This window comes from Triticum aestivum, chromosome 3D, assembly GCF_018294505.1.
Source record: "Triticum aestivum cultivar Chinese Spring chromosome 3D, IWGSC CS RefSeq v2.1, whole genome shotgun sequence".
Lineage (NCBI taxonomy): Eukaryota > Viridiplantae > Streptophyta > Magnoliopsida > Poales > Poaceae > Triticum > Triticum aestivum.
Genome location: NC_057802.1, coordinates 469303885 through 469375973, shown reverse-complemented (window position 1 = coordinate 469375973; position 72089 = coordinate 469303885). Strand labels below are relative to the sequence as shown.

At 47.0% G+C, this 72089-nt stretch overlaps 1 long non-coding RNA gene across 1 annotated transcript; it reads right to left on the bottom strand.

The window, feature by feature from the left end:
- Positions 1-48787: 48787 nt before the first annotated feature.
- Positions 48788-51444, bottom strand: LOC123074977 (uncharacterized). Its single transcript, XR_006436073.1, has 3 exons — positions 51283-51444; positions 49759-49918; positions 48788-49145 (listed from the first exon to the last, which is right to left on the bottom strand). It is a non-coding gene; the product is annotated as an uncharacterized lncRNA (long non-coding RNA).
- Positions 51445-72089: the final 20645 nt, after the last annotated feature.

Here is a 72089-nt window from a genome sequence, read left to right as displayed (position 1 = left end):
TCAAACCTGACATGTGGACCCCCACGTCAGCCTCTCTTCTTTCACCCCCGAAGCGTTTTCTGTTGGCGCCTTCGGGCAGAGTACGTTTTCTCTGTGGGCTGGCGCGTTTCTATTCGAACCGTTTTCTGTTTTCTCAGTTAAGCCCCTGGAACTTTTCTGTTTCATTACAGATGAGTCCCTGGACAGAAACCCTTATAACTTTTTAATAAAAAGTGATTTTTGAGTGATTCTTTTTCTGACAGTCTTATAATTTTGTCTAGTTGTTTATGGGATTTATTTGAAAAAAATTTGGAACAACTTTTATGCACGCGTTGGTTTTCACGTTAGTATGCATTTTCGCTATACCGTAGGTTCCGGGAGAGGTGACGGAGCCGCGAACTTCGCCGAGCTAGACTCCGACTTCTCCGAACCAGGCCAGCATGTTTTAACCTTTGATATGATAGGTGTTTTGCATGTTTGCGTGAAAGGTTGTGCATGGCATATGAGTATCGGTGAGTATCTCGTTGCATGTGAGGCAACTACCCGTGTGTTCCAAAGTTACTGTGATCTCTGATGAGAGATGGCCTAGTCATGTGGTGACATGAAGGGCAGTAAGGTGGTACTGTTGTAGCATGCCAGCCTTACGTCATCCGATAAATTCCGACGTTAACGTGGACGGAGTCACAATATCGTTCTTCCCCCTTCCGTGCTACCACATGTTTTCTGCCAGAATGCGGTTTAGTAAGTTGGTAACCTCTTTCCGTGTACACACCAAATAGAGGGGCCGGGATGAGGGTTCCATGGCCCTGGATTAAAGCCAGTCATCCGGTCAGGGGGCATGGGTGTTTCCGGTTGGGACCGAGAGGGGGGCACCCCTTAGAGCGCGCATATAGAAATTCGATCCCATGCTACGCGAGGTTGTAGCCTCCCCGTCTCAAGGTTTTTCTTGAACGTTGCCGAGGTTGATTCCTGGCTTCGGAATGTTGAATGGGTGTGTACTGGTTAGATGTGTTTCTTCCAAAACACCGTAAACGGAACTAGTCCCCGTGACTACTGAAATCCGTTGGCTGTGGTTAAAGTGCAAACTCTGCAGAGTCAAATCCTTCCGAGTCATCGTATCCATGGTCAAGTGACATGATCAGCATATCCATGTCTATGTCAAAACCTCGTGGTATAATTCTTTCTGGTAAGCGAGCGTGAGTAGCAAACTTGGCTGAACGTTATTCCTGTGGATGGACTAACCCTGTTGTTTATCTCATGCTTGATTATTCTCCTGATATGATTTAAAATTCATGAGCTACTAAGTTATGAATAGAAGCCCTTTATGTGATGTCGCTCAGACGTCCGACTGTGGCACGGACTGCCTTTTATTTTCTATTATAAGCCCTTTATGTGATGTCGCTCAGACGTCCGACTGTGGCACGTACTGCCTTTTATTTTCTATTATAAGCCCTTTATGTGATGTCGCTCAGACGTCCAACTGTGGCACGTACTGCCTTTTATTTTCTATTATAAGCCCTTTATGTGATGTCGCTCAGACGTCCGACTGTGGCACGTACTGCCATTTATTTTCTATTATAAGCCCTCTATGTGATGTCGCTCAGACATCCGACTGTGGCACGTACTGCCTTTTATTTTCTATTATAAGCCCTTTATGTGATGTCGCTCAGACGTCCGACTATGGCACGTACTGCCTTTTATTTTCTATTATAAGCCCTTTATGTGATGTCGCTCAGACGTCCGACTGTGGCACGCATTGCCTTTTATTTTCTATTATAAGCCCTTTATGTGGTGTCGCCCCGACGCCCGACTGCGGCATTATTGTTCCTGCATTTTCCTCTCGAGGAGTCGTTCAGACCCTCGTTTGGCACCCAGTATTTATTTTGGGATTTCGGGAGGACTACCGCCCGACTTCTCTTTTATTTCCCGTGCATTATTATCTGTATGTTTGAGTGTATTTGTTAATCTGTTCACATGCATCATGTTACATTTGTTATATCTTATGTCCGAACTGTCTTGCGAGTACTTTCATAGTACTCACCTGGCTTGTTGATTTGGCCAGATGTTGACGAAGGCGATCTCCTGGATGAAGAGTTTGATAGTGAGTCCGACGCCTAGAGGAGTCCCAGTCAGCCCCGTGCGATCCTGGATATTGGTCACTTGTATTATATACGCTTCCGCCACCCGCAATAAGTCTCCTCGAGCCTCACTCCGACGCTCGAAGAGTTGTTAGTCTTTCAGGAGTCTTACCACCCACACCACGGTGATATTTCCACCACCACTCCTATCGTGAGCTAGTAGTTATGCCACCCTATCCGCCATTATGTCTTAATGGTGTGCATGTAATAAATTGTTGAGGAGTCTCCGCTCAACTTTGTATTATATTCAGTACTCCTGGTATTTTTCTTCTGTGACCAAGATATTGTCTACCAGTGAGAAGGAATTCTTCTTTACTGGTCCGTAAAAGGGATTGGTCTCTCCATAAATATTTTATTGAAAAACCGGTCATGACAAGCTTGGTATCAGAGCGAGGCTGACTGTAGGAAGCCATTAGGTGCGATCGCTAATCGGTTATTAGCGTCTTTTGTGCTTTTTCAGCATTTTGCAATTGTAGCTATTTTCTGTTGGTCATCATAAATTTATGACATGACTACTCAGAATTTTTGCCTACTTTTGTAGATGGCTGGCAGCAACTGCGAGACTCGAGTGTTCACGAACGTGCCCGAGGGGTTTGTCAAACTCCTCGTCTCCATCACCAAGCTCGCGATCGGGCCAGCGACTCGTCCGGAGTTCACGCTTTACCAGCACAAGCTCAGCGACGACGTGTCTATGCACCAAGCCATGGTGCAATTCAAGGGAGGACGTTCTGCATCTCGCCACTTCCGTTTTGTGGGAAGGGCCATGCCTACGGAGAGGCATGCCATGCAGACGGCTGCCCGGGAGGCGATAGCTCGCCTTCGGGACACCCTTCCTATGATGAAGACTCGTCGCTACCGCTACCTCCCATGCCATGTGCCATATACTTGTCACTATGCATTCGCCTGCCATCGGGGAGAGCGAGATGAAGCCATCGAGATGGTCGTGGAGTACCTCAAGGCTCTGGAGGAATCCTTCGACAACCTCGTGGACGATCTTGTGGCTGCCCGCATGGACTTAGTCCGGGGCGGTCCTGCCTGCAGGAAGGAGCTTCTCCACACGGCACCGCCTCTGACATTCGTGTCGTCTTCAGCCTCTTATGCACCGGCCATTTTGGCCACTGCTCGCCGTCTGCCTACCACTGAGGAGTTCGACAGAATCATCGCTCCTACTCCAGTCAGAGTTGCACCGCCTGCCGCACCCGCACTGCCGCCTGCCGCACCCGCGCCATCACCGCAGCACAGTGTTATGCGCCAGGAGCCTGCTAGAGAGGAGGTGGAGGTTGAATCTCCTGCACCGCTGAGTCTTGCCCTCGGCAAGGGAAAGGACATCGTCACCATCTCCGACTGAGAGCGCCGAGTAGCCGCGCGTTATGTCTGCTTGTATGATGTGTTTTATCTGTATGCTAGTTTGTATTAGTGTGTTCGCTACATTCCGGAGGAGTGTGCTAGTCTAAATAACATGTCAGGATTGTGTACGCACATCCTGAGTGCGGTATCGTGTGTTTGCTTTTCGCGTGTAAGATTTGTGTTAAGCAGTTCTTCTCCGTGCGAAATCGTTGATGTTTCTTGAAAAAACTTGAGGTCTTTTAAATGTTTGCCTTTGCAAGATTTTCCTTGTGCCACACAATTCTTCTCATATTATTTTGCAAAATAATACCCCAGACTGGAAAAATGTCTCGTCCGTGGACTCATTCCATGCCCAATCAGCCAGAAGAAATTTATGGGACACAGACTAGCAACAACTTCACTCAGGGACAGTCCAGTCAACAGGACAGCGAAGCAGCCCTGTCTCAAGTATGCCGTCTCATCGAACAAAGCCAGCAAGAGCACCAAGAGATGATGAATCACGTCATCAATATGGGAAACCACCGTGAACCCTATCAACCACATTCCAAGTTGTCTGAATTACAGAAGACTCGCCCTTCAACGTTTGCTCACACCGATAGGCCGCTGGAAGCCGATGATTGGCTTCGTGACATCGAGAGAAAGCTGATTATCGCTCAGTGCTCAGACCATGAGAAGGTGCTTTATGCACCACACTACCTTACTGGAGCAGCTGCAGCATGGTGGGAAAACTTCCTACACATGCATCCCAGTGAACACAACATCACCTGGGAAGAATTCAAGGAACTCGGCCCCCAAGCCGAACAATGGTGGAAACAATCCAGCCCCCAAGCGCAACAATTTCAATCCCAACAACAACCACAGGAAGGGTCACCTGAACCATGTGACCAGAGAAGAAGCGCAGAATGCCCCAGACATCGTGCTCGGTACGTTCCCTGTCAACACAGTACCTGCCACGGTTTTGTTTGATTCTGGAGCTTCCCATTCGTTCGTTTCGAAGAGTTTTGTTTTGCAACATGGTTTTCCGATGCTTCCCTTGGAAGAATCTATGATCATCAAGTCCCCCGGAAATAAGCAGATCACTCAAAATTGCTGCCAAGGAGTGATCATTGAGTTCAAAGGACTAAATTCCAAGCAAATCTCATCGTGTTGGAAAATAAAGGACTGGATGTCATTTTAGGGATGGACTGGTTGACCACCAACAAAGGATTCATTGACTGTTTCAATCGGACCGTGATTCTCACTCACCATCACGGCAAGACAATAAAGGTTACAGCTCAAGAAAGGCCACGGTCACGGCAACCAAAGCTGAACAAAGTGGACATTTCAGAACTGAGAAAAGTTCCAGTGGTATGCGAGTTTCCTGACGTATTTCCTAAAGAACTACCAGGCATGCCACCAGACCGAGAGATAGAATTCAGCATCGAACTAGCACCTGGCACCGCTCCCATCTATAAGAAACCTTATAGAATGGCACCCTCAGAATTGGTGGAGTTGAAGAAGCAGATAAAGGAACTATTGGACAAAGGATTCATTCGAGCCAGCTCCTCACCATGGGGTTCGCCCGTATTATTCGCTAAGAAAAAGGATGGGACACTGAGACTGTGTATAGACTATCGAGCTCTCAATATGGTCACCATTAAGAACAAATATCCGATGCCACGGATAAATGATTTGTTTGACCAGCTCGCACAAGCCAAGGTGTTCTCAAAAATTGATTTGAGATCGGGATACCATCAATTGACAGTACGGACAGAAGATATCCTAAGACAGCATTTACCTCCAGATACGGATTATATGAGTTCACAGTGATGCCTTTTGGACTAACGAACGCCCCCGCATATTTCTTCCACCTCATGAACAAAGTGTTCATGAAATTCATGGACAAGTTTGTTGTGGTGTTCATCGATGATATTCTGGTATATTCAAGGACACCAGAAGACCATGCTGAGCATCTCAGAGTTGTCTTGGGAGAATTAAGGAAACATCAGTTGTACGCCAAATATAGCAAGTGTAAATTTTGGCTAAGGCAAGTTGGTTTCCTTGGCCATATATTGAACCAAGAAGGCGTGGCCGTAGACCCAGAGAAAGTCAAAGCCATACTTGACTGGAAGCCACCCGCCAACGTGACAGATGTGCGGAGTTTCCTGGGAATGGCCGGATATTACAGAAGATTTATTGAAGGATTCTCCACTGTGGCAAAACCAATAACACAGTTGCTCAAGAAAGACAAGAAATTTGTATGGACGGAAGCATGCGAGAAAAGCTTCCAAGAACTCAAGAAGAAACTAACAACCGCACCGGTCTTAACTGTGCCAGACATACACAAGAGTTTTGAAGTATATTGTGACGCGTCCCGAAAGGGCCTCGGATGTGTGCTGATGCAGGATGGCAAAGTTGTCGCGTATGCTTCCAGGCAGCTACGGAAGCATGAGGAAAACTATCCAACACATGACTTGGAGCTAGCAGCGGTCATCCATGCACTCAAGGAGTGGAGGCACTTTCTGTTGGGAAATCGTTGTGAAATATATACGGACCATAAGAGCCTTAAATATATTTTCACACAACCGGAGCTAAATTTACGCCAACGAAGCTGGTTGGAATTGGTCAAGGACTATGATGTCGGCATTCACTACCATCCAGGGAAAGCAAATGTAGTGGCTGATGCCCTTAGTCGAAACCCCAGCCCGGACAACGACGGTCCGCAAAACTTGAGGCCTGAGCTTCAGCAAGAGTTCGCTAGGCTCAACATGGTGTTAGTCTCTGAGGGCACCGTATCAAATCTGGAGATACAACCCACCCTAGTGGAACAAATTAAGAAGGCTCAACAGGGACATCCCAGCATCGGAGGTATAAAGAAGAAAATGAACTTTGGTAAGACTTCAGAGTTCGTCACAGACAGTGAAGGAATATTATGGTATGGAGACAGACTTTGCGTACCTAACATTGAGGAACTCAAGCAACAAATCCTAACCGAAAGCCACACCGCTCCATACTCGATCCATCCTGGAGGAACCAAAATGTACAAAGACATTCAGGAAAGATTTTGGTGGCACGGTATGAAAAGGGATATAGCCACATTTATTGCTTGGTGCAATTCATGTCAGCGCATCAAGGCCGAGCATCAAAAGCCAGCAGGGCTACTCCAGCCAAACAGGATACCGGAGTGGAAATGGGATGAAATAGGAATGGAATTCATTGTCGGGCTACCTCGATCACAACGCGGAAATGACGCCATATGGGTCATCACAGACCGACTAACCAAGGTTGCTCATTTCATTCCCGTGAAGACTACCTACTGCACACAAAGGCTGGCCAAGCTTTATCTCTCCCGTATAGTTTGTTTGCATGGAGTCCCAAAAACTATAATATCCGACCGAGGCACCCAATTTGTCTCCAAATTTTGGGATCACCTGCAACAAGCTCTAGGCACGCAACTAGCTTTCAGTACAGCGTACCACCCTCAAACTGATGGACAAACGGAACGTGTGAACCAAATCCTAGAGGACATGCTGAGAGCCTGTGTACTCACCTATGGATCCAGTTGGGAAGAAAGTTTGCCATATGCCGAGTTTGCTTACAACAACAGTTACCAAGCCAGCTTACAGATGGCACCTTTTGAAGCATTGTACGGACGGAGGTGTCGTACCCCACTGAATTGGTCAGAAACAGGTGACAGCCGTATCTTCGGCCCAGACATACTTAAAGAGGCCGAGGAGAAAGTTAAGCAGATCAGGGACAGACTCAAGACAGCACAAAGCCGACAAAAGAGCTACTACGATCAAAAACATCGTGAGGTCAGTTTTGAACCCGGTGATTCCGTATACCTACGAGTGTCTCCTATGAGGGGCCTGCAACGGTTCAAAATTAAGGGGAAGCTAGCCCCGAGATTTATTGGACCATTCTGTATAGAGGCACGAAGAGGCACAGTGGCCTACAAACTAGACTTACCCAAGGAGCTGTCAGACGTCCATGACGTGTTCCATGTCTCACAATTGAGAAAATGTGTAAGTAACCCGGAGAAGCATGTACCTCATGAAAGCATTGATATACAACCAGACCTCACCTACAGAGAGATGCCAGTAAAGATTTTGGAAGAGTCTGAAAGGAGGACCCGTCAGAAAACAACAAAAAGTTTCAAAGTTCAGTGGAGTAACCACACTGAGGATGAAGCTACATGGGAAAGGGAAGATTTTCTCCAGGCAGAGTATCCATATCTATTCGAGGATCAGGTGAAATCTCGAGGACGAGATTTTTCCTAAGGGGGTAGGTGTTGTGACACCCAAAATTTTACTTGGCCTTTTCAAAAAATTTATTTGACTAGAGGGAGGTGATTTAAAAATTTTCTTCAAAAGAACCCTCCCTTTCAAAATATTTTCTTTATGGCAAGAGTTTTATTTGGTTTCACCCAAGACTTGATTTTGGTCTTGGAGATTCTTTCTTTTTATTTGGACTCAAACCAAAATACTTCTCTCTTGGAAAAATGTCTTTTGAAAATTTCTTTAAAAATGCCCTATGGCTTTTGGAATGATCCTTTTCCACTTTCAACAAATCTCTCTTGCCATGACCTTAGTGAAAATCCTCTTCCATAAGCCTTTCCCCACCTTTGGATCATGATGTACCTCAACTACAGCAAGTTGGACCTCTCCATATATTTATTTCTATTTATATCTTATCAAAAGCAATTTTTGCCTTCTATTCTACCTCTTGGAGTTTTTCAAAGGAGCTACTCTTTCTGTTTTGATTTTTGCCTCCAAACCAACTTCCCTAGATAATCCTTTGAACCCTCAACCTAGATCGATGAAGATCCACTGGTCTCCAGTTCAAATTTTTCAAACTATACTTGCTGCAAGTTTGGACCAGATTTGCCAGATTTGATAAAATTCATTCAAATCCTTCTCCAAAAATTCTGAGAAAAATCAGGCAGCCTCTGGGTGCATTGAGAGGTCACCTCACCAAGTCCCAGCTCCAGGAAAAAATTTCTTCACACCATATCATTTCATCAAACACCTTCAGAGCACTGTCAATGTCTTGTTCAGTCAAATTCAGTTAACAGTGTCTGAACCACTGTCGTTTCTTCAGTGTCCGTTGCCAATCTCACCAGTGCCCCGGCGTCGCCGTGTTTCCTGTCCCCTCCCCCTTGTCCTCTGCACCGCATGAGCGCCTGGAAGGTTGCGGACGTCGGCGACGAGCAGCAGGAGGTGCGCCGCCCCGTGACCGACGCCAGCGGCGGCTTTGCGGCCGCCAGAGAGAGGCGCAGCGCAAACGGCGTCGTCCAGCGCCGCCCAAGCCACCGGAGGCCGCCGCGTGGTCTTCCACTCCCCCATGCGCGCTGCCACCCTCGTCGTGAACCGCTAGGCGCGGAGCGCTCTCTCTGCCGCCGCCGTGCCAGTACGGCGACCCCGACGAAGACCGGCGCCATTACGCCATGCCCGACCGAGTTTAGCAATGGAACGGGACCAGTAACTCCCACTCATGCTGCCTGGCCACCTAAACCCCCTGCCAATCCCCTGCCTCGCCGTAATTGCTCGCCGGAGATTCTCTGTTCATGGCCACCCCCTCGAGCCGCCTATAAATAGAGGCCCCGAGCTCCAGCTAGTACCCACACCACCTCTGCACTCCACCAAGACCCCGCCTAACCACTGGAAGAGCCCCGAGGGAGTCTCCTTCCTCAACTCCGGCCGCCGCGACCCGCCACGGGATCCAGCTCGATTCGCTCCCGTGCGTGCACCTCTGCCTCCCATCTCTTGCCAGTAGCTCTCTAGTGCATCCATCCTTCTGACCCGCGCTTCAATTCGAAGTTTGCAGCACACCACCGGAGTTCTCCACCATCGCCCGAGCCGCCGTCCGCCGGAGAAAGTGTCGCCGTTGACGTGGTGCTCCCCGACGCCCAAGTCCACCACCCACCGACGCGGAAGGACACGCTGATACTCTTGGTACACTCCGATCTCCCTGACTCGCCGTGGTTCGACGCCGGCGACCACCGCAGCCTTCTGGCGCCGGCGAGGTTTTTCAAACCTGACATGTGGACCCCCCACGTCAGCCTCTCTTCTTTCACCCCCGAAGCGTTTTCTGTTGGCGCCTTCGGGCAGAGTACGTTTTTTCTGTGGGCTGGCGCGTTTCTATTCGAACCGTTTTCTATTTTCTCAGTTAAGCCCCTGGAACTTTTCTGTTTCATTACAGATGAGTCCCTGGACAGAAACCCTTATAACTTTTTAATAAAAAGTGATTTTTGAGTGATTCTTTTTCTGGCAGTCTTATAATTTCGTCTAGTTTTTTATGGGATTTATTTGAAAAAAATTTGGAATGCACGCGTTGGTTTTCACGTTAGTATGCATTTTCGCTATACCGTAGGTTCCGGGAGAGGTGACGGAGCCGCGAACTTCGCCGAGCTAGACTCCGACTTCTCCGAACCAGGCAAGCATGTTTGAACCTTTGATATGATAGGTGTTTTGCATGTTTGCGTGAAAGGTTGTGCATGGCATATGAGTATCGGTGAGTATCTCGTTGCATGTGAGGCAACTACCCGTGTGTTCCAAAGTTACTGTGATCTCTGATGAGAGATGGCCTAGTCATGTGGTGACATGAAGGGCAGTAAGGTGGTACTGTTGTAGCATGCCAGCCTTACGTCATCCGATAAATTCCGACGTTAACGTGGACGGAGTCACAATATCGTTCTTCCCCCTTCCGTGCTACCACATGTTTTCTGCCAGAATGCGGTTTAGTAAGTTGGTAACCTCTTTCCGTGTACACACCAAATAGAGGGGTCGGGATGAGGGTTCCATGGCCCTGGATTAAAGCCAGTCATCCGGTCAGGGGGCATGGGTGTTTCCGGTTGGGACCGAGAGGGGGGCACCCCTTAGAGCGCGCATATAGAAATTCGATCCCATGCTACGCGAGGTTGTAGCCTCCCCGTCTCAAGGTTTTTCTTGAACGTTGCCGAGGGTGATTCCTGGCTTCGGAATGTTGAATGGGTGTGTACTGGTTAGATGTGTTTCTTCCAAAACACCGTAAACGGAACTAGTCCCCGTGACTACTGAAATCCGTTGGCTGTGGTTAAAGTGCAAACTCTGCAGAGTCAAATCCTTCCGAGTCATCGTATCCATGGTCAAGTGACGTGATCAGCGTATCCAGGTCTATGTCAAAACCTTGTGGTATAATTCTTTCCGGTAAGCGAGCGTGAGTAGCAAACTTGGCTGAACGTTATTCCTGTGGATGGACTAACCCTGTTGTTTATCTCATGCTTGATTATTCTCCTGATATGATTTAAAATTCATGAGCTACTAAGTTATGAATAGAAGCCCTTTATGTGATGTCGCTCAGACGTCCGACTGTGGCACGTACTGCCTTTTATTTTCTATTATAAGCCCTTTATGTGATGTCGCTCAGACGTCCGACTGTGGCACGTACTGCCTTTTATTTTCTATTATAAGCCCTTTATGTGATGTCGCTCAGACGTCCGACTGTGGCACGTACTGCCTTTTATTTTCTATTATAAGCCCTTTATGTGATGTCGCTCAGACGTCCGACTGTGGCACGTACTGCCTTTTATTTTCTATTATAAGCCCTTTATGTGATGTCGCTCAGACGTCCGACTGTGGCACGTACTGCCTTTTATTTTCTATTATAAGCCCTTTATGTGATGTCGCTCAGACGTCCGACTGTGGCACGCATTGCCTTTTATTTTCTATTATAAGCCCTTTATGTGGTGTCGCCCCGACGCCCGACTGCGGCATTATTGTTCATGCATTTTCCTCTCGAGGAGTCGTTCAGACCCTCGTTTGGCACCCAGTATTTATTTTGGGATTTCGGGAGGACTACCGCCCGACTTCTCTTTTATTTCCCGTGCATTATTATCTCTATGTCTGAGTGTACTTGTTAATCTGTTCACATGCATCATGTTACATTTGTTATATCTTATGTCCGAACTGTCTTGCGAGTACTTTCATAGTACTCACCTGGCTTGTTGATTTGGCCAGATGTTGACGAAGACGATCTCCTGGATGAAGAGTTTGATAGTGAGTCCGACGCCTAGAGGAGTCCCAGTCAGCCCCGTGCGATCCTGGATATTGGTCACTTGTATTATATACGCTTCCGCCACCCGCAATAAGTCTCCTCGAGCCTCACTCCGACGCTCGAAGAGTTGTTAGTTTTTCAGGAGTCTTACCACCCACACCACGGTGATATTTCCACCACCACTCCTATCGTGAGCTAGTAGTTATGCCACCCTATCCGCCATTATGTCTTAATGGTGTGCATGTAATAAATTGTTGAGCAGTCTCCCCTCAACTTTGTATTATATTCAGTACTCCTGGTATTTTTCTTCTATGACCAAGATATTGTCTACCAGTGAGAAGGAATTCTTCTTTACTGGTCTGTAAAAGGGATTGGTCTCTCAATAAATATTTTATTGAAAAACCGGTCGTGACACAGTCCCGTGCGATCCTGGATATTGGTCACTTGTATTATATACGCTTCCGCCACCCACAATAAGTATCCTCGAGCCTCACTCCGACGCTCGAAGAGTTGTTAGATTCAGGAGTCATGTCACCCACTTCGCTGTGATATACCCACCACCGCTTTTATCGTGAGTTAGTAGTTATGCCACCCTATCCGCCTTTATGTTTTATTGGCGTGTTTGTAATAAATTGTTGAGCAGTCTCCGCTCAACCTTGTATTATATCTAGTACTCCTGGTTTTTCCTTCTGTGATCAAGATATTGTCTACCAGTGAGAAGGAATTCTTCTTTACTGGTCCGAAAAAGGGATCGATTTCTCAATAAATATTTTTATTGGAAAACCGGTCGTGACAGAAGATGACGACGTTGTCTGCGTAAAGAGATATACTCGAGGTCAGGTGTCGAGTGGTAAGGCGTCGGAGAAGGCCTCGATCCACCGCGCGGAGTAGCATTGTGTTGAGCACGTCGATGACTAGAGTGAAGAGCATCGGGGAGACCGGGTCGCCCCGCCGGAGTCCATGCGCATGGTCGATCTGTGGTTCCGGGTGCCCATTAATGAGAACTCGCGTGGAAGCGGTCGAGAGGAGTATGGAGATCCATTCCCGCCAACGGGGACCGAAGCCAAGATGTTGCAGTATCTGCAAGTGGAATGGCCAGGAGACACTGTCGAAGGCCCGTGCAACATCAAGCTTGAGGAGCATGCGTGGCGTCTTGAGGTTGTGAAGTAGACGAGTAGTCTGTTGCACCAGCACGAAGTTATCATGGATCCAACGCCTCGCAATGAACGCGCTTTGATTGGTGGATACCATGGGACCCAATCGTGGCGCCAGTCGAAGGAGAGCACCTTCGCGACAAGCTTGGAGAAGATGTGAATGAGGCTGATTGGCCGGTAGTTGAAGAGCGTTTGCGCATCCACTCGCTTTGGGAGCAAGGTGAGGAGGGCTTCGTTGAGCTTTTCGAAGCCCCTTCCATTCATGGTATAGAGCTTGACGAATGCCTCGCAGAAGTCATTTTTGATCGTGTCCCATCATGCAACAAGGAATTCAGAGGTGAATCCGACGGGGCCGGGCGCCTTGCCGGTAGGTACGCTCTTGATTGCATTCCAAATCTCATCCTTAGAGAACGGCGACTCAAGCTCGTGTAAGTCAAACTGCAGAACGCGCAATGCACGGAGATCAAGCGTGATGTCATGCTCCGTGGCGCTTCCGAGCACATCAGAGAAGTGATTGTAAGCTGCTTCAGCCATGGCCTCATGCTCGGTCACCGCGTGGTCGCCCACACGGATGGATGTCCTATGGTTGCGCTGCTTCCGGTGCAAGGCGTGAACTTTGTAGTAGGAGATGGCGACATCATCACTCCGCAGCCAAGAAAGGCGGGTCCGTTGTCTTGCGATGGATCGCTCGATCGAGAGAGGCAAGGCCAAGGTAGGATGCCTTTAGTCTCCGCCGGAGCCAGGACTCGGATTGCGAGAGTGAGCGTATGTCCTGGTGATACATCTCCAACGTATCTACTTTTCCAAACACTTTTGCCTTTGTTTTGGACTCTAACTTGCATGATTTGAATGGAACTAACCCAGACTGACGCTATTTTCAGCAGAATTGCCATGTTGTTATTTTTGTGCAGAAATAAAAGTTCTCAGAATGACCTAAAACTTCACGGAGAATATTTTTGGAATTAAAAAAAATACTAGCGAAAGAATCAACACCAGGGGGGCCACACCCTGCCACGAGGGTGGAGGGCGCGCCCACCCCCTGGGGCGCGCCCCCTGCCTCGTGGCCCCCCTGAGGCTCCACCGACGTCAACTCCAACTCTATATATTCACGTTCGGGGAGAAAAAAATCAGAGAGAAGGATTCATCGCGTTTACGATACGGAGCCACCACCAAGCCCTAATCTCTCTCAGGAGGGCTGATCTGGAGTCCGTTCGGGGCTCCGGAGAGGGGAATCCGTCGCCGTCGTTATCATCAACCTTCCTCCATCACCAATTTCATGATGCTCACCGTCGTGCATGAGTAATTCCATCGTAGGCTTGCTGGACGGTGATGGGTTGGATGAGATTTACCATGTAATCGAGTTAGTTTTGTTAGGGTTTGATCCCTAGTATCCATTATGTTCTAAGATTAATGTTGCTATGACTTTGCTATGCTTAATGCTTGTCACTAGGGCCCGAGTGCCATGATTTCAGATCCGAACCTATTATGTTTTCATGAATATATGTGAGTTCTTGATCCTATCTTGCGAGTCAATAGTCACCTACTATGTGTTATGATCCGGCAACCCCGAAGTGACAATAATCGGGACCACTCCCGGTGATGACCGTAGTTTGAGGAGTTCATGTATTCACTAAGTGTTAATGCTTTGGTCCGGTACTCTATTAAAAGGAGGCCTTAATATCCCTTAGTTTCCAATAGGACCCCGCTGCCACGGGAGGGTAGGACAAAATATGTCATGCAAGTTCTTTTCCATAAGCATGTATGACTATATTCGGAATACATGCCTACATTACATTGATGAACTGGAGCTAGTTCTGTGTCACCCTATGTTATAACTATTGCATGAGGAATTGCATCCGACATAATTATCCATCATTGATCCATTGCCTACGAGCTTTTCAACTATTGATCTTTGCTTAGTTACTTTTCCGTTGCCACTGTAACGATTACTACAAAATTGCTGCTGTTACTTTTGCCACTGTTACTGTTACTTCCATACTACTTTGCTACTAAATATTTTGCTGCAGATATTAAGTCTTCCAGGTGTGGTTGAATTGACCACTCAGCTGCTAATACTTGAGAATATTCTTTGGCTCCCCTTGTGTCGAATCAATACATTTGGGTTGAATACTCTATCCTAAAAAACAGTTGCGATCCTATACTTGTGGGTTATCAAGACTATTTTCTGGCGCCGTTGCCGGGGAGCATAGCTCTATTCTTTGGGTCACTTGGGATTTATATCTGTTGATCACTATGAGGATCTTGAAAGGCGAAAAAACCAAGATTTATCCCTCAACTACGAGGGGAGGTAAGGAACTGCCATCTAGCTCTGCACTTGATTCACCTTCGTAAACTTGCAACACCTAAACCTACTCCTGCTATTGAATCTGATGTGTCGCATGTTATTGATGATGCCACTTCTGCTTTGCATGATACTTATGATGAAACTACTTCTATGCTTGATAATACTGTGCCATTAGGTGAATTTCTTGATGAACAACTTGCTAGGGATAGAGAGAATGAAATTATTGAAACTGATAATATTGATGAAAGTGATGATGAAGATTCTCCCTCTAAATATGAATTGCCAGATGTTCCTGAGGGTTATGTTATGGATGAAGAAACTGCTAGAGATCTTTTTCCTTGCAAAGATAGATATGATCTTAAGAAACTGTTAGCTAAGATAAAAGAAAAGTCTTTGAATGCTAGAATGAAATATGACCCTTGTCGGGGATATACCCCGCGGTATGACCCGGCCGGAAGTATGACTCGGCTGGACTTGGCGCTTCACCGTGACCCGCCGGAGGACTGGCGACTCACGGGTCTGGCGGCTCACTGTCAGATGACTCACGAGCCGGACGAGTCATGGATGGCCCCGACGACGGGTCAGATAGAAGACTAGGCCCAAGGCCCAGAAGGCCGGCTCATGTGATGATGGGCCGGCTTAAGAAGAAAGGGATGACGAATATTTCCTTTACGAGGAAGCAAGACCCGGACTTGTAATTAACTTGTAAGAGAAGATAGACTAGTCCTAGTCCTACTAGGACTCCACATGTAACCCGCCCCTCTAACTTATATAAGGAGGGGCAGGGCACCCCAAAGAGGAACAAGCAACAAGAAACAATCTCTAGGGCTAGACACAAAGAGCCGGCTTACCGGCGACTCTCTCATGAGCATAATGAGACCTAGCCTCAAACAACACGTAGGTTTGTTACCGGATGATGTTTCCCGGGGCCCGAAGCTGTCTAAACCCTTGTCTTGTGCGTTGATCCGCCATGCGTCTCTCATCCCAATCAACCCCTCTCAAGCTACTACATAGATGCGCTAGCCTCACGACTAATTCCTTACACCTAGGACATCTGACGTGTTAATTCCACGACAGTTGGCGCCCACCGTGGGGCTTGCGCACGGTGGTGTTGAGTTCTTGGAGGGATCTCTCACAAGGATCGAGAAGCTCGCAATTTCCAGATGAAGAAGAGCCGGCAAGGAGCAATCACGCAGGATAACCCGGCAACCTTGGAAAAAGTCGGCGAAATTTATATTTTTGCGATCAAGATTGTGATTAACTTTGGAGCTGGCAGCATGAGGTTTTAATTCAAGTGAAATTAGGGTTACATCGGTGCATCACCGCACACGACCTTGCGATCCTGAATCAGGTCAGTTTTTTGGAACGGTGTCAAAGCCAAGACCGACTGGATTTTTCGAATACGTGCAAATCGCCAAGACGAGAAGTGATCTACTAATCACGGCAAGGACCATCCGGAAACCGGCAACAGACGGTGCGCGTGCGTCACAACAACGGATCGATCAATCAAAGGAATATGCGGCATCACGTGGCCAAGAATATGTCTCTGTATTGGTCAGGCCTGCCATTTTTTCTTCTACCATTAAATTCGAATCAGACAAGGAGCAGGAAGCCCGAGGGGCGGACATTGCCTTGTAGTGCTAAACCAGAAACAATCCACTCCTAGATTCCAATCTGAGAAGAGGTCAACTTTTACTACTGATGCGGCGCCTCGCCGAGACCGACAGAAGTTCCAACGAGTCTGGGCAAGAACAAGTTTAATTGCTACTGGACAATCAGAGGAAAATCCACTAACGTGCATCAGGTCGGATTAAGGTACAGGCGAGATTTTTGTCAGTAAATCACTGCGTCCGGACAAAGCGACTCCGATTACCAGTCTCCTACGCTGATCAGCAGTGGTGGCAGCGGTGTAGTCCACATGCGTCAGGTCGCACTAGTGTGCATTAAGCCCATCAACACAAAATCCAAGGCAATCAAGGGCAATCATTAATCAGAAAGGTAGGAAAAGACAAAAGCAACCCACGTGGGTGGTAATGCCACATGGAGATAGACGTACGCCTGGGCGTATGTGCGGCTATTTTTTCATCTGGCATTGACCAGGGTTAGTGTCCACCCGACAAAACATCAGCGAGCCGCTGTACGAGGACAATTATCCACTAGCACCATCAATCATTGAGCCGCCCAGCTGTCGCACCGGAGTCCTTTCTTCCGTCCGGGCCTCGTGCAAACCTCCGCTCGGAGCCGCCGCTGTCCTGGTTCACCTCCGCCAAGAGCCGCCGGTTTACTGTGAGCCGCCGTCTGCCTTTTCACGTGGCCATGGCCGGTTTCCCCTGCTTCGGCAACCAGAGCAGTACCAAACCGCCGCCCGTTTCAAACTGCAGCAGGAGAGTCGCCGCACTGCCGCACTAACAAGTCGCCGTCGCCGTCGGGACAGCTATTAAAAGAAAAAAGGGTGGTATTATACCGCAGAGGCACGTTCGGTTGTGCCGCACAGCTTCACAGACACGCGTATCGCGGTCCGACTTACATCAACGCGCCGGCCGACTTGCCCGTCTGTACCACCTTACAACGCCACGGACGACTCGCCCGTCCGCCCTCGCCGCCGGTTCATGCGTCCGCGCCGGTTTACAAACGCGGAGGACAACTTGCTCTTTCGCGCCGGCTTACAACGCCGCGGCCGGCTCATCTATCTGCTCCCACGGCCGACTCGTCTGTCTGCGCGGCTTACAATGCTGCGACCGACTCACGCGTCCGCTCTGTCCTTTAAATATCGCGGTAAACGGATCATACGCCGTCCAAACAAATCAGGTGATATCCATCCCAGTTTATTTTATTAGCACATGTTTTTGTCAAAGAGCAAGTTTATCTTTGCCTTGGTCGGCAGTATCATTTATGCAGGGCAATGGTTCACTGCAAGAGCGATGGCCGTGTCATGTTGCTCGACGAACACGCGTGCCAGCCGCCGCCTCTGCGGCCCAATTTACATCAACACGTCGGCTGACTTGTCGGTTCACGCGTCCGCACCAGTTTACAACGCGGAGGACAATTTGCTCGTCCGCACCGGTTTACAAAGCCTCAGCCGACTCATTTGTCTATATCCGTAGCCGACTCACTCGTGATTGGTTTAACCTCGCCGCGGTGATCATCAACTCCGCGGTGGATAACTACTGGCCTGACGTATCAGGTGAAATCCATCCAATATGTTTTTATATTACATATTGCTTTCTTTAAAAACAACAAGTACTTTGGCTTGCAATACTTTTTGATGCAGGACAATTGTTCGTTGTGAATGAGGTGTTATATTGTGGGTATGGAGCAAGCGATGGCAACGTTCTGCACCGTGGTTTCGTCCGTGTCATACTGCCTGGAGGATGAACGTGTGCAAGGTCACCATCCTCTGTGGCCCGGTTTACATTAACTCGCCCGTCCGCGCCGGCTTACAGCGCCGCGGCCGACTCATCTGTTGCCCGGGCGAATCAGGACATTTGTTCACTACGTCAAAACAAACATGGTTGACTCGCTCGCGCCGGTTTACAGCGCCGCAGCCGGTTCATCTATTTGAGCTGCCTCTGATGTGGCGGTCGTCTTTTCCATCCGTCTATTGCGGCCTGGTCTACATCGACACACCAAGACTGCATCTGTCTGCATGAACGAATTATTGAATATGAGCAAGTCACTACTTGGGAAGCCCGGTTTTCTTCCAACAGTTTGGAGGAAAATTGTCATGTGTTATCAGCCGCCGTCGGCATTGGACGGCTCAATGGGCAGGCGCGCAAGTCGCCGCCACTACAGTTTGGTTAACTTCAAAACATCCAGTTGGAAGGAACCATTGGCCGAGTTGCTGACACGGCTCATACGGGATCATTTATAACCCGCCGCAGTCACCTCAACCTTCTGTGGATACACATCATGCTATCAACACCAATGATATACAAGTTATGCCGGTTTATATCACGGTTAAATATGGAGAATCTCAAACCAACTCCTCGAGTCATCTCGAGACTCGGGGGCTACAGTGACATGACTCAGGAACCCCGGGTCGTTGGAGGGAATGATAGCTCGGTTCCGGAGGCTGCTACCATATTGATGAAAATTTAAAGGCCGTCAGAAAATTGCCGGTTCAAAATAAAGATTCCGGTTTAAAATCCGGTTCAAGAGATATCTCTCTCCCGCAAAGTTTTGAAGCTTTCAAATCCGGTTCAAACATCCGGCTCAAGGTAAATTTATATCTTATAAAGCTTTGAAGCTCTCAATATCCGGTTTACAAATTTCCGGTTCAAAAAGAGGTTGTCTCTCGCAAAGTTCGAGTTCTCAGGAAAAATTAAAGGGACCAATGAGAGTCTGTTACAAAGCACAACTCAAATATAGGTACCCTGCTTTAATGACCATTGGGAGCTGATCGTATTCGAATTTAGCTTAACCCTTTTGGTGTGACCCTGATCGTATTTAAATCAGAGTCGTTAAATATTCTCATGATCACTAGGGGGCTTCCTGTTCAAACATAGGTCGTATTCGAACCAAAGAGAACATAGCTGTTGATACCCTTTTGATCGGCACACTACCGAGCTCATTGGGGAGTTTCTTGGTCATATTTGAACCATAGCTCAACCCCCTTTGGGAACCGACGTGGATCGTATTCGAATCAGCGTCGTTAAACAACTCTCAAGGTCATTTGGGGGCTTCCTGTTCAAACATAGGTCGTATTCGAACCAAAGAGAACATAGCTGTCAGTACCCTCTTGATCGGCAATGCCAAAGCCACTGGGGGCTATATGATCGTATTCGAATCTTAGCTTAACCCCTTCGGGACAGTTTTCTGATCGTATTCGAATCAGAAGCCTCAAAATTTTTGAAGTCTCTTTTTGCAAACAGTTTTCAGATTTTATTTGAAGCTCTTTTGATCATATCTAAAGTGTATATGAGTGGTTGCTATTTAACCCGGCTTGATTTTTGATGGTAAGTCACCGGCTTATGACAATCATCATCTATGTGGAAGCATTGGCTTCTAAGGATTGGATTATCACACGTACTGCACAGGTATCATAAGCCGGCAGTACAATTCAATATCACAGGTATGATATTGTTTATACATGATTATGTTTAAACCGGCCCTGGCTATGGACTTTAAGCCGCCGGTATGTTTTGAATTGCGCCATTGGAATCATGCGCGTATCAAAGATTAGGTTATCACCCTTATTGTGCAGGTCATATAAACCGACAATGCAAATTCAATATCACAAGTATGATATTATAGTTATGTTTCAAAGTTATGATTCATAACAGGCTTATCTGTGACTCCTTTTTTACACATCAGTGGTCATATGTAAGATATTATGACCCGCCCTACGGTAAACCGCCAAGGCTTCTTGTGATCTACTTGTGTGCAGGATAAGACTACATTTGGGTAATTACCCGCCCTGGCTTTTAACGTTAAGTCGCCAGGGCATATGTTGTTTAAACTCTGTGCAGGATTTACAGGGCTATGACTTACATAAATGATTAAGTTCAAGCCCATCATCAAAGATTGAAATTGGTGTCTCAAAAGGGTTGTCAATTCTTGGTTTTCTCAAAGGCTATAAGCCGCCGGGTTATAACATTTCTGGCTTACAATGGAGGCGTAATAAATCGCCATCGGCCAAGAGTCGTCGGGTATTTAAACTCCGGATTTACTTGTCAACAGATAAGGTATTTGAATCTTTAAATAGCCAAACTTGGCTGGATTTTCACTATGATATTGAATGATTGAGGTTTCAAACCGAGTTATTCAAATGTTTAATAGCCAGCATGGCTGGATTTTTATTATGGTTATCAGTAACTAATATTATGATTGAGGTTTTCAAAGTCGCTTTGGCGCAATGGCTATTATTTTATCAATGGATATGATTTATTCTACAATGAAAGGAATAGTCCCGAGTCGCTGCAGGCTTACAACCCGGCACTTGGGGGCTACATTATTCAAGTTGAGATTACATCAAATATGCAAGTCCCATGTCACTGCCAGCATGCACCATGGCACTTGGGGGCTAATGCAAAGGCATTTTTTGTTCACTTCATTGAAGACCCGAATCATCACATCGTAATGAGCCGGCCCTTTGGGGCTACCAATTGCTCCTGGCAACAATTTAAGACAATTCTAGGATGACCCGGCTACACTACTATGACTATAGCCGACTCATGGGGGCTACACAACTGGATTTTATTTAAAGCCATGGTGATAAGTCCCGGCTTATTCGTGCTGATTAAACCGGCCCTTGGGGGCTACAGGTAATATGGATATAAGGGAGAAATATCTTCAAATTCTCAGTTTTGAGTAAATCAGATTGACCTGGTGTCTGCAAAAATCATAAACTGGCGTCGGCGACAATTATGACTTGGCATCATCTATTTATAACCCGGAAATTTTGGTCCTCCTAAACCGGCAAGTTCTATATCTTTAAGCCGGCTGAATATAAGTTGAATATTTCAAGACCAATATTTTTGTCAAGTCAGAGCATTGAAAGCTGACTCAAGTGGATTATCTCTTACAATATTTCTCAACAAGAGACCAATGTCAGCAAATTGACTCTAAAACTGGCCTGTTGACCCGGATTTTTCAAAGGAAGTATCTGGATTTTTTGCATTGGCAAAATTTGAACATATCTGCTAAAGAGATTTGCTATGATATTATGGATACATATCAAGAAGGAAGATGACAAGGAAATAAGGATGATCATGTGCCGGCTTACAAAGAATATTTAACCCGGAGCACAACCTGTCAAATTGGTTCTTGTGTTTGTTTTACAGGATTAGTTTAACATGGATAAATCCAAATTAAACTGGGGGCTAATGTTGGGGATATACCCCGCGGTATGACCCGGCCGGAAGTATGACCCGGCTGGACTTGGCGCTTCACCGTGACCCGCCGGAGGACTGGCGACTCACGGGTCTGGCGGCTCACTGTCAGATGACTCACGAGCCGGACGACTCACGGATGGCCCCGGCGACGGGTCAGATAGAAGACTAGGCCCAAGGCCCAGAAGGCCGGCTCATGTGATGATGGGCCGGCTTAAGAAGAAAGGGATGATGAATATTTCCTTTACGAGGAAGCAAGACCCGGACTTGTAATTAACTTGTAAGAGAAGATAGACTAGTCCTAGTCCTACTAGGACTCCACATGTAACCCGCCCCTCTAACTTATATAAGGAGGGGCAAGGCACCCCAAAGAGGAACAAGCAACAAGAAACAATCTCTAGGGCTAGACACAAAGAGCCGGCTTACCGGCGACTCTCTCATGAGCATAATGAGACCTAGCCTCAAACAGCACGTAGGGTTGTTACCGGATGATGTTTCCCGGGGCCCGAAGCTGTCTAAACCCTTGTCTTGTGCATTGATCCGCCCTGCGTCTCTCATCCCAATCAACCCCTCTCAAGCTACTACATAGATGCGCTGGCCTCACGACTAAGTCCTTACACCTAGGACATCTGACGTGTTAATTCCACGACAACCCTGCTTTTGCTACTTCACCTATCTGTATCTCTGATAAGGATTGTGATTTCTCTGTCGATCCTGAGATAATTACTTTGGTTGAATCTGATCCTTTTTATGGCTATGAATCTGGAACTCTTGTGGCACATCTTACTAAATTAAATGATATAGCCACCCTATTTACTCATGAGGATAAACTTCGTTACTACTATATCCTTAAGTTATTTCCGTTATCATCAAAGGGTGATGCTAAAACATGGTTTAATTCTCTTGATCCTGGTTGTGTGCGTATGTAACGCCCACGATGTGGCTATATCTCCCACGTGTCGAGGCACGACTTAGAGGCATAACCGCATAGTGGTTTTGTCGCAAGAAGGGTCATCTTCACACAATCCCATGTAATGAACAAGAATGGGATAAAGAGTTGGCTTACAATCGCCACTTCACACAATACATAAATATAATTCATACATCATCCAAAATACACACATATAGACCGACTACGGTCAAGATCCAGATGAAAATAAGACAACCCCAAATGCTAGATCCCCGATCGTCCCAAGTGGGATCCACTACTGATCATCAGGAAAAGACACATGGTAACGACCACGTTCCTCGTCGAACTCCCACTTGAGATCGACCCCATCATCTGCACTGGCATCGTCGGCACCTGCAACTGTTTTGGTAGAATCTGTGAGTCACGAGGACTCCGCAATCTCACACCCGCGAGATCAAGACTATTTAAGCTTATAGGAAAAGATGGTGTAATGAGGTGGAGCTGCAGCGGCAATAAGCATATATGGTGGCTAACATACGCAAAAGAGAGCGAGGAGAGAAGCAACGGAACGGTCGTCTTCTAGCAATGACCAAGAAGTGATCCTAAACTCCTACTTACGTCATTCATAACTCAAACCGTGTTCACTTCCCGGACTCCGCCGAGAAGAGACCATCACGGCTACGCACGCAGTTGATGTATTTTAAATTGGGTCAAGTGACAAGTTCTCTACAACCGGACATTAACAAATTCCCATCTGCCTCATAACCGCGGGCACGGCTTTCGAAAGATAATACCCTACAGGGGTGTCCCAACTTAGCCCATCATAAGCTCTCACGGTCAACGAAGGATGAACCTTCTCCCGGAAAGACCCGATCAGTCTCGGAATCCCGGTTTACAAGACATTTCGACAATGGTAAAACAAGACCAGCAAAGCCGCCCGAATGTGCCGACAAATCCCGATAGGAGCTGCACATATCTCGTTCTCAGGGCACACCGGATGAACACTACGTACATCTAAAGCCAATCCTCGAGTTTCCCCAAGGTGGCGCTGCAAGTGGCTCTAGTTTGGACCAGCACTCAGAGGAACACTGGCCCGGGGGTTTAAATAAAGATAACCCTCGGGCTCGCGAAAACCCGGGGGAAAAGGCTTAGGTGGCAAATGGTAAAACCAAGGTTGGGCCTTGCTGGAGGAGTTTTATTCAAGGCGAACTGTCAAGGGGGTCCCATAAATCACCCAACCGCGTAAGGAACGCAAACTCAAGGAACATAATACCGGAATGACAGAAACTAGGGCGGCAAGAGTGGAACAAAACACCAGGCATAAGGCCGAGCCTTCCACCCTTTACCAAATATATATAGATGCATTAATTAAATAAGAGATATTGTGATATCCCAACATATCCATGTTCCAACATGGAACCAACTTCATCTTCACCTGCAACTAGCAACGCTATAAGAAGGGCTGAGCAAAAGCGGTAACTTAGCCAAACAACGGTTTGCTAGGAAAGGATGGTTAGAGGCTGACATGGCAATATGGGAGGCATGATATAGCAAGTGATAGGTAACGCGGCATGGGAATAGAGCAAACAACTAGCAAAGCAAAGATAGAAGTGATTTCGAGGGGTGGTCATCTTGCCTGCAAGGTTCTCAGAGTTGTCGAAAGCTTGATCCTCGTAAGCGTACTCAACAGGTTCCTCGTTCACGAACTCGTCTCCCGGCTCTACTCAAGACAAGAACACAAACAAACGGAACCACAATCAATCACGGGAAATGCACAAGCAAGATGATGCAAAACATGTATGATATGCAAGATATGATATGCGATGCATATGCGTGCTTCGAAGGAAAATGATGAACAAGGCAGTAACTTGGCAAACCAAACATGCCACTGGAAAGATGAGATGATTTCGGTCGAAATCGATATAAAGATCACCGGAAACGGATACACGGTTTGCAAATGGCAAGCAAAACAATAATGACACGAATCTGCGATTAACAGCACGATAGCACTTAAAATGCAACAAACAACAATGCTACAGCACTCCAACATAGCAACAAAGCATATTGAAGTAATCTAAAGGAGATTCTTGACAAAAGATGAACACTGAGCTATGGCTAGTTCACAACATATCAAGCTCAAACAAGCATGGCAAAAGTGCAAAAGATAACAGGTTCACAGACTTGGTGAAATTACAGGACATGGCAGAAAACAGCATCATGTAGCAATGTTCAGAGCACAAAATCAACATGCTACAGGAACTTAACATAGCAAAACAAGGCATGGAAGTGTTCTACTAAATGCATATGACAAAACACCCTTACTGACAATAAGCCAAAAAGGACCATAAGATATGATGGCAAACATGTAAACATAGCAAGTTTCGTTATCAGGTTTCAGACTTAGCAGAAAACAGAGCATGGCAGAAACAATAATATGAGGACATGTTGGTGAGCTTGATGCACTCACCACCAAGCAATGCATGACAAAGCAAGTATACCTACGGCAAGATGGCATGGTTATGAAGCTATCCATGGCAAGAGCAAATACATAGCATGTATGGATCAACTACAACAGGCTTGGCAATTATGAATATCATGTTAAGAATCTGCCAGAAATATTTTATAGCAAACGTAGAGCAAGATTGAGTCATGCTATGTCACTCCATAATTGCAAACAAGGGCAGGACTTGATCAACTACAACTATATCTACAAAACATCCTTACTGAACATCTCCAAAATATGCATGGATCTTTCTGTAGCATCAAGTTTACATGGCAACAAAATAACAGCAGACAAAGACTTGGAGAAATTACCGTCTCTGAAATCAGAAACATTACGGGGCCTAGTTTGCATGCTTTTGCTAGTCACCAAAGAGATCAAAAAAATACATGGCATACGCCCTTGGAAAGATGGCATGGCATACAACAAAACACATGTAGAGCTCATGCCCAAAAGATGCACATATTTAAAGGTACAAAAATGACAAATCTCCAAGTTCTGCTAAGAACCAGAAGATAACAGCAACTAGTCCTCTTGCAACAGAGATTTGGGCATCAAGATGACCTCTAAAGAACATGGTGCAATTGAACAAAATGTAGAGCATCACGAGACAAACAAATCGACATATTACACGCGCGAAACGGAGCTATGCACAGTGAGTTATGGAGCTCTGAACAGGGGCACATGCTGTAGAAATATCATGACTTAGAGAAAAAACGGGGTTCGAGGAGAAAGTCAACGCGGGAGTCTACCAGATCGGATCGAGGCTGGAACGCGGCCGAGCTCGGGCGGCCGGAGGGCTGCGAGGCGCCGGAGAAGAGGAGAGGGGCGCCGGCGAGGGGCGGTGGAGGCGGTGGCGCACGGTGGCGGGGCGCGCAGCGAAGGGCGGCGGGGCCCCGAGAGGCGCGGCGGCGGCAGTGGGCGAGCTCGCCGGTGAGCGGTCACCGGCGCGGCGGCGGGACGGCGGCGGGAGGAAGGAGACGGCGGGGCGCTCCGGGCCGGGAGGCGACGGCGCGGGCCGGGAGGACCGGCGCTGGGCCCTCGCGGGCTTCGGCGGCGCGCGGGATATGGGGTGACGTGCGGCGCGTGAGTGGGCGGCGGTGGCTTTGTCCGGCGACGTACGGACACGTCCGGCGGCGCCGGAGGGCGATTTTTAGGGTTTGGACTGCGAATGTCTCAGGAGGGGAGGTGAATATATAGGTAGAGGGAGCTAGGAGAGTCCAAATGAGGTGCGGTTTTCGCCCACACCATCGTGATCGAACGACCTAGAGCATGGAAGAGAGTTTGGTGGGTTTTGGGCTGGTTTTTGAGGGGGTTTTGCTGCAACACACAAGTGAACTTTGCGGATGCCCGGTTAACCGTTGGAGTACCAAACGACCTCCGAATGGAACGAAACTTGACCGGTGGTCTACCGGTGGTATACCAAGGCCACTTGACAAGCCTCAGTCCATTCCGAGAACGTTAGACACCCGCACACGAAAAGAAACAAGAGGGAGCGCCGGAGGAGGTGGGAGTGCCGGATTGCAAAACGGACAACGGGGAAAATGCTCGGTTGCATGAGACGAACACGTATGCAAATGCAATGCACATGATGGCATGATAAGAAATGCAGATGATGACATGGCAAAATGCAACATGCAAGCAAATGACATGGCAACGACAGCGAATAACTGGCAGACACCTGGCGCATCGGATCTGGGGCGTTACAGCTTAGTCCCTAGGATATGATTTATTACTTCTCTGCTAAATATTTTCCCGCTCATAAGAAACAAGCTGCCTTAAGGGAAATATATAATTTTGTTCAAATTGAAGAAGAGAGTCTACCACAAGCTTGGGGAAGGCTTCTCCGATTACTTAATGCTTTGCTTGATCATCCTCTCAAGAAAAATGAAATACTTGATATCTTTTATAATGGACTAACTGATGCTTCCAGAGACCACCTGGATAGTTGTGCTGGTTGTGTTTTCAGGGAAAGAACTGTTGATCAAGCTGAATTGATATTGAATAATATGTTGAGTAATGATAATAATTGGACACTTCCTGAACCAACTCCTAAGCCAACTCCGAAGAAAAGGGGTATTCTATATCTCAGTCCTGAAGATATACCAGAGGCAAAGAAATCTATGAAAGAAAAGGGTATTAAAGCTGAAGATGTCAAGAATTTACCACCTATTGAAGAAATACATGGTCTTGATAACCCGACACAGGTAGTAAAGGTAAATTCTCTCTATAGATTTGATGAGGGTGATATTCCTCGTAATAAGTCTGCTAGCCAATGCTTAGGTGAGTTTGATAATTTTATTATTAAACAAGAAAACTTCAATGCTTATGTTGGTAAACAATTGAAACGTAATGCTTATATGATTGAACACTTGAGTGATTATATGTCTAGAGTTAAAGGTGAACTTAAACTTATTAGTAAACATGCTTCTATGATTACCACTCAAGTAGAACAAGTGCTTAAAGCACAATATGATTTGCTCAATGAATTAAATAATAAGAAAAATGATAATGCTGTTAGAGTTGTGACTAGAGGAGGTAGAATGACTCAGGAACCTTTGTATCCTGAGGGCAACCCTAAGAGTGTTGAGCAAGACTCTCAGAGAACTAATGTTGATGCACCTAGTCCTTCTAAGAAGAAGAAAAATAAAAATGATAGGACTTTGCATACTTCTAGTGAACCTGTTGTTGACACACCTGAGAATCCCAATGATATTTCTATTTTTGATGCTGAAACACAATCTGGTAATGAACATGAACCTAGTGATAATGTTAATGATGATATTCATGTTGATGCTCAACCTAGCAATAACAATGATGTAGAGATTGAACCTGCTGTTGATCTTGATAACCCACAATCAAAGAATCAACGTTATGATAAGAGAGACTTCGTTGCTAGGAAGCACGGTAAAGAAAGAGAACCATGGGTTCAGAAACCCATGCCTTTTCCTCCCAAACCATCCAAGAAAAAGGATGATGACGATTTTGAGCGCTTTGCTGAAATGATTAGACCTATCTTTCTGCGTATGCGTTTGACTGATATGCTTAAAGTGAATCCTTATGCTAAGTATATGAAAGATATTGTTACAAATAAAAGAAAGATACCGGAAGCTGAAATTTCCACCATGCTTGCCAATTATACTTTTAAAGGTGGAATACCTAAGAAACTAGGAGATCTAGTAGTACCAACTATACCATGCTCCATTAAAAGAAACTATGTTAAAACTGCTTTATGTGATCTTGGAGCCGGTGTTAGTGTTATGCTTCTCTCTTTATATCGTAGAATTGATTTGAATAAGTTGACACCTACTGAAATATCTTTGCAAATGGCCGATAAATCAACTGTTATACCTGTCGGTATTTGTGAGGATGTGCCTGTTGTGGTTGCAAACGTTACTATTTTAACGGACTTTGTTATTCTTGATATTCCCGAGGACGATAGCATGTCCATTATTCTTGGTAGAACCTTTTTGAACACTGCAGGGGCTATTATTGATTGCAACAAAGGCAATGCCACTTTTCATGTTAATGGTAATGAGCACACGGTACACTTTCCGAGGAAACAACCTCAAGTCCACAATATCAATTCTATTGGAAAAATTCCAACAATTACTATTGGAGGTTTTGAATTTCCTCTTCCTACTATCAAGAAGAAATATGATATTCTTATTGTTGGGGATGTGCATATCCCCGTTGAGGTAACTTAGTGTTATTCGAAAATTCTCCGGTTTCATGCAATTCGAAAAGAGTTTCTTAACAAGACTTGATCAACCTTGTTAGTGGATTCCTTTTGATGAGCATGAGATGGATGTAGTTAGAAAGCACAACTCTCTATACCCTCCTTTTACTTTCTGTTATTTAGATTAAATAAAGCAAAAATAGTATTTTCTGTCTGTTTTCTGAATTATCCTTGCAATAAAAAAATACCCCAAAAATAAAAGTTCTCCAAACATCCCGAAAATGAAATATGATTTTTTGTAGAATATTTAAGAATATCTAGCACTGAGAACACACCAGAGGGGGCCACCACCTGGCCACGTGGGTGCAAGGCGCGCCCACCCCCTGGGGCGCGCCCCCTGCCTCGTGGGCCCCACGTGGACCCCCTCCACTTATTCCTGCACCCACTCACTTCGTCTCCCTCCAGAAAAAATCGCCCAATAGCTCAAACCCGTGTCCTAGCTCATCTTGCTGCGATTTTCCATCTCCTTGCTCAAAGCTCCATTCACAAAACTATTTTGGGGGATTGTTCTTCGGTATGTGACTCCTCCAATGGTCCAATTAGTTTTTGTTCTAGTGCTTTATTTATTGCAAATTTTTGCTGCTGAGGTGACCCTGTTCTTGAGCTTGCATGTCAAATTTATATGGTCCCAAGTAGTTCTAATGCATGATATGGCCGCTAGGCACTTGTGGGATCAGTTGCTATTAATTTTGTTGAGTTTTGTTCACTTCTATTTTGAGTCACTAAAAATTTCAGAAATTTTCAGAGGAAGAAAATGTTGAAGAGATTGTTGAGAGGCTCTTCGAGCCGAAGCTCAAAGGATAAGAAAAATGAGGAAAATAAAAGGCCCAAATACAATCTTCCTCGCACTGTGGAGGTTCGGCCGTGCGAATGGCCTTGCGAAGAATTCTTGAGAGCCGCCGGAATTTATGATGATTTTTATTACCTGGCTGAGAATGCAGGCCTCATCGACATCCTCCACGACCAGCGCGAACAGTATCTCCTACTCACTAATTGTCGTGCAAAATTTTTATTTCCATGCTAAGAAATCCCCACCTTCAATGGAGTTTCACTTATATGATGAGGTTAAGGAGATGTCACTCCATGATTTTTGTCGGGTATGCAAGATACCCTTTGTAGGAAGCATCGGGGGACCACACCGTAGTGATGTGGATGGATTTATTGATAGAATTGATGTAGGGGAAATGAGAAAAGTTTCCGACGCGAGAATTACCAGTATACACTTTCCTGTTCTACATTACTTTGCAATATTTGCTAGTAGATGCTTAATTGGTCGTGGGAACAGTGGAAATCTCAGTGCTCCTGATATTGTTATTTTGCGCCATGCTTTGTTTCGTGATACAACTTTCAGTTTAGGTGCTATTATTGCTAATCAATTGAGTCTGAACACCACAAAGGGCCCCATCTTCGGCGACATCTTTGCTTCGCGCCTTGCTGCACACTTTGAGATACCTATTAGGCATTATGAGAAAGAGGAAAAGTTGTTGCCCCCTGTTTTTCTAGATTACAAGAGTATGGTAGCACATGGCTTTATTGTTAAAGATAAGAAGAGGATGCTTAAGTATAAATTGATATTTGATAAAAATTACTGTGAGATTATTACCTTGCCTGCACCCTCTCTATTTAACATACTTTCAGGCACGTACCTCATCTTATCCAAAGCCATTTATGCGTACTGGAGCCTGACACAAGTTCCAGAGCCTGAGCCTGAGCCACCACTTGACCCTTATCGACAGTCTGTTTACCAGTGGGATCCGGAGGAGATCGCCAACCAGTGGCACCCAGAGGACACTCCTCCGTACACCGGAGAGGGCAGCTTTGATCCGTGGCCCAGACCAACTTAGGCCAAAAGCCTAAGCTTGGGGGAGTACGTATTTCTCACCGACATTACATTCATGTTCACACACTCATGCCAGTTGTCGGTGCTCATACTTTTTCATTGTACTATCCATGCTAGTTTATTTTCTTTTCTAAGCTTCTTCTTGCGTGTTTGAATAACCTTAAGAAAAACCAAAAAAATTAGTTGTAGCTTTTAGCTAGCTTACTTTCCATGCCTTTAGCAGTAGTAATTAAAAGAAAACCCAAAAAGATTTCTCGTTCTTCTTTTGCTTGTTGCGAGCTTTCCCATGTAAATAGTTTTATTTCCTTTCTTTGGGGGTCGAGAGGAGAAGACCATGATGAAAATTTTGAAGTGGCTCTTATATGCATTATTGTTGATTTAACAAAGAGTCCATGTTACCTTGTCTTCTCCTGTGTATTAAATGCTTGCAGATTCTAGCTTAGTCCAATGCACGTGCACTATTATTATTATCCACACCGTTCGATCGTGCAAGTGAAAGGCAATAATGACAACATATGATGGACTGATTCAGATGAGAGAAGCTGGTATGAACTAGACCTATCTTCTTTTTGTAAATATGATTAGTTCATCGTTCCTGATTCAGTCTATTATGAATGAAACATATTTGCAATGGCAATCAGAGATTATAGTTGTTCATGCCATGCTGAAAGGAGTTTATAATGGTTTACCTTGCGTGCCAACATGATATTAAAATGGTTGTGATGTGGTATGATAGGGTGGTATCCTCCTTTGAACGATTCGAGTGGCTTGACTTGGCACATGTTCACGCATGTAGTTGAAACAAAATCAACATATCCTCCACGATATTTATGTTTATGGTGATTTATATCCTACTCATGCTTGCACTCAGTGTTGATTAATTTTAATGCATATCCATGACTGTTGTCGCTCTCTAGTTGGTCGCTTCCTAGTCTCTTTCTAGCCTTCACTTGTACTAAGCGGGAATACTACTTGTGCATCCACTTCCATAAACCCCAAAGTTATTCCATATGAGTCCAGCATACCTTCCTATATGCGGTATCTACCTGCCGTTCCAAGTAAATTTGTATGTGCCAAACTCTAAACCTTCAAATGAAATTCTATTTTGTATGCTCGAATAGCTCATGTATCAACTAGGGCTGTCTATATCTTCCATGCTAGGTGGGTTATTCTCACGAGGAGTGGACTCCGCTCCTCATTCACGAGAAAATGGCTGGTACCGGGATGCCCAGTCCCATGCTTAAATCAAAATAATTGCAAACAAAACTCCCCCAGGATTGTTGTTAGTTGGAGGCACCCGTTGTTTCGGACAAGCCATGGATTGATGCTTGTTGGTGGTGGGGGAGTATAAACTTTACCATTCTGTTTGGGAACCGCCTATAATGTGTGTAGCATGGAAGATATCAAGATCTCTTGGTTGTTATGTTGACAATGAAAGTATACCGCTCAAAATATTATTTATCTCTGTTTCAAAACTTGAGCTCTGGCACCTCTGCAAATCCCTGCTTCCCTCTGCGAAGGGCCTATCTATTTACTTTTATGTTGAGTCATCACCCTCTTATTAAAAAGCACCAGTTGGAGAGCACCGCTGTCATTTGCATGCATTATATTAGTTTACATTGAGTATGACTGTGACTGGATCTCTTTTACCATGAATTACAATGTCTAGTCAGTCCTTGATCTTCAGGGGTGCTCTGCATTTATGTTTTGCGGTCTCAGAAAGGGCTAGCGAGATACCATTTTGTTATATCATATTATGATTGTTTTGAGAAAATGTTGTCATCCGAGATTTACTATTATTGTTCCCTAGTTGATTATGTCATTGATATGGGTAAACATGAGACCTAAGTGTTATTGTGAATATGGTTAGTTCATAATCTTTGCTGAAAACTTGAATGCTGGCTTTACATATTTACAACAACAAGAGAAAACAGAGTTTGTAAAAGTTTTTCTTTATCACTTTCAGTTTGTCAACTGAATTGCTTGAAGACAAGCAAAGGTTTAAGCTTGGGGGAGTTGATACGTCTCCAACGTATCTACTTTTCCAAACACTTTTGCCCTTGCTTTGGACTCTAACTTGCATGATTTGAATGGAACTAACCCGGACTGACGCTGTTTTCAGCAGAATTGCCATGGTGTTATTTTTGTGCAGAAATAAAAGTTCTCGGAATGACCTAAAACTTCACGGAGAATATTTTTGGAATTAATAAAAATACTAGCGAAAGAATCAACACCAGGGGGGCCACACCCTGTCGACGAGGGTGGAGGGCGCGCCCACCCCCCTAGGGCGCGCCCCCCTGCCACGTCACGCTGCTCCTCCAGGGCGTCCAAACTGTCCTGCCGATCAAGCTCGGCTTCTTTCTCTTTGTACATGCGCACTCGAGATGAGTCATGAATTATGTCGCAGGGCAGTACCGCCTCTGCGTTGTACACCATGAAGAACAGTGTGTATCCGGTAGTGCGATTCGGCGTGGTCCGCAGGCCCCATAGTACGGAGTCGAGCTCCTCTACCCAGTGTGTATCGGATTCCTTCAAGGATCGCACTAATCTGGGTTTAATGCCGCTCATGATAAGACCATTTGCTCGCTCGACTTGACTGTTAGTTTGCGGGTGATAGACAGAAGCATAATCGAGCTTAATGCCCATGTTGGTGCACCAAAGTTTTACCTCGTCGGCTGTAAAGTTTGAGCCGTTATCGGTGATGATGCTGTGGGGAACGCCATAACGGTGTACAACCCCGGATATGAAGTCTATCACTGGTCCGGATTCGGCCGTTTTAACTGGTTTGGCTTCTATCCATTTGGCGAATTTGTCCACCATGACCAATAGGTATTTTTTCTTATGGATTCCCCCTTTAAGGGGTCCAACCATATCAAGCCCCCAGACCGCAAAGGCCAAGTGATGGGGATTGTTTGGAGAGCGGTAGGTGGCATATGGATTTGGTTTGCGAAAAGCTGGCAACCGACGCCAGGTTGAACGAGGTCCTGTGCGTCTGCTCGGGCTGTCGGCCAGTAAAAACCTGTACGGAAGGCCTTGCTTACAAGGGCCCGAGCTGCGGTGTGGTGGCCGCCAAGTCCAGCATGAATTTCTGCCAAAAGTTGCCGTCCTTCCTCTTTGGAGATGCACCTTTGAAGGACACCGGTAGCGCTTTTCTTATAAAGCTCTCCCTCGTGGACCTTGTAGGCTTTAGACCGTCGCACAATGCAACCTGCCTCGTTTGGGTCCTCAGGTAGTTCTTGCCTAGTTAGGTAAGCCAAGAAGGGTTCTGTACACAGGGCGATGATGGCCATAATCACGTGGGCTGAAGGTGTTATTTCGGTGGCTAAGCCTCCGATTACGTCAGAGTGTTTGGGATCTGGCGTTGTGGCCGGGTCCGGACTATTACTGCTGGTCTCTCCTTCCCATACCACGGATGGCTTAAACAGCCTTTCCAAGAAGATATTAGGTGGGACAGGGTCGCGCTTAGCGCCGATGCGGGCGAGGATATCCGCCGCCTGATTGTTTTCGCGGACCACATGGTGGAATTCAAGCCCCTCGAACCGAGCTGACATTTTGAGGACGGCGTTGCGATAAGCCACCATTTTTGGGTCTTAGCGTCAAATTCTCCATTTATTTGAGATATTGCGAGGTTCGAATCGCCCCGCACCTCTAGGCGTTGAATGCCCATGGAGATTGCCATCCGGAGACCATGCAACTGGGCCTCATATTCTGCTGCATTGTTGAAGTCTGTGTATAATATTTGGAGTACATATTGGACCGTATCTCCTGTGGGGGATGTCAGGACGACGCCTGCCCCCAGACCAGCCAGCATCTTGGAGCCGTCAAAGTGCATGATCCAATTGGAGTATGCGCCGTACTCTTTAGGGAGTTCGGCTTCCGTCCATTCGGCAATGAAATCAGCCAGTACTTGTGACTTAATGGCTCGCCGTGGTTTGTATGTTATGTCGAACGGGAGGAGCTCAATAGCCCATTTAGCAATCCGGCCCGTGGCATCGCGGTTATTTATTATGTCGTTGAGTGGTACCTCCGAGGCCACCGTAATTGAACACTCTTGAAAGTAGTGCCGTAATTTCCGGGATGCCATGAAGACCGCGTATGCTATCTTTTGATAATGTGGGTACCGTGATTTGCATGGAGTGAGGACAGTGGATACATAGTATACCGGCTTTTGAAGCGGGAGCTTATGTCCTTCCGTCTCTCGTTCGACGACGAGTACTGCGCTTACAACTTGGTGTGTTGCCGCTATATATAACATCATTGGTTTGCCGACATTTGGCGCGCCCAAGATTGGGTTGGTGGCCAGGATGGCTTTTATTTCTTCCAATCCGGCCGTGGCCGCATCCGTCCACTCGAAGTGTTCGGTGCGCCGAAGAAGGCGATAAAGGGGTAGTGCCTTTTCTCCTAATCGGGAGATAAAGCGGCTTAAGGCAGCCACACATCCAATTAATTTCTGGATTTGCTTGAGGTCTGTTGGGATGGCCAACTGTGATAGAGCTCGGATATTAGCCGGATTTGCTTCAATTTCTCTACTGGAGACGATGAAGCCCAGGAGCTTTCCGGCGGGCACGCCGAAAACGCATTTGTCCGGATTGAGCTTGATGTCGTATGTTCGGAGATTGTCGAACGTGAGCCTCAAGTCGTTTATTAAGGATTCGACGTGTCTGGTTTTGATGACCACGTCGTCTAGGTATGCCTCCACTGTTTTGCCAATTTGTGTTTCCAGGCATGTCTGAATCATGCGTTGATAGGTTGCACCGGCGTTTTTGAGTCCGAAAGGCATGGTGTTGAAACAGAAGGGGCCGTATGGAGTGATAAATGCCGTTGCGGCTTGGTCGGACTCCGCCATCTTAATTTGATGGTATCCGGAGTATGCGTCGAGGAAACACAATGAGTCGTGTCCAGCGGTAGCGTCGATAATTTGATCGATGCGAGGGAGGGGGAAGGGATCCTTGGGGCAAGCCTTGTTAAGGTCCTTGAAGTCGACACATAGGCGCCAGGATTTGTCCTTCTTTGGTACCATCACCAGGTTTGCTAGCCAGTCCGAATGTTTTATTTCTTGAATGAATCCGGCCTCCAGTAACTTGGCTAGCTCCTCTCCCATGGCTTGTCGCTTAGGCTCAGAGAAGCGCCGAAGAGTTTGCTTGACCGGCTTGAATCCCTTTAGAATGTTAAGGCTATGCTCGGCCAGCCTGCGTGGGATTCCTGGCATGTCTGAAGGATGCCAGGCGAAGATGTCCCAATTCTCACGCAAGAACTCCCGTAGTGCGGCATCTACTGTGGGGTTTAATTGTGCCCCGATGGATGCTGTTTTTGTAGGGTCCGTTGGGTGGACTTCGAATTTGACTATTTCATCCGCTGGTTAAAAGAGGTGGATTTGGATCTTTTGTCGAGTATCACGTTGTCCCTGTCCACTGTGGACCGTAGCGCTGTCAGTTCTTCGGCCGCGAGGGCTTCGGATAATGCCTCGAGGGCTAGTGCGGCGGTTTTATTTTCGGCGCGGAGTGCTATGTCCAGATCACTAGCTAGAGTGATGATTCCATTGGGCCCGGGCATTTTGAGCTTCATGTACCCGTAATGGGGTATAGCTTGGAAGATCGTGAATGCCTCCCGCTCTAAAAGGGCGTGGTATCCGCTACTGAACGGGGCCACTTGGAATGTGATTTCTTTGGACCTATAATTCTCCGGCGTGCCGAATACCACGTCTAGTGTGACTTTTCCCGCGCAGCGTGCCTCCCGACTAGGGATGATTCCTCTGAAGGTCGTGCTGCTTTGCTCAATGCGGCTCCTGTCTATTTCCATTTTGCTAAGAGTTTCTTCATAGATGAGGTTTAATCCGCTGCCGCCGTCCATGAGCACTTTAGTAAGCTGGAAGTCGTCCACAATTGGACTAAGGACCAAGGCGGCTGGTGCTCGGGCTGTTCGGAATTTAGGTTCGTCACTGGCATTGAAGGTTATAGCCGTGTCGCTCCATGGATTTACTGCTGCCACATGGCAGACTTCGGCAAGGCTGCGGAGTGCTCGCTTACGCCTATTATTTGAGGCGAAGGTCTCAAATACTGTCAATACTATATTGTTATTTTCCATCGGACGGTGCTTTGTTGCATTGTTGATGAGGATATCCTCGCCGCTCTTGGCCACCTGCCGGAGTACCCAACATGCTCTAAGGCTATGTGTTGGCATGGTATCAGCTGTATTGTGAATTTTGCATGGCCCATTGAGCCATCCCTCCAATACGGTTTCACGCCCTGTAGTGGGCTTTTGTTTCTTTGTAATTGGATCGGGTGACTTACGAGAGTACACCCTTTTAGTTCGGACGGGGGGTTTAGTGAGAGCTGGAGGATCCCAGAATTTTGTTTGGGTTTTCCAGGCGCTTTCCATCGCACAGTACTTCTGTACTATGGCCGCCAAGTCAGCGAAGTGTGCTATGTCACGGCGACTTATGGCGTTGAGGATTCCCTTGTCCATGCAATTATTGCAAAAGAATAAAATTGCGTCTTCCTCGCGACAGTCCTTGACCTTGTTCATTACAAGGAGGAATCTAGCCCAATAGTGATGTACTGTCTCTTGGAGCTCTTGTCTAATGTGGGAAAGATCGCTTGTATCTGGGTGGGTGGGTGGATTTAAGTCCGAACCCTGACCCGATCTGAGACCCAGGGGCGGAGGAGTTTCCGATCTTGGAAGTTCGGGCTCCGGGATGTTGCCCAATAGGTTTGGCCCGCTGTCTGATTCTAGGTTCAAAGCTTGGGCCACGTCCTCCCGTAGACGGGTATCCGGCTCGGAGAGATCGGGAATCCGGACATAGTTTGTCCTCAAGATAGAGGAAGAATTACTGCGTTGCTCCTCCACCACCGCTATCTGATGGGTGACCGGCGGAGAGTTAATCTCCCTTTGGTCGGGTTTAAGCCCGATCCGATCATAGTCCGTGGCGACTCCCAAGGCGGCGATGCGATCCAAGAGCTCGTTCAAGGAAGAGAGCTCCATTGGATCCATCTGCTCGGCGAATTCCGAGCCGACGTGGAGGCTCTTTTCGATGACCCGAGAAGTCATCGTCGGCGCAATGGCCGAGCGAGCGGTCATGACGAAGCCGCCTAGTCGGAGAGTTTGGCCTACAGCCAGGGCTCCCCCAGAGGTGATGTTGTCCTTGACAACGAGACGAGCCATCAAGCCTTATGATGACGACACAGTGGAACTCTCAATGAAAGCACCAATGTCGGTGTCAAAACCGGCGGATCTCAGGTAGGGGGTCCCGAACTGTGCGTCTAAGGCAGATGGTAACAGGAGGCGGGGGACACAATGTTTACCCAGGTTCGGGCCCTCTCGATGGAGGTAATACCCTACTTCCTGCTTGATTGATCTTGATGATATGAGTATTACAAGAGTTGATCTACCACGAGATCATGTAGGCTAAACCCTAGAAGCTAGCCTATGATTATGATTGTTGTTGTCCTACGGACTAAACCCTCCGGTTTATATAGACACCGGAGGGAGATAGGGTTACACAGAGTCGGTTACAAGGGAGGAGATCTATATCCGAATTGACAAGCTTGCCTTCCACGCCAAGGAGAGTCCCATCCGAACACGGGACGAAGTCTTCAATCTTGTATCTTCATAGTCCAACAGTCCGGCCAAAGGATATAGTCTGGCTGTCCGAGGACCCCCTAACCCAGGACTCCCTCACTCCTGCCTGGGATCCTCCTAAACTACTCCTGGTCGTCGGCGGCCTGCACGTAGTAGTAGGCATCCTCGGTGTAGTAGCGGTCATCGTCCACGGTGGCGTCTGGCTCCTGGGCTCCAACATCTGGTTGCGACGTCCGAGAACAAGAGGAAAAGGGGAAAAGAGGGAGCAAAGCAACCGTGAGTACTCATCCAGAGTACTCGCAAGCAAGGATCTACACTACATATGCATGGGTATATGTGTAAAGGGGCAATATTGGTGGACTGAACTGCAAAATGCCAGAATAAGAGGGGGATAGCTAGTCCTGTCGAAGACTACGCTTCTGGCAGCCTCCATCTTGCAGCATGTAGAAGAGAGTAGATGGTAACTTCGCCAAGTATCATCGCATAGCATAATTCCTACCCGGCGATCCTCTCCTCGTCGCCCTGTGAGAGAGCGATCACCGGGTTGTATCTGGCACTTGAAAGGGTGTGTTTTATTAAGTATCTGGTTCTAGTTGTCATAAGGTCGAAGTACAACTCCGGGTCGTCCTGTTACCATGGACACGGCTATTCGAATAGATCAACTTCCCTGTAGGGGTGCACCACATTACCCGACACACTCAATACCTCTGGCTGGGCACACTTTCTTGGGTCATGTCCGGCCTCGGGAGATCAACATGTCGCAGCCCCACCCAGACTCAACAGAGAGGTCAGCACGCTGGTCTAAATCCTAAGCGCGCAGGGGTCTGGGCCCATCGCCCATTGCACACCTGCATGTTGCGTACGTGGTTGGAAGCAGACCTAGCCCCCTTAATACAAGCGCAGGCTTACGGTCGAATCCGGCGCGCGCCGCTCAGTCGCTGACGTCAAAAAGAGCTTCGTCTGATTCCACGTTGCCGGTTGCCCATATCTTGTCCCATGTGGCGGTTAGTGCGTATAAGGTCAACGACCCAACTCAGATCAAATACCAAGATCTCGTTAAGCGTGTTATTATGAAGTAACCGCGGACGCCGACCAGGACCAGGCCCACCTCTCACCTAGGTGGTCTCAACCTGCCCTGTCGCTCTGCCACAAAGATCCACACAGAGGGCTGTCGGGACAAATGTCCTTTCAACCCCCAATCCGTGAATCACTCGCGGGTACTCTACGAGCCGACCCGACTTTAGTCACCACCTGAATAGTATGTATGTATGTATAGTATATATCCGTATCACCTCCCGAGTGATCACGGCCCGATAGTATAGCATGGCAGACGGACAAGAATTGTAGGGCCACAGATGATAAACTAGCATCCTATACTAAGCATTTAGGATTGCAGGTAAGGTATTAACAACTGTAGCAACAATGACAGGCTATGCAATAGACTAGGATTAACCGAAAACAGTAACATGCTACACTACTCTAATGCAAGCAGTAGAGGGAAGGAATAGGCGATGTCTAGTGATCAAGGGGCGAGGGGGGCTTGCCTGGTTGCTCTGGCAAGGAGGGGTTGTCAACAACGTAGTCGATCGGGGCAGCAGCGGCGGCGTCAGTCTCGTAGTCTACCGGAGAGAAGAGGGGGAAGAAACAATTAATACAATGCAAATAGATGCATATCAATGCATGACATGACAAGTAACGGTGCCAGGTGTGCCCTAACGCGGTAGGAGGTGATACCGACCAAGGGGGGAAACATCCGGGAAAGTATTCCAGGTGTTTCGCGTTTTCAGACAGATGAACTGGAGGTGGAAAGTTGCATGTTCTCTATGCTAGGGACATGTGGCGGACGAACGGGCTGCGTATTCGGATTCGTCTCGTCGTTTCGAGCAACTTTCATGTATAAAGTTTTTCCATCCGAGTTACGGATTATTTTATATTAATTTTCAAAGTTAAATCAATTTTTAAATTATTATTATTAAATTAATTCGAAAATAACATTATTGCATCAGCATGACGTCAGCACTTAACAGAGGTGTTGACTCGGTCAAACTAACGTGTGGGTCCCGCATGTCATTGACTAGTCAAGTTAATTAGGGTTTAATTAAGCATGGTTAATTAAGTTTAACTAAACTAGATTAATTAAGTTAATTAATTATTATTTTTATTATTTATATTTTTTTACAATGTTCCAGGGGGTTGGGCCCCACATGCCATTGGCCCTAGGGGCCTTAGTGGGTTCGGGCGCTAGCGGGCGCAACCCGATCTGGCGCAGCGGGCGCCCGTCCGCTGCCTCAGGCGCGACCAACCGGGGGGGGGGAGGCACGGTGAGCCGGGGCGCGCGCTCGCCGGCGGGCAGCAGCGGCGCAGGGCGGCGCTGGACTGCGTCGGCAGGGCGGCGCGTGGTGGAGTGGGAGTAGGGGCGACGGAGGCGAGGCCCGGGCGGCGCGGCCACGGGCACGGTGGTGGCGATGCGGGTGAGGAGCAGCGGGACGATGCGGTCGGAGGTGCCGGCGACGGCGAGCGAACGACGAGGCGCGGCAGGGGAGCAAGAGGTGAAGGCGGCAGGAGCAGGGGGAGATGCCGGAGTACGGCCACGGGCGGCCTTGGGACCGGGCGGCAGTGTCATGTGTGCGCGTCAGCGCGAGGAGTAGAGGCGGGATGCGGGGTGGCCATGGCGGAGCAGAGCAACTATGGGTGCGGCCGCGCGAGCGAGCGCGTGTAGGTGCGCGGGCGGCAGGAGGAGCAGCACGGTGGCCGCGGGCGCAACGCGCGGCGCGAGGCGCGGCGTGCAAGCGAGGCGCGCGTGTGCGGCAGAGCCGGGTGAGCGAGGCGCGAGCGCGGGACGAGGCCGCAGCCGTGAGCGCGTACGGTGCGCGGCGGGAGCGAGGCAGAGGAGAAGAAGGGGGGCCTCACAAGGGGTTGTAGGGCACGGGCAATGGGGCGCGGGGAGGAGGTCGGGGACGACGCGACGCAGGGGAGGAGGCGACGAGGTCCGGGTGGTGGTGGTGCTCCAGTGACGGCGGGGTCCAGCGGCGTCGGAGGCGGTGGGGATCGTCGACGGGGTCGGGGCGCCGTGGGTTCGTTCCCCCGACCCCGATCTGGATCGGGGAGGGGGAGAGAGACTTGGGGGGAGGAGTGCGGGGTGGTTGGGTTTGGGTTCGGTCGCCCAGGGGAGTTAAGGGAGAGGGGTGGGCCGGCTAGGTTAGTGGGCTGGTCGGCTGGGCCTTTTGGCCCAGTTGGCCGGGGGGTCTTTCTCCTTTTATTTTACTGTTGTTTTGTCTTTTCTTTTCGTCTATTTTTAATTTTACTATTTTATTTTATTTAGTTATATAAAACGCAAAAGTTTTACCTAAATTTGTATCACTAATTCTACCTATACTACAAAAAGTTTAAACCTCCAATTAAAATAGTTTAACATTTTATTAATTATAAAAGGCATTCAATTAATTCTTTTGCTACTATTTTATTTATTTTAGGACATTCAAACACTTTTAAAGATGTTGGTTTCTTCACCATTATTACTTATGCATTATTTGTCACAACCAGAACAATTTGGTTTTAATATTTGAAAACTTTTATTGTTTGCCTTTGTTTTAAATTTGAAATTTGAAGTGGGTTTCGAACTGACGCGAGTTTATCCAGAGTAACCGAGGTGATGTGGCATCATTAGCGGGGGATCACTGTAGCGTAATTATCCGGGCGTCACATGGAGTGTCGCGCTCGCTAGACCATGTATATCAGCGTCCATGCATGTATAGGTCGCAGAGTTCCTCGTTGGTGATGAAGCGCCGGAATCGACTCATGACACGATGATTTAGGTTGGAGTTGTTCTTGTCGGCGGCCGAGGTTATCATATTGAAGTCGCCACCCAGTAACCACGGGCCAACACGGGATTCTCGCACCTCATGGAGATCAGCAAGGAATTCTATTTTTTCATCATCCTCTTGCGGTCGATATCTCCGATGAGCCACCAGTGCCCATCTCCGGATAATGGTGAAACCAACGCAGTAACATGATGCTCGCCCATGTAGGGGTTGGAGAGGGAGATGTAGGAACGACGCCATGCTAGTAGGATGCCGCCCTGGGTGCCATTTGCTGGAAGGAAGAAGTAGTCCTCGAAAAGGGGGCGAGCGTGTCCAACACAATGGAGTCCGAGACACGGGCAAGTTTGGTCTCTTGGAGACAGACAATGCTCGGTGCAGCGGAGATCACGCTGCGAACGGCTGCACGTTTGGCACCGGAGTTAAGACCACTCACGTTCCAGAAAATAGTTTTTGGGTTACACTCCATGAAGAAGATGGGGGGAGCGTTGTACAGAAGAGAGAAGACCCTGCGCCTCTATGAGTAGGGGATGCGGATGTTCACTGGAAGTAGTAGGCAAGGTGGCAGGGAGCTGCCATCGGAAGAAGTCAGCAAATGCCTCGACAACATCCAGGGCAAGCGGGCGCTCGAACAGTTGCGCATATTTCCCGAGCATCTCGTTGGAGATGGGAGAGTTGTCATCGGCAATAATACCCAGACGCCGCAGCAGCACTCTCTTCGCCTTCATCTCGGAGCTGAGGCTGATGTCCGCTTTGGCTATCATGAAGCTACGTCGGGGGGTGAAGTTAGCAGGTACTTCCTTCCTCTTGCGGCGTGGCTTTGGTGCTGGCAGAAGTGGCTGCGCTCTTGTGGAGATCACATCCACAAAGGAGGCAAGGGAGTTGTCATCGGCATGCATGGGTTGCATGCCTCGGTTTACGCTATCAGGCTGGGGCAGCTGACGTTGTGTGCTGCATGAAGGGTCGGGCGGCGATTGGTCATGCATGGCGCATTGGCCGATGGCAACAGAGGAGGTTGCGGGGGCCCGCAGCGCATCTGCGAGCTCGTCGTCACCCACGTCCTGAACCCACTCGGGATCTGCGATGGCCAGGGGTTGGCGGAAGGAGACATCCGGGGACGGCCCAACGGGCGGGATGGCCTCAGGCACAGCAGCATCCGAGGCAGGGGGCCAGTACGATTGCCTTCCGGTTGGTCAGGGGCGGCGTCCGAGGCCGCTTTCCATGTGAGCAGGAGGGGCACGCCCTCCTTGGTCCTGGCACTATCTAGACCGGATGGATGGTCGCTTCTTTCAACGGATTGGGCAGCGGGCGTGGGGGACAGCCGCATGTCGGGGCTTGGCGGGGAAGCCAGCCCGTTGGTTGGCTGTATCGAAGGCTTCAGATTGTTGCGGAACGCAGTAATTTTAAAAAAATTCCTACGATCATACAAGATCTATCTAGGAGAAACATTGAACGAGCGGGGAGAGTGTGTCTACATACCCTCGTAGACCAAAAGCGGAAGCGTTTTATCAACGCGGTTGATGTAGTCGTACGTCTTCACAATCCGACCGATCCTAGCACCGAACGTACGGCACCTCTGTGTTCAACACACGTTCAGCTCCATGACGTCCCTCGTACTCTTGATCCAGTTGAGGCCGAGGGAGAGTTTCGTCAGCACGACGACGTGGTGACGGTGATGATGAAGTTATCGGCGCAGGGCTTCGCCTAAACACTATGACGATATGACCGAGATGTTAACTGTAGAGGGGGGCGCCGCACACGGCTAGGAACAATTGATATGTATTCTAGGGGTGCCCTCCCCACGTATATAAAGGAGGGAGAGGGGGGGAGGCAGCCTAGGGCGCGCCCAAGTAGGACGAATCCTACTTGGGCTCCTAGTCCAATCCCCCCTCCCCCCCCCCCCCCCCACCCCCCTACCATATTTGGACAAGGGGGAAAGGAAGGAGGGGCGAGGGGAAGGAAGTAGGAGTCCTACTTCATACTTTCCTTTTCCTCCTCTCCTTTCCCTTTCTCCCCACGTGGCTGGCCCTATAGGGGGCGCACCAGCCCCTTGTGGGCTGGTGTGTTCCCTTACTTGGCCCATTAAGCCCATATCTTTGTCGGGGGTTGCCTGAAACCCCTTCCTATGGCCCGGTATCACCCGGAACACTTCCGGTGTCCGAATATAGCCTTCCAATATATGAATATTTATCTCTCGACCATTTCGAGACTCCTCGTCATGTCCGTGATCTCATCCGGGACTCCGAACAAACTTCGGTCATCAAATCACATAACTCATAATACAAATCGTCATCGAACGTTAAGCGTGCGGACCCTACGGGTTCGAGAACTATGTTGACATGACCGAGACACATCTCCGGTCAATAACCAATAGCGGAACCTGGATGCTCATATTGGCTCCTACATATTCTACGAAGATCTTTATCGGTCAAACCGTATAACAACATACGTTGTTCCCTTTGTCATCGGTATGTTACTTGCCCGAGATTCGATCGTCGATATCCTCATACCTCGTTCAATCTCGTTACCGGCAAGTCTCTTTACTCATTCCGTAATGCATCATCCCACAACTAACTCATTAGTCACATTGCTTGCAAGGCTTATAGTGATGTGCATTACCGAGAGGGCCCAGAGATACCTCTCCGATACACAGAGTGACAAATCCTAATCTCGATCTATGCCAACCCAACAAACACCTTCAGAGACACCTGTAGAGCATCTTTATAATCACCCAGTTACGTTGTGACGTTTGATAGCACACAAGGTGTTCCTTCGGTATTCGGGAGTTGCATAATCTCATAGTCAGAGGAACATGTATAAGTCATGAAGAAAGCAATAGCAATAAAACTTAACGACCATAATGCTAAGCTAACGAATGGGTCTTGTCTATAGTCAGGAAACTTAACCATCTTTGATTAACGAGCTAGTCTAGTAGAGGCATACTAGGGACACTTTGTTTTGTCTATGTATTCACACATGTATCAAGTTTTCGGTTAATACAATTCTAGCATGAATAGTAAACATTTATCATGATATAAGGAAATAAAATAATAACTTTATTATTGCCTCTAGGGCATATTTCCTTCACAGATCGCCAGCAAGGCAGGGCAGGTTTGAAGGCTGCGAGGCCAGCGGAGGAACACGCTAGGCTCGGTCGTCGTGGGGCCCCGCTTTATCCAAGGCGGGTTATCTCCAAGTCCGAGCCTTGCAGGTACACGGTCAGCGACCGAAAAAGCGGCAGGGTGGGGCCCTAGGATTCCCTTCCATTCACGGCAAGCGGGTGGGGCATGCGCGTGGCGGCGAGGGCGCCGACGATCTTCACGGCGAGGGGGCTGGCGAGCTTTGTTGGAACGAGCAGGGGGAAAGTCATGATGTTGGGGCCACCTCGGCGGCAGTGGTGGGGAGCCAGGGGCAGAGGCGGTGTCATCGGAGGCCGCCGGCGGTGGCGGCGGAGGCAACGGGCGGCAGAAGTCATCACACGCAGCCAAGTGAATACGGACGGGGAAGCGCGCCAGGCCCTGAACGAAGCGCTCCGCGCGGTCGGGGTCGGCGTCGAGATTCACCGCGTCGTCGTCAGGGAGGAGCAGCTCCGATGAGCGCGGGATCACGTCCGGGTTGGTAGCCCAGGCGAAAAGCCTGAAGACAGACATGTCAGACATGTCCCATGTCTCTGGCGCAAGGTTTTCCACCTTGCAGAACGGGGAGAGCTTTGTGCTGGTATTTCTTCACCATCCGCTCAGAAATCTTTGTACCTATCGTTCTTTTCTTGTAGATTAGCGGAACTCGTACCATCTGATGGAAAACATGACTTTACCATTTATTCTACCTAATGATATGCGCCGCTCATCCTAGATGGACTAAGCGAGGGCCAACAACATGTCCGGCTCGAGCTGAGGGGCACCTTCATTGTCGTCATCGTCCGAGGCGGTGACTGCCACTACGGCCCCTGTGCCGACAATGGCGGCTGGCGCCTTGGCCCTATCGGTCGCGTTCTGTGCGATGTGGGCGACGTAGGTGCCTCGGCGCGCCAACACTTGCCGATCGTGCTCGATGCGCGAGCAGCGTGGCAGCAACACCAAGCATCTGCAACAACCCCTCCCGCAAGTCGATGAGTTGTGGCGTGGCGGAACCATTGGTTTTGTCGGCGGCGGGGGCGATCTCGATGAGGGAGAACATGGAGCAAGGGGAGTTCTGTAGCATGGGCGAAATTAGATTATTTTTTCGACCAACCGCTTGACGTGCTTGGGTGGCAATCCTAGGCGATGCGCGTGAAAGTAGGCATTGGTGCGCGCATTGTGCAGTTGTGGCACCGACACATGGTGATCGGCAAAAATTGGGCGGCATGGTCGGGAGCCCACGAGCACCGGCGGGAATCAGACCAGTACAGTCCGTGCCTAGCCCTTCCTGCACAGCAAAGAGAAGATGCGTGGACCGACAGTCGTTCTTATCCATTCTGCAATAGCACACACAAACATTTTGTTATTAACGTGAAAACTATATGTACACGATTTCTCGGAATAGAATCACGCAAATATTAACGCACACAATTTACGTAACAAAACAGTGCGCGTACTTCATCTCACACATTTGCCAAACAGGCTGTGGGCGACAGGTGAACTCACTACACACAATTTTGTTTGCCAAATAGTGTGCAATACATCGCACACATCATGACAAATGCTTAAGCTTTTTCTAAGAAACAAAAAAAAGGGAAAATATGTAAATTATAATTAAAAAACAGATAAAGTTGGAAGAAATAGCACGTTAGGAAAATAAATGGACACAAATCAATATGTGGCTGGATGGTTCGGAGGACAGTGATATTTGAACCCACTAGGGTTCAAGTCTTAATTTTTACACTGGTGCTCGCATTTTCCCAAAATTATTTTGGCGTTGGGTGTTTAGTGGGGGTAGACACTCATCTACAATGTTCAATACTAGGCTATAAAAAAGGAAGAAAAACCAAAGCACACCTGCATTTTTTCGCTTTATTTTTCTTTTTCGAGAAGCATAGTTGTACTTCTCGTGAAGGCACTTCTTTTTTCTGAGAACCATAGCTCGTGGAAGCAAATTTGTGCTTCTAATGGAAGCACATTTTTTTCCTTTTCAAGGTTGTGCTTCTTGCGGAAGTAAATCTACGCTTCCGCTACAAATATGCACTTCTCGACGAAGCACATTTTTTTCCCATTCGATGTGCTTCTCAGAGCATCATCAACTAGATTAGCCGGGATACCGTATGCCAACATACGCAAAGCGGTTGTCATCTTCTGAAAGGTGCCATGCCCGAGCTCTCCGGCGGCATTCCTCATTTGCTGAAAAACCGGTCATGGCTCACTAGTTTCTCTGCAATGCACCTGAACAACTCAGTGCTCATCCTAAACCGGCGACGAAAGTACGACTCGGGGTATGTGGGATTCTCCGCAAAATAATGTCTGATCAATCTGTTGTGGGCATCGATCCTATCCCTCCAAATTTTCTGCCGACCCATAACCGAACCACCGTGCTTCGGTTTTTTACTGATGTGCATAGCTAGGATCATTGCAAGATCCTCCTCCTCTTCTATATCAAATTCTTCTTCGGAAGAATCATACGACGAACTCATCTACAATGTTCAATACTAGGCTATAAAAACTACAGTCAACATGCACCGAATTCATGAAGTTTGAGCAATACATACCTCGCGGGCGTTTTGTCGAACACCTTGCGGGCGCCGAGCGGCAGCGAGCGGCCGCGCGCTGTTCGTCGGAGGACCGCCGCGCGCGAGGGGCGGCGGTGACTAGAGGGAGGCGGAGGAAGCCGCCGCGGCGCGGGGATAGGCCGGGGAAGCGCCGAAACGGTCGCCGGGTGGCGCGGGCAGCGGCGGCGCCGCGGCTGGATGGGCTAGGTGGAGTTGCGAGCGAGCGCAGCAAATAAGCGGCACGCGATGGCGTTTTGGCCCGCGCGCTGAACTAGATATGCCGTGCGCGCGGTTTTTGCGCCTCCGCTGGAGCGCCCGGAGCGGTAACGCGCGCGAAAAAATACTGATTTTTCAGCGCGGCGCTTATATAGTGCGGCGGTTGGAGATGCTCTCATGGAAGCACAATTTTTATTTCCAAAAGAACTTTTTTTTCTTCAAAACCTAGGGATAACCATGCAAAAATCAAGAAGCCATAAAAAACACATCTAAAACCCAAAAACGTGTATAGAATAATAAAAATTTAAATTCCAGAGGAAGCGCCAACACGTCACGTGGCGGCTGGTGGATGCACCACTTGGCGCACTCCCAGACCACAAAAGTTACCCTTACGAGCCCCGCAAGGGGTAATCGTTCATTAGTTGGCATCGATTATGTCTCGCTAGACTGAATGGAGCTCACAAATGATTCTTTTATCAAGGATTCTAGCAATTGATATCTTTACACAAATAATCGAAATGCAATTTCATGGTTGCGTCCCTCTAAGACCGAACGCTCCCGTACCGACAACCCACAGCTTCACGGCCATTGCCAATTGGAGTCATGACAGTGGGTTCCTCACAGGTCTTATCCGGTCAGGTTCGACTGTATCAGCTATAATTGTACTGTTAGACAGGTTTTATTTCTGAAAATCCCAAGTTCGCAACCAGTTTCAGAAAGATGCCTATGTTCATGTCGTCCAGTTTCAGAAAGATGCATATATTCATGTCTTCCGGTACCTCGGTAACAATCTGTAAGTTCCAAAGCTTAGTACATGGTGCTACAAAGAAAAAGCATGACTGCATGACTACATAGTACTCCCTCTGTTCCTAAATATAATTCCTTTTAGAGATTCCAATATAGAATACATACGGAGCAAAATAAACTGACACTCTAAAACAGGTCTATATACATCCGTATGTAGTTCTCCCAAGAGACTTTGCTTCTTTTCCTTGCTTGTAGGGAAGCCTGAGACATTTGGTAGCTCAACTGATACATCCAAATCACCTGATTTTGCGTAAAGTTTTGATAAAAAGGATCCAAAAGGTTTGACAGCAGCATCTGTTAAGGGAAATAAGAAATGTAAGAAAACCATACTAGTAATAAACCTCTCAACACCTCCTAGAAATTTAAATAACAAATGTGTTGACTCACTACACATAGCATAACAAACAAAAAACAACAGTAAAAGTGTATGGTGTTTGAGCACTCATGATAGGAAAATTGCCAGTCATTGAGCAGCCAATGCTTTCCGCTTACAGCATTCGCAATAGGAAAATTACCAGTCATTTGACACGAACAAGACTTATCCACTTTAGGGTTATGGATTTACAAGGTTGTCACTTATTAGTGTTTTCATAGAATGCAACTGTTACCCAGAGACCATAACCTATATAGTGTATTGAAGGAGCGAAAGCCTTCCTGGAGATCTTTGATGAATACGAGTAACAGACAATAAAATGTTCAGATGGGTGTCTGTGTTAATGTAATCTATGAGGAATCCACAACATGCACAAGAAGGGAAAACATTTTTCTTAGATAGTTTATATAAGTACTACCCAAGCTTTATGTCAAACAATTACATCATTGCACCCTAGATAAATATCAGGATCGCAAGTGGTTGTTTCCAAGAGATGGAAAAGAGTCATGTGGTGACCAAATAATGAGAGGTTACCTCCCAAGCGACCAACTAAATAGATGGAATCCACAATCTCCTGAATTGCGTTCAGTCGTTTGTTCTGATCGTCCTCTGTTGGCTTGATTATGGAGAGTATATCTTTTGTACACTTCTCCAGCACATCATAGTTTTGGATATGCTCAACCATGCTGAAACCCTGAAGAAAAAGGTACATATATATCAGTAACTTAATAGAGTGCATAACAGCATTGCCTTAGCATTATAAATCATATATAACCAAATATAAATTAAGAACATTCCTTTCTCAACTAAGCGCAAAAGCTTTGTGTCTTGATCCATTGATACAACACAAAGGTTTATGTACAAGACCAAGGATAGGCAACACCCACTGACAATCGGACACATTTTAGTGGTGGATCCAGCCGGACTTTGTAGCCTGTGGGCAAGGCAAGACTGACCATGTCTACGTCAGTACATTTCTGCCAAACAAACACCATCTTCAACTTCTAGGACCATATGGCTCTCAGCAGATGACCTTCCACCAAGACTGGGAAGCTGCCTGGGGTCGCTAGGAGGTAGCTACGCCACTGATTGCAGTTGCCCTTATGGAAGTATCACTAGAAAGTATCGCCACGCGGATTGTAGCGCACATACATGCTTCAGTTCTGATAGTGAGTGTCAAGCATTGGACATTTGGCTGCTCGCCATCAAAGGCGTAAGCCTTCCACCAGCTCCAAATCGACCATTTAGGAATATTCAAACATCATCAAGTCTTATCAGAGTTATATAAAGGAGGATGTTTGCCCTGGTTTTCATTTTCACATATTTGTTCTCAACAGAATGTAAATGAAAGCATGAAGCTGTGTTCTCAACGAAGTATTCTCATGTTTATTAAATGTTCTTGATCAGGATAATTGCTATGAGGGATTGGGGAAATCAAACATATTTCTGATCTTCTAAAAAGCAGAACAGTCTTTAGGCAAGGCAGACCCAAAAAATCCAACATATAACTAATCTTGTCGGCATTCACCATGACCTTCCATCAACGTTCACTAGTGCAATGCAACAAGCCAATGTGCATATGTGACTATGAACGATAGCAGATCAAATCCAAACTAAACGTACTGAATAGCACATTTTCCCAGTGCCACGGGTAATCTGGCTGGTAAGGACGTATTCTTTCCCCTGTTCAGAGATTCTAATTTCTTGATACAAAATCCCATCGTACATCACACAACGGCCTCCACAGTATGCCCCACAGATGGTACCACGAGCGTGTCAAAGTCGTAAGCAAGGGCCGGAAATGGCACGGTGCCCAGCAAGCAACCAGAGCCTCCCCCAAAATCTCACAAAACCCTCGAACTCAGAAGCAAAATGCGTCGCCTCGTCAGAAGTCAGAACAGCGGGGCGCCGTGTTTCGGCCGTCAAACAACGCACGCCGCCATGGTGTGCGCTTTGTCCGCGGCCGGTAAACCCTAACTCGGCGATCAACGGAACCCACCGACGGACTGAGCAACAATAAAGCCGATGTACAGACTAACCGGAGAGGCCAGGGTTTACCTAGATGAAATTGCGTATGGACGGGAGTCCTGTGAGGCGACGGACCGGCGGCGGCATCGGCGGCAGATGAATGCGACTGCGGCGGGGCTAGGTTCTCGGAGGTGGAGTGGAAATGGGAGAAAGGAGGGGCGAGATCATCGCGTCGCGTGTTGCCAGAGCCGCGTCAGAGTGGTTTCTTTATTGTGGAAGCCGGGCTGCGAAGCGACCACAGTCCACATCTTCAATGAGCCACACGGAGGAGACCGGATTTTGTGGCAAATTTGACAATTTTGACCCGTGAACGAAAAGATTTCACAAAATAAACTGCGTTGCAAAAAAATTCACCCAGCTGACCGTTTTGAGTGGCGCCCGACACGAAGGCGCCACACCCTACGATGCAGCGCCTAGCTCGCAGGCGTTGCAAGTCTGTCCAGCGTGGCACCCCGGGCCCCACTCCTGGTTGTGCAGCGCCTAGCTGAAAGGAGCTGCACAGTGTAGTACAGCGCCTAGCTGAAAGGAGCTGCACAGTGTAGTGCAGCGCTAGCTGAAAGGAGCTCCACAGTGTAGTGAAGCGCCTAGCTGAAAGGAGCTGCACTATCTTATATTAAAACCATTATAACTTTTAATCTGTGTATTCGATGAAAACGTGCCTTATATCAATGTTGTGCATTTTTCTATGTTCTACGCAATGGTGGCATTTTTATCTACGTTAGGATCAATTTGCTTGATGAAAAATCTGTGGAAAAAGTGCATCATAATATAACTGCCAGAATTTGTTAAAAGTTACAAACTTGGCATGATAATATCCATTGACCTATAGCTCTTATGCATTTGCATCCTACATGAGTTTTGCACTACATAATGTGTACTTTCACGCCATGCCTATCCTTGCCATGTTAATCATCTTTAACATGTTCATTTCTTGCATGTAAGTGACTAGCATGATATAAATGAACTTCTGTGATAGAAAGTTGCATTTTGTAAGATCCATAGTAATTAATCCTGGCATCATATGAATATGATCTAACTATGAAAGTTGGAAAATCTTATGTCTACTTTATGTCCATGTAATTTTCATACCCACTAAATATTTGCATCACTATGTTTTTGAGACACTAAAGTACCTAAGGCAATATTCTACCAGATTAACACTTATGAATTTCACCAAGTCCCTCGATGTTGAGAGAACTTCGCATTTTGTAAAATGCATAGTAAATCAACCGTGCCGATGCCTTCCCACCCATCCAGGTTCAAGGCATGGTACTTACAATTTTGGTTTGTTGCACCAATTATACTGTAGGGGGTTCCCGTACAGTCTTTCTGTCAAAAAAAAATCAACTGTGCTTCATATGGAATAACTTTATATATGAATTTGAGCATCTCCATGTCTACTTTTAGTATACCCCGCGTGTTTCCACTAAACATGTTCATATCTTGAGTTTTACCAAACCCCTTGACAGGAACTTGATATGTTTTCCATTTAAAATTTTGTGCAGACCGGTTTAGTTTTCCTGCTAGCTAAACTTTGTTTTTCATTATTCTAATAAGATAAGCCTTCTGACTTCTAGCTAGTACCACCGACAACTAGTTTTTCTGCCAATTCTGTTTTGTCATCCTGGTTAGCACTAGGGTGTCCTAGGCTATCAAGTTCAAACCGACTCACTCTGTACCGACCTTATACCCTATATATAGCAGTACGCAATACAAGCAACTACAACTTTTTTCAGTAGCCTAAAAGCTGAGTTCAAATCAAAGAACATGTGCTTTTGCTATTGACAACGAACATTATAAGTGTTAAATTTTAAGAGTATATAAGTATATATCTTTACAAAATGCAAAGTTCTATTGACATCCACTGACTTGATGAAATTAACGTGTTAATCTAGTAGAATATTGTCTTAGGTACTTTAGTGTCTCAACAACATAGTGATGCAAATATTTAGTGGGTACGAAAATTACATGGACATTGATGAGGCACGGACTAGCGAGACGCTAATTTGTGCGTGTAGATGGCCCGATCTTTCACGACGATGCTTGATCAATAGTCCGTCTCCTTGTTCCTCCTCGCAACCTCCAAGAATAATTTTCACTCACGTATGAAAATACACGAATAAAAATAATGATCCCCTTGGATCAGCACGTAGGTGTTGATGTGATGATCAACCTTCCGTCGCTAGTAAATTTTCACGATAGAAAAATCACAGATGATATACAAGATATGGTCGCCCGAAACTCGGACGTTTTTTGTATGTCTCATAACTCACGAATAAACCAAAACTGCCCCATGATGATCCTCCCCACGCCATGTTTTTCTTATAGTCCAAATCTGGTCGTACTATGCGTACATGACCATGCACGTCTCTTCATCTTGAATCTAATGCATGCAATACTTCATTGATCTTTGGTCTGCTAATTACAGAATTTATTCTCGGTCCACACAACTGACGTACATGACCATCGTTTCCTCGATGCAATCTGACCGCATGCATGACATTATTTTCCGTAATCTTTTCATGGCTTCTCTCCTTAACTGGCTTAGCTTCGATAGCATTAACAATTGATGGTGCCATGCCCGTATCAGACATAAAGTAGACATAAGATCGATTTTCCAACTTCCATAATTAGATCATATTCATATGATGCCAGGATTAATTACTATGGATCTTACAAAATGCAACTTTCTGGGGTAGAAGTTCATTTATATCATGTTAGTCACTTAGATGCACGAAATGAACATGTTAAAGATGATTAACATGACAAGGACAGGCATGGTGTGAAAGTACACATTACGTAGTGCAAAACTCATGTAGGATGCAAATGCATAAGAGCTATAGGTCAATGGATATCATCAAGCCAAGTTTGCAAATTTTAACAGATTCTGTCATTTATATTATGATGCACTTTTGCCACCGAGTTTTCATCAAGCAAATTGATCCTAACATAGATGACAATGCCACCATTGCGTAGAGCACAGAAAAATGCACAATATTCATGTAAGGCCCGTTTTCATCGGGTACACGGATTAAAAGTTACAACAGTTTTAATATAAGATAGTGCAGCTCCTTTCAGCTAGGCGCTCCACTACACTGTGCAGCTCCTTTCAGCTAGGCGCTGCACTACATTGTGTAGCTCCTTTCAGCTAGGCGTTGCACAACCAGGAGTGGGGCCCGGGGTGCCACGCTGGACAGACGTGCAACGCCTGCGAGCTGGGCGCTGCACCGTAGGGTGTGGCGCCTTCGTGTCGGGCGCCACTCAAAACGGTTACCTGGGTGAATTTTTTTTCAAAGCAGTTCATTTTATGAAATCTTTTCGTCCACAGGTCAAAATTGTCAAATTTGCCGCATTTTGTTGGACTCCGGCTAGGTGGCGCAGTACCACGCTGGGTACCAGTCTTTTGGGACCCATTTTGAAATAAAGGATTTTCGTATGCTTTCCATTGTCTTCCTTTTTTAACACAGGCGCACATATACGACGCGTGCACGCACCTCATGAGCATCTCAGAGAGACCGAGCCGACACATCATATTAAGATTGATAAAATCGTCCTGCAAAAAGAAAGATTGACAAAATCGTCCCCACAAAAAAAAGATTGACAAAATCATCACATGTGCCTTTGTAGTCGATGGGAACATTTCCTCCCACTGAATGCATATCGTCGAATGGCTTGAAATTAATTCGGAAAAATATGACAAACAATATCAAATTTAGGACTTGGTTTCACACGAGGATCATAGATACGCCCAGTTCACATTTTCCATTGTCATTGTCATTATCCTAAAAATCTTTTAGAGGAAAGGCGCCGGCCGAGCCCGAGAAGAGCTCGAACCTAGCCCGACTTTGAATTAACAAAGCCATCAACCGGCCAGGATTACAGGGGCACCACAATACAAAGAGAAGAATGCAATGCAAAGCGAAAGAAGATACATAGAGCTAGGCAGAACAGCACAATGGCAACAATGGAGCATCGTTGCCGACGACCAACACTACGCCTACGCCAACTAGGTACTTGGGAGGAGGGACATGTCGTGCAAGCATTGAGTGCCAGCTACATCCATGGCCAAACTTGGGCAACACTTGAGCTGTCTCCACCATCGCAAAGGGCCACTACCCTTTCACCCAGGCTCGATGGGTGCCGCACCGGCGATCAGCAGAGTGGCTACACATAGGCCAGCTCCAGGTGACCGAGCTGCCAGAGGAGAAGCAGCCAACGCTGACCCACGAGCAACGGAAGACCATCCTGACGAGAACCAATCCGGCAGCGGCAGCACGGAGCAAGGGACGCGAGCTGTCGGACGAAGGCGCGCATCCATGACGAAGACCGAAGAAGAAGAGCAGGACAACCAGGCCGCCATGCTTTGGAGCCGAGACACCAACCGCTCCACCACCAAGAGCAACTCCCGACCGCCGCCTTCAAGAAGGAACACGCCACCGAGGTGCCGTCGACGCCCAGACCAGGGGAGAAACGGCTTTCGCCGGAGCTCAAGGAGGAGGCGGGAGGGGGAGGGTCCACCCCAAAGCCTCGAAGGAGGGGCTCGGCGTCAAAGACGTCGACTTTGGGGGGCCGCCGCGCCGGCCAAGGGTTTCCCCCGGAACCACAACTAAACGCCAGATCCGGCCAACCGGCACCACGGGACGATGAACGCCACCGCCAGGGACCAGCGCCGGCACGGATCGAAGCAGATCGGGCCGGCACCGAAGCTTCACCATGGAGCCCGGCGGACTGCGAGGGGCCGCCATTGCGCCATCGACCGTGACCTCCACGCTGCCCACGCAGCCGTGGGAGGCCACCCACCAGCACCCGTCGGCGCCGGCGCCGCCCGCTGCCTAGGCCGCGCCGCACGCCGCCGACCAGCGCCGCCGCCCCGGGGCCCGCAGCCCTCCATCCGAGGAGGAGGCGCCAGATCCCCGCCGCCACCATCATCGGGGACGCACGCCGAGCGCCGGGCGCCCCTCTGGCAGCGGCGGAGAGGAGGAAGAGGGAGGGGGAACCGCGGTGGCGGCGCTAGGGTTGCCCCCGAGTCGCCTCAGAGGATCCTGAAAATCTGACTCAAATCCGATACACTCTGATTACCTGACCGTATATATCTCCATCTTGCATAGATACTTCATACATAACGATTCATGTTGGCCCTTCTACCACACAATTTACCTTACTTCTTTACGTTCTTCGTTCATGTTCCTCTTCTTCCTTTGGTTAACTCTTGCTCCTTATGTTCGTGCATCCTTGTAGGTCTCTTCTACCAATCTTTTTGTAGGCTCGTCATTGCCACAAATTGTGTTCTTCGCTTGTTGATCTATTCTGTCTTTTCTGTGCTCTTGCCATATGGGATCGTTCCGAGCAGAGCTTGTTGGTTTAAAGTTATAGTTCCAAAAGTATATGTTGCTATCTGTCTTTTTGTGCTGGTATTTCTTCATCATCCGCTCAGAAATCTTTGTACCTATCATTCTTTTCTTGTAGATTAGCGGAATTCATACCATCTGATGGAAAACACGGCTTTACCGTTTGTTCTACCTAATGATATGCGCCGCTCATCCTAGATGGACTAAGCGAGGGCCAAGAACATGTCCGGCTCGAGCTGAGGGGCACCTTCATTGTCGTCATCGTCCGAGGCAGCGACTGCCACTACGGCCCCTGTGCCGACAATGGCGGCTGGCGCCTTGGCCGTATCGGTCGCGTTCTGTGCGATGTGGGCGACGTAGGTGCCTCGGCGCGCCAACACTTGCCGATCGTGCTCGATGCGCGAGCAGCGTGGCAGCAACACCAAGCATCTGCAACAACCCCTCTCGCAAGTCGATGAGTTGTGGCGTGGCGGAACCATTGGTTTTGTCGGCGGCGGGGGCAATCTCGATGAGGGAGAACACGGAGCAAGGGGAGTTTTATAGCATGGGCGAAATTAGATTATCTTTTCGACCAACCGCTTGACGTGCTTGGGCGGCAATCCTCGGCGCTGCGCGTGAAAGTAGGCATTGGTGCGCGCATTGTGCCGTTGTGGCACCGACGCATGGTGATCGGTAAAAATTGGGCGGCACGGAAGCGGGAGCCCAAGAGCACCGGCGGGAATCAGACCAATACAGTCCATGCCTAGCCCTTCCTGCACAGCAAAGAGAAGACGCGTGGATCGACGGTCGTTCTTATCCATTTTGCAATATCATACACAAACATTTTGTTATTAACATGAAAACGTATCGTACACGATTTTTCAGAATAGAATCACACAAACATTATCGCACAGAGTTTAAGTAACAAAACATTGTGTGTACTTCATCTCACACATTTTCCAAACAAGCAGTGTGCGACAGGTGAACTCACTGCACACAATTTCGTTTGGCAAATAGTGTGCAATACATCACACACATCATGACAAATGCTTAAGCTTTTTCTAAGAAACAAAAAAAGGAAAACATGTAAATTATAATTAAAAAAAGACAAAGTTGGAAGAAATAGCACGTTAGGAAAATAAATGAACATGAACCAATCTGTTGTTGGATGGTTGGGAGGACAGCTATATCCCAGCCCATCGGGGTTCAATTCTTAAACTTGACACTGACGCTCTCTAAAATTATTTTAGACCTTTGGTGATGGGTGTTTAGTGGGGTAGACGTTCTTATCGACTACCTAAAACGACGCATGGAGCAAAGGTCACTCCCCACACCTTCTCAACCTAGGTGTTTTTTCTAATTTGCTTATTAAATTTTTTTATCTTTTGAACTTTACGTCTAAATCCCGAACCGTTTTCACTGTTGGATTCCTTGTGTCGAGATATTTCAAATTCGATCCCATGTTAACAGATTTCGCTGATTTTTCTAATGAAAAACCAAAACCATAAAAACAAATACCAAAAAACTAGTAAAAAGAACGAAAACCGAAAGAAGGAAGAATGGAAAAAAGGAAGAAAAAACCGAAGCACACTTGCGTTTTTTCGCTTTATTTTTCTTTTTCAAGAAGCACAGTTGTACTTCTCGTGAAAGCATTTTTTTTTCTTCGAGAAAGCATAGCTTGCGGAAGCAAATCTATGCCTCTAATGGAAGCACAATTTATTTCCCTTTTCAAGGTTGTGCTTCTCACGGAAGTAAATCTACACTTTCACTACAAATATGTGCTTCTCGACGAAGCACATTTTCTTTCCCTTTCCATGTGCTTCTCATGGAAGCACGATTTTTATTTCCAAAAGAACTTTTTTTTTCTTCAAAACAGAAGGATAACCATGCAAAAATCAAGAAGCCATAAAAAACACATCTAAAACCCGAAAACATGTACAGAATAATAATAAAAAAAGAAATTCCAGAGGGAGCGTCAACACGCCACGTGGCGGCTAGTGGATGCACCACTTGACGCGCTCTCAGAACACAAAAATTACCCTTACGGGGCCCCGCAAGGGGTAACCATTCATTAGTTGGTCTCGATTATGTCTCGCTTGACGGAGACTGAATGGAACTCACAAATGGGCCGGTCTAACTAGCACGCGCAACCAGCCGCCTGCCTAATTTGGTCGTCCCAACGCATGTGAGGCCACTGCCTCATTTTTTTCTATTTTTGTTTCACTTTTTTTACTTCCAAATATTCTAAATATATATGTTACAATAAATACTTTGCATAGTTTTTAAAATTTTAATCATTCATTTGATTTTTTAAATGTGTATAGTAAAATTGATTTTGATGTATTTGAAAAATATACAATATGTATGAAAACAAGTAGACATAGAAAATGCAAGTTTCCAAAAATGTTAATCGTGTATGTGGAAAATTATAAACATGAATATAAAAAATTTACAATGTGTATGGAAGAAGTAGATATCCAACAATATATGTTTGGAAATGTCAATCATGTATTTGGAAAATATTAAACATGCATATATAAAATTGAAAACATGTATAAAAATGTATCAGATGTATAAAAAAATGTACGAAGTGTACGAAGAAAAGTAGACATCAAAACATATATTTTAAGAATATTAATCATGTATATGATAAATGTTAAACTTGTATTTAGAACTTTTTAGATATATAGGGAAAAAATGTATAATGTGTATGAAAACATTAGACATCGAAACATTATTTTTGAAAAATGGGCCGGCCCGGTAGTTACTCGGAAAGGTGAAGTTTTCCTGCGAGACGGTTCACTCGCTATTATCGCTAGTATAAACGAGATTTAGGTTTTATGTTAGAAAGAGAGAGACAAGGACAAAAGAGGGCCAGCCCAAAACTGGATGGGTGGAATAAATTGGTCTGGGCTACAGACCGATTACGTCAGCCCACTGAAACTTGGTTAAGTCAGTCGATTGAGTCTTAGCCACGACAAACCTATTTGGTGCTGCAGGCGCCCATTATAGGGCATTTTGCTAACGGGCGCCTGCAGCGCGCAACCCCCTGTCGCGATTTTGGGCCGGCCCAGTTCCTTCCCTTCCCTTTTCCTTTTCTGTAAGACAGATTATGGGCAAAGGTGAAAGGTTGGATTGAGAAAACCATCTCAGCAGCGGGTAAAGAAATTTTAATCAAATCGGTTGCGCAGGACGTCCCGGTTTTCTCGATGTCATGTTTCAAATTGCCAAGGGGACTATGTGAAAACCTGAATAAACTCATCCGTCAGTTCTTTTGGGGCAGCAGGGAAGGTAGGCGAAAACCACTGGGTTTCATGGAGGTCTATGACTCAGCCAAAGAAGTGTGGCGGCTTGGGGTTTAGGTATCTCGAGTTATTCAACCTTGCCCCGTTGGCTCGACAGTCTTAGCGCCTTCTTACCGTGACTGGTTCACTTTGTGCCCGGATGGTCAAGGCCATCTACTATCCAAATGCTGATATTTTGATGGCTGAATTGGATCACATCCATCACAAGTGTGGAGGTCAATTTTGGAGGGCAGAGATGTCCTCTTACATGGCATCATTAGGCACATCGGAGACGGCTCAACTGAAGGAAATATGCCCTAGAGGCAATAATAAAGTTGTTATTTTATATTTCCTTATTCATGATAGATGTTTATTATTCATGCTAGAATTGTATTGATCGAAAACCTAAATACATGTGTGAATAGATAGACAAACATTGTGTCCCTAGTGAGCCTCTACTTGACTAGCTCGTTGATCAAAGATGGTTAAGGTTTCTTGACCATGGACATGAGTTGTCATTTGATAACGGGATGACATCATTAGGAGAATGATGTGATGGACAAGACCCATCCATTAGCTTAGCATATTGATCATTCAGTTTTATTGCTATTGCGTTCTTCATGTCAAATACATATTCCTTCGACTATGAGATTATGCAACTCCCGGATACTGGAGGAATGCCTTGTGTGCTATCAAACGTAACTGGGTGATTATAAAGATGCTCTACAGGTATCTTCGAAGGTTTTTGTTGAGTTGGCATAGATCAAGATTAGGACTTGTCACTCCGAGTATCGGAGAGGTATCTCTGGGCCCTCTCGGTAATACACATCATAAGAAGCCTTGCAAGCAAAGTGACTAATGAGTTAGTTGCAGGATGATGTATTACGAAACGAGTAAAGAGACTTGCCGGTAACGAGATTGAACTAGGTATGAAGATACCAACGATCTAATCTCGGGCAAGTAACATACCGATAGACCAAGGGAATAACGTATGTTGTCATAACGGTTCGACCGATAAAGATCTTCGTAGAATATGCAGGAGCCAATATGAGCATCCAGGTTCCGCTATTGGTTATTGACCAGAGAGGTGTCTCGGTCATGTCTACATAGTTCTCGAACCCGTAGGGTCCGCACGCTTAACGTTCGATGACGATTTTGTATTATATGAGTTATGCGATTTGGTGACCGAATGTTGTTCGGAGTCCCAGTGAGATCACAGACATAACGAGGAGTCTCGAAATGGTCGAGAGGTAAAGATTGATATATAGGATGATAGTATTCGGACACCGGAAGTGTTCCAGAGTGAATCGGGTATTTATCGGAGTACCGGGGGAGGGGGGGTTACCGGAACCCTCGGGGTAAGATATGGGCCATATGGGCCATAAGAGGGGAGCACACCAGCCCACAAGGGGTGGTGCGCCCCCCTTGGCATGTGGCCGAATAGGAGAAGGAGGAGAGGGGGTTCGCCCCCTCCCCCTTCCTTCTCTCCTTCCCCTTCCTTTCTTCTCCGGTGGGAAAAGGAAAGGGGGCGCCACTTGGGGAAACCCCAAGTAGGATTCTGATCCTACTTGGGGGGGCCCCTGGCTGCCTCTCCTCCCCTCCTATATATGTGGGGAGGGGGGCGCCTAGAACACACAACAACAACTGTTAGCCGTGTGCGGCGCCCCCTCCACAATTTACATCCTCGGTCATAGTTTCGCGGTGCTTAGGCGAAGCCCTGCATGGATCACTTCACCATCACCGTCACCATGTCGTTGTGCTGACGGAACTCATCTACTACCTCGACACCTTGCTGGATCAAGAAGGCGAGGGACATCATCGCACTGAACGTGTGCAGAACTCGGAGGTGCCGTGCGTTTGGTGCTTGATCGGTCAGAGCTAGAAGAAGTTCGACTACATCAACCGCGTTGTCAAACGCTTCTGCTTTAGGTCTATGGGGGTACGTAGACACACTCTCCCCCCTCGTTGCTATGCATCTCCATGGATAGATCATTGCGTGAGCGTAGAAAATTTTCTGTTTTCCATGCTACGTTTCCCAACAGTGGCATCAGAGCCAGGTCTATGCGTAGATGATATGCACGAGTAGAACACAAAGAGTTGTGGGCGGTGATAGTCATACTGCTTACCACCAATGTCTTATTTTGATTCGGCGGTATTGTGGGATGAAGCGGCCTGGACCAACCTTACATGTCCACGCACATGAGACCGATTCCACCGACAGACATGCAACTAGTTTTGCATAAAGGTGGCTGGCGGGTGTCTGTTTCTCCAACTTTAGTTGAATCGAATTTGACTACGGCTGGTCCTTGAAGAAGGTTAAAACAGCAAACTTGACGAAACACCATTGTGGTTTTGATGCGTAGGTAAGAACGGTTCTTCCTAGAAGCCCATAGCAGCCACGTAAAACTTGCAACAACAAAGTAGAGGACGTCTAACTTGTTTTTGCAGGGCATGTTGTGATGTGATATGGTCAAGACATGATGTGATATACGTTAATGTATGAGATCATCATGTTTTGTAAAAGTTATCGGCAACCGGCAGGAGCCTTATGGTTGTCTCTTTATTGTATGAAATGCAAACGCCATGTAATTGCTTTACTTTATCACTATGTGTTAGCGATAATTGTAGAAGTAATAGTTGGCGAGATGACCACGATGCTATGATGGAGATCAAGGTGTCGAGCCGGTGACAATGGAGATCATGACGATGCTTTGGAGATGGAGATCAAAAGCACAAGATGATGATGGCCATATCATGTCACATATTTTGATTGCATGTGATGTTTATCTTTTATTCATCTTATTTTGCTTAGTACGGCGGTAGCATTATAAGATCATCCGTTAACTAAATTCCAAGGTATAAGTATTCTCCCTGAGTATGCACCGTTGCGACAGTTCGTCGTGTTGAGACACCACGTGATGATCGGGTGTGATAGACTCTACGTTCACATACAACGGGTGCAAGACAGTTTTGCAATTGCGGAATACTCGGGTTAAACTTGACGAGCCTAGCATGTACAGACATGGCCTCGGAACACTGGAGACTGGAAGGCCGAACGTGAATCATATAGTAGATATGATCAACATCGAGATGTTCACCATTGATGACTACTCCATCTCACGTGATGATCGGACATGGTTTAGTTGATTTGGATCACGTATCATTTAGATGACTTGAGGGATGTCTATCTAAGTGGGAGTTCTTAAGTAATTTGATTAATTGAACTTAATTTATCATGAACCTAGTCCTGATAGTATTTGCATATCTATGTTGTAGATCAATGGCTCGTGCTACCATTGAGGGAGTCCTGGACTAAGGGGTCCTCGGACGTCCGACCTGTTGATGTGGGCCGGACTGTTGGGTTGTGAAGATACAAGACCGAAGACTCTAACCCGTGTCCGGATGGGACTCTCCTTGGCGTGGAAGGCAAGCTTGGCGTTTGGGGATATGAAGATTCCTTTCTCTGTAACCGACTCTGTACAACCCTAGTCCCCTCCGGTGTGTATATAAACCGGAGGGCTTAGTCCATAGAGGAACAATCATAATCATACAGGCTAGACTTCTAGGGTTTAGCCATTACGATCTCGTGGTAGATCAACTCTTGTAATACTCATATTCATCAAGATAAATCAAGCAGGAAGTAGGGTATTACCTCCATAGAGAGGGCCCGAACCTGGGTAAACATCGTGTCCCCTGCCTCCTGTTACCATCAACCTTAGACGCACAATTCGGGATCCCCTACCCGAGATCCGCCGGTTTTAACACCGACATTGGTGCTTTCATTGAGAGTTCCGCTGCGTCGTCGCCAAAAGGTTTGATGGCTCCGTCAATCATCTACGGCAATACAATCCAAGGGGAGGTTTTCCTCCCCGGACAGATCTTCGTATTCGGTGGCTTCGCACTGCGGGCCAACTCGCTTGGCCATCTAGAGCAGATTGACAGCTACGCCCCTGGCCATCAGGTCAGGTTTGGAAGCTTGAATTACATTGCCGGTATCCGCGGAGACTTGATCTTCAACGGATTCGAGCCTATGGCAGCCGCTCCTAGCCACCACGATGAACATGACTTAAATCTGTCATCGGACAGTGCCCGGGAGATAGCGCCTGTAACTGCTCTGGCCTTAGATCCGGAGCAGATTGCGCCGGCCGAGGATGGGAAGATCAACCCCGCCACGGAAGCCGCACACTCAGCGGCATTGTAGCCACACACAGACTCAGCCTCGAGCAAGGTCTGTGTTACCGGAACCTCGGACTTGTCTCCGGCCATAGGATCCGAACCGCGTGCATCCGCGCCCATCGATCCTGATCGGGCGCTCTTGATAACCCACAAGTATAGGGGATCAATTGTAGCCTCTTTCGATAACTAAGAGTGTCGAACCCAACGAGGAGCTAAAGGTAGAACAAATATTCCCTCAAGTTCTATCGATCACCGATACAACTCTACGCACGCTTAACGTTCGCTTTACCTAGAACAAGTATGAAACTAGAAGTAATTTGTAGGTGTTTTTGGATAGGTTTGCAAGATAATAAAGAGCACGTAAATAAAAAGTAGGGGCAATTTAGATAAAGACACAACTAAATTAGTTTTAGTAGAGAGCTTTTTGTCATGAGAAAGTTATTTGTCCCTAGGCAATCGATAACTAGACCGGTAATCGTTATTGCAATTTTATATGAGGGAGAGGCATAAGCTAACATACTTTCTCTACATGGATCATATGCACTTATGATTGGAACTCTAGCAAGCGTCCGCAACTACTAAAGATCATTAAGGTAAAACCCAACCATAGCATTAAAGTATCAAGTCCTCTTTATTCCTATACGCAAACAACCTACTTACTCGGGTATGTGCTTCTGTCACTCACGCCACCCACCATAAGCAAATCATGAACATATTGCAAACCCTACAGCGGGGATCCCTCACGCTTGTGTGACACGGAGAGCACCATAGGACAGCACCAATAATAAAACATGCAACTCAAACCAATCACGATCATCAATTAACCCATAGGACAAAACGGATCTACTCTAACATCATAGGATAGCCATACATCATTGGAAAATAATATATAATGTTGAGCACCATGTTTAAGTAGAGATTACAGCGGGTAAAAGAGGGGTTACACCGCTGCATAGAGGGGGGAAGAGTTGGTGATGATGGCGGTGAAGTTGTTGGTGAAGATTGCAGTGATGATGGTGGCCCCGGTGGCACTCCGGTGCCACCGGAAGCGAGGGGGAGAGAGCCCCCCTCCTTCTTCTTCTTCCTTGACCTTCTCCCTAGATGCGAGAAGGGTTTCCCCTCTGGTCCATGGTCTCCATGGCTTGGGAGGGGCGAGAGCCCCTCCGAGATTGGATCTGTCTCTATGTCTCTCTCTATTTCTGCGTTCCCTGATTCTGCCCTTTCACCGTTTCTTAAATTCCCGGAGATCCGTAACTCCGATTGGGCTGAATTTTGGACACGATCTCTATCCAGAAATTAGCTTTCTTGCGGCGAAAGAAGGGCACGAACTGCCTTATGGGGTGGCCACGAGGGCCCAGGGCGCGCCTGACCCCCTGGGGCGCGCCCCCTGCCTCGTGGCCCCCTCGGACATCGTATCGCGTTGATTCTTCTTCCCAAAAATCACAAATATTCCAAAAAAAGTCTCCGTCAGTTTTTATCACATTTGGACTCCGTTTGATATGGATTTTCTGCGAAACAAAAAACATGCAACAAACAGGAACTGGCACTGGGCACTGGATCAATATGTTAGTCCAAAAAATAGTATAAAAAGTTGCCAAAAGTATATGAAAGTTGTAGAATATTGGCATGGAACAATCAAAAATTATAGATACGACGGAGACGTATCAGCATCCCCAAGCTTAATTCCAGCTCGTCCTCGAGTAGGTAAATGATAAAAAGATAATTTTTGATGTGGAATGCTACCTAGCATAATCTTGATCATGTAATCTAATCATGAAATGAATATTAAGACACGAGTGATTCAAAGCAATAGTCTATCATTTGACATTAAGACAATAATACTTCAAGCATACTAATAAAGCAATCATGTCTTTTGAAAACAACATGGCCAAAGAAAGTTATCCCTACAAAATCATATAGTCTGGCTATGCTCCATCTTCATCACACAAAATATTCAAATCATGCACAACCCCAGTTCAGCCAAGCAATTGTTTCATGCTTTTTAACGCGCTTCAGCTTTTTCAACCCTCACGCAATACATGAGCGCAAGCCATAGCACTATAGGTGGTGTCGTGGTTTTGTCACGGCAGATGTCCTAGAGAAAGGACTTAGTCGTGGAGCCATCACTACGGGTTAGCTTAAAGTGGTTAAAGCGGACAAGGGACACAAGAGAGTTTTATACTAGTTCGGCCCCTTACGATGAAGGTAAAAGCCTACATCTAGTTGTGATGGAATTGATGGGGTTTCGATGACCAGGGAGCGAATACGCTTTGCCTGAGTCTCGAGTTGTTGTTTGTTGTCCTTGAACCGCTGCCGGGTCGTCCCCTTATATACATGGGTTGACGCCCGCCGGTTTACAGAATCCCGAGGCCGGCTCATAATCGTGTCCGGCTCGGTCTCTGCTACTTCTATCTTACAACACAAGTTTACATATCAATGCCGGTTTATGTCTACAGGCCTTAAACCGGCTTTGGGCCCTGGGCCTTCATGAAGCGTCACCGTCTGTCTTCATGGACTTCAGATACAGATGAACTACTTATGGGGTTAACCCGGCCTCTCCTGGCCGGTTTACTCCCAGTGGTAATATCCCCAACATTAGGCCCCAGATTGATTTGAACTGGTTCATGTCAATCCTCAATACTTAAGAAAATTTCTTCTTCAACATCTTCACATAATCTTGTAAACCGCCGTGACATCATCTTCTAGGATCATGGTAAACCGCCGTGACGTCACCTGTCATTAACGAGCCTCCGACAATCTAGGCGACAGCTCTGCCTCATATCCAAAATTTAGGCTCCTCGATTTTCAAACCTGATGCTTATCTTTCTGCCCTTATAAATAGGGCCAGGGGGTCTTTCCATTTTCCCCCCTCGTGCCTCTTCGCGTGGTCATCTTCCTCGCGCCGACCGACCCTCAAGCTATGTCGCCGCCGTCGTCCTTCACCTCTGCTTCGACAAAGGCCGCTGCATCAACCTGATCGCATCAGAGAAAAGCGGTGATCCTCCGCTGCTTCCTCTTGCACCAGTAAGTCCCTCTTCTTCTCGCCCTAGATCCGCCATTAGGGTTCGGTGTTCTTCGCCGCTTGAAACTGTTCTTCCTTCGGTAGCACCAATGGCCGGTTAGATCTGACTATTTTCAACACCTTTTGTAGTTTAGACTCCCTTCTTTTGTTAAGGCACCTGCTTGATATCCAACTCATCTCAACTTGGTGAACCTTTAGCACGCTGGAAATTAGGTCAGAATATATTTTGTTTTTCCAACGCGCGGTAGATCTGAAATCACCATAGCAAGATGTGAAACTTGTTTCTTCCTTCACTTACACACTTTGAATACCAGATTGGGCGGTTTAACTTCATAGAAAAAAGAATGACCCGGTACATACCGTTAGTCCCCTGTTGAACCGTCAATGCATTACACCGTTTCCATTGTCAGACTCCGGTTTACGAATAACCAAATCAGGTTTATCAATATGCTTGTATCCTTATACCGCTGTATAGTTGTCCACTGTAACTCTTAAACTAGCAATAATCATGTTTCAGATCTTTCATTGCCATGGCCAAGCAAATCTATGAATGCAATTGGGCTCCTTCTCGAGTAACCGAAGAACAATTAAACAATCTTGTTAAAACGGGCGCTTTAGCCAAGAAAGATGTTATCCACTGGAGGGTCCCTGGCCCGGAAAATTCTCCTACACCCAAGGATGGAGAGGTAGTCGTGTTTGCTGATCATCTCGGATGAGGTTTTAGCCCTCCCAGTTCAAATTTTTTCCGAGATGTACTAGCCAATTTTCAGTTGCGCCCTCAAGACATCGGTCCCAATTCTGTGACCAACATCTGCCACTTCCAAGTCTTTTGTGAGGTTTATCTGCAAGAGGAACCTACAGTCGAACTGTTTAGGGATTTCTTTCACTTAAACCGTCGCACAGAGTTCTCGGATGGACCCAATAAGGAACTGGGCGGAATGGCGGTTCAGAAAAGGAAAGAAGTCACCTTCCCTCATCCCAAACTCCACAGTCACCCCAAAGAATGGAACTAGACTTGGTTTTATTGCATGGATACATCTCCACATGATGAAAACCCCCTGCCAGGTTACCGCCCTGAATGCCTGAGCAACACACATCCTTTTCCTCAGAGGATTACTGCAAGAGAAAGGGCCAACTATGCTCCTCAATTATCAAAGCTTAGAGCCTTCATGGCAAACGGTTTGACAGGAGTTGATCTTGCTCGTTGTTGGATAAGCTGGAGTATTCTGCCCTTAAGCCGGCGCTCCGGTTTGATGTGTGAGTATACGGGGAGTTCGAAGGATGCTCAGCAGCACATTGACATTCAGCTTACAGATGCAGAAGTCACTGAGGCTGTAAAAAAGATATTGAACGAACCGGAGGCTGTCTGTGCCCAAACCGGACTACTCCCTTTCTGCACCTTCAACAAACCACCAGCTGTAAGAATCATATAATCTTTTTATCTGAAGTTGCTTCTGTCCAAATATTCTCTGAAAGTGTGATTATTTTCTGACAGGGTGATGATCCGTTCTGGAACAAGAAACCATCACAGGACAAACCGGCGAAGCCGCAAGACAAACCGGTCAAGCCAGTTCGTCCAAAGACCAAGGTTGTTAAAAAACCTGCCAAGAAAAGGACCACTGCATCCTCCGATCTACCAGCTGATGACGATGTGGGTAATCCGGAACCAGAGGTAGAACTTGACTCTCTTGGTTCATTTTTCGTACATCTCATTGACAATGATTATTATCAGGACGACGCTGAAGGCAGTCATGCTGAGGACGTAGAGGTAACCATTCTTTCCTCCGATTCAGATCCTCTGCCAACATCAAAAATCCGTCAAGCAAACCGGAAAGTAAATTTTCTCACCCTCTTGCTTACTTGGACCCAAACTTTCTTTTGAAGACGCAGCAGCACGAGGCTCGCCGTACAACCCGGCACAGCGGCCAGGTAGTTACCTCCGCCGGTTTACCGAACAGTCCGGTTCGGAAACGCCGATCAGAGGTCTCTTATCCCATTGATACTTCATACCCCAAAGCAGGTTGTTTCCGCCAGCCTCTTAACCCGTCTGATTCAAATTATCAGGGTACTTCTCACTCATCTTCTGGCGAGTCATCGGCCACACAGCTTCCACCCCTCAAAACAGTTCCTGGGTGAGCTATGCACGTGTCTTTATTCTTGATGTGTTATCTTTTCATACTGTACTGATCCTCATGTCTATCTTTTCTCAGCGCCAAGCCGAGACCCAGCAAGAAGGCTCGGTTAAGCAAACCGGCTGATGATAATGTAGCTGTTGAACCGGAAAAAACGCCAGATCCAGAAGAAACCGACGCTGACGACATGCTTAACGATCCGCCGCCTCAAGACCATGACTTCCTTGCCGAACAAGTGCAAGTTGACACTACAAGCCATGCAGACCGGCCAACCAGCCCTGTCCGAACTGATGACAAACCGGTCAGTCCAGTTAAGGATACTGACAAACCGCCAACTCCAGTGAAGGCTGCTGATGACCAAGATGATGACATTATGATTACTGGCACTGGCCACACCACTCCTGGCAACCCTGTCGCTTTGTCAAAGCATACTGCCAAGGACGAGCTCTCTGCTATCGGCAAAGGCAAATGGAATGCCGATTTATCAAGCTACGCCCATCTCAATGCTCAAGACATTCACTCTGGCTTCTTGAACCGTCTGTATACCAGCCATGACTATGAAGCTAGTTTGGTAAACTTGATGAAGGAGCGATATGAGGTAACTACTATTTTTCTCTTTTGTCCAATTGCAGTTTATCAACTCCTAGTAGCCCCCAAGTGACGGTTTATGATACCAATCTAAACCGGGACTTTTGTCATAACTTAACTTTGCATATTTAGCCTCCAGGGACCGGATTACTTCTTTATGATGAACCGGTTCCTTAAAATTTGCCATACTGCTCTTTCACCGGTATAGCCCCCAAGGGCCGGTTTAACTTTATAAAGATGAACCGGGACTGTATAAGAATTCCCATACCAACAGTTTTTGAGCAAACACACATTAGCCCCCAAGTGCCAAGATTAATACTTGTATTGTGCTTGGGACTTGTAGAAATTTCTGATAAGGAGCAAATATGCATTAGCCCCCAAGTATCAAGGGCATAACTTGTTATGTGCTTGGTACTTCAAAAGTGTATTGTCAACTCATTATGTATCTGTCTTTTTATAGGCTGAACTGAGCAAGAAGGAAAGCCAAACCGCTGATCTGCAAGAGAACATCAAGTCCCAACAGGCCGAAACTTCCAAAGCAAAAGATGAGCTGACGAGCGCCTTAGCCGCTATGGAAAAGCTAAAGGAGAGCTTCGCCAAGGAGCGGGCGGATTGGAACACAGAGAAATCTGCTTTGCGGAAAAGAGCTAAAGATGCAGAAGCAGCTCTCAAACCGGTGGTAGACGAGCTGACTGGTGTAAAGCGGCGGATACATGCCATGACTGCTGCTGTGTTCGTTAAGCATCCTTGCTTTATACTTTCAACATATCTTCCCATGCGTAGCCGGTTTACTTATGTTTGTAATGATACAGGAACTCACATTAGTCATCTGGGCTCTGACGTTCAGAAGAAGCTGAAGGCTTCCTACACGCTGATAGAGCAACTATATACCGGCGCACAACGAATTATCTGCACCGCTTCTCACAATAAGCCGCCCCCGACATGAATCAAGGATACCTTAGACAGGCTATCTATGCTGCCTGCCCGGGTAGAAGAGCTAAAGAGGTCTGCTGCAAGGGCTGGCGCTCTGACCGCACTAACCCGGGCAAAAGCATGGGTGCCTGACCTTGATCCGACGGACGTGGCTAAAGGCTACCCAAGCTTAAAAGAAGACGGATCAGAATTTGGCACTGAAGATCTCCGCGCCATAAACCGGGATGTACGTCCACTGGCTTGTCAACTTGCTGAAGAGGCTGATCTTTCATTTTACCAGGCGAGTTATGATACCAATAACAAGCGGGTTGCTGCACCAACTCCTGAGGCTCAAAACCTAATCCCTCCAATCCGTAAGCACACTTATGCCCCTGACATTGAACCGTCCGCCCTTATAAGCGATGAAGCTGTGTTCCAAGCTTTAACTGGGATCGACTGGACAACTGTTGACTTCCAGCCGCTGGGTAGGGACGAAGAAGATGAACCGGTGCAAGATGATCCGCAGCCGTCAGGTCAAGCTGATAAGCAATCATAATCTGGGGACCGGTTTAGTTTTCCACGTGCTGTAATGCTTATTGAGAAACAATTATCCCTTTGGGCACTGAAACGCTTTGTAATAGGCTAGTTAAAACACTTGGTCTGTTATGCCTTCATGCATATTTATCTGCAATTGATGCATGCTAATCCGCCATGCTTAAGATATGATGTTCATAATCCATAGCTATTTGTTCAAGTTACTCCTGCAGATAAGAAGCTTAAAGCGACCTGGCAGTTTACCACCGGGCGGGTCATGATACCCAAATATATATATGACCAAGGTTTATAACCAAGGTTGTAAAAGATAACCAAATATGGAAATATATGATACCTGTGACCTTTAGGGATAGTGTTGGCTGACCAACTTTGTAATGAGGGTAATAACCCTAATCCGGAGTAGAAGTAACTCCTGTTATATGATGCCGGTTTATCATAAAACCGTTCCGGGCTGTGATAAACACCGGTTTATTCCATACTGGTGACTTTGAGTCAAAACCAGACCAGGCTGATAGTCTCCGGATTATAATTTGATCGTGTACTGACAACTTGTAGTTGACAGCCTAACCGGGTTGATAAACACCAGTTTAAAAAACATCACAAATCTTATGAAAACAAAGAAAGCTTAGCAAAAGGCAAATGAAAACCGTTGTAGTCGAGGCTTTTTACAGGCTGCCAGGCCCTAAATTCGACAACAAAGAATCCCCAAGGAACATTGTGAGCTGTGCTCAGTGGGTGCCTATGTTTGAGCTGTTGTTTTACAACACTCTCTTTGGCCCCGGATTGATGTGGCTTTGAGCCGATCAAGAGGTGTGACTGTGGTTCGAATACGACCGAGCCC